This window comes from Balaenoptera physalus (genome assembly GCF_965194825.1).
Source record: "Balaenoptera physalus genome assembly, chromosome: 7".
In the NCBI taxonomy this organism is placed as follows: domain Eukaryota; kingdom Metazoa; phylum Chordata; class Mammalia; order Artiodactyla; family Balaenopteridae; genus Balaenoptera; species Balaenoptera physalus.
In genome coordinates, this window is record NC_138886.1 from 103627762 (window position 1) to 103699850 (window position 72089).

The 72089-nt window shown below is 42.3% G+C and overlaps 1 long non-coding RNA gene across 1 annotated transcript; it reads right to left on the bottom strand.

Annotated features, from left to right (window-relative positions):
• Positions 1-12866: 12866 nt before the first annotated feature.
• On the bottom strand, positions 12867-37041 carry LOC309664607. Its single transcript, XR_014265956.1, has 2 exons — positions 15005-37041; positions 12867-13943 (listed from the first exon to the last, which is right to left on the bottom strand). It is a non-coding gene; the product is annotated as an uncharacterized lncRNA (long non-coding RNA).
• Positions 37042-72089: the final 35048 nt, after the last annotated feature.

Sequence of the window (72089 nt, forward strand, 5' to 3'; positions counted from 1 at the left end):
AGGTATATCAGCTCACACAGCTATAATCTTTATCCATAGTAGTAAACAAAACCACCAATGTCCAGTTTGCCATCAGTTAGAACAGGACCAGCTCTCCAGCCCCAGCATTGCAGCTCAGAGCTGATTGACTTACACAGTGTGTCCTAGTTTCCCTCTAGAAAAGCAGGAATAATAATGTCTGTTTTCTCCTGGGTAAAGCAACATGAGATGTGATCAACAGAAGTGTTTGTAGCTCTTCAAAAGAAAAATTATACAGTGCTGTACCAGTCCTCAACCCGGTACTTAGAGACTAACTTATCTGCGTCTGAAAACTCCACACAATTTAGGAGACCAAAACACCAGTCTTACTTGAGCATTTTAGATAAACTTCTACTTAAGAGCTTAAAAACAAGGTGCAAAAATTCTTGTATTGGTTCCAAGACTTGATTAAGATAAGCTAATCGGGTGTGTATATGCATCTCTGTGTGTTGCATGTGAGTCTGTCTGTGCATACATGTGTATGTGTGTATGCACACATGTGTATGTTTGTGCATATATGTATGTGTTCCTGTGTGGGAATTTGCATATCTCTGTGCACGAGCGTATGTGTGTGTGAATGTGTGTCTGAGTGCCTGTGTGTGTATTTTCTCTAGTAGCAATCATTTCTGGTCGACTTTCCTTACCTGTCCAAGTCAAGCACTGACTTCCAAGTCATCCTCTGAGACCTAATAATCTGTTGACTCTAATAGGTCTCTCTCTCTTCATTTTTTTTTTTTTTTGGAGGATATATCTTCAGCTTTCTTCCTGCTCTTTTTTAAAAATGTTTTATTGAATTATAGGTAATACAATGTTGTGTTAGTTTCAGGTGTACAGCAAAGTGATTCAGTCTATATATATATATATATATATATATATATATATATATATATATATATATATATATATTGTTTTTCAGATTCTTTTCCATTATAGGTTATTACAAGATGTTGAATATACTTTCCTGTGCTATACAGTAGGTCCTTGTTGTTTAGCTATCTTATATATAGTAGTGTATATATATGTTAATCCCAAACTCCTAATTTATCCCTCCCCCACCCCTTTTCCCTTTGGTAACCATAAGTTTGTTTTCTATGTCTGTGACTCTATTTCTGTTTTGTAAATAAGTTCATTTGTATCATATTTTAGATTCCACATAAAAGTGATATCATATGATATTAGTCTTTGTCTGACTTACTTCTCTTAATATGACAATTTCTAGATCCATTCATCTTGCTGCAAATGGCATTATTTCATTCTTTTTTACAACTGAGTAATATTCCATTTTATATATATATATATATCACATATCACATCTTTATCCATTCATCTGTTCATAGACATTTAGGTTGCTTCCATGTCTTGGCTATTGTAAATAGTGCTGCTGTGAACATTGGGGTGCATGTATCTTTTTGATTTAGAGTTTTCTTCAGATACTTTTTTTTTTTGGTATTTTTATTTCTCTCTTATACCTAAAATGTACATGAACACTTCATTTTTTCAGCTTTATTGAGGTATAATTGACAAATAAGGTTGTAAGATACTTAAAGTGTACATCCTGATGATTTGATATCTATCTACATTACTAAAGGATTCATCCTATCTGGTTAATTAACACACCCATCACCTTACATATTTATATAATATTTTTTTTCTTTTGGTGAGAACATTTAAGCTCTACTCTCAGCAAATTTCAATTTTACAGCCAAGTGTTCTCAACTAGAGTCACCATGTTATACATTGGATCCTCAGACCTTATTCATTTTATAACTGAAAGTATACCTTTTTCACTTTTAACAAATGTATGCTTTTACTAACCTCTCCCTATTCCCTCCAACACCCAGCCCCTGGCAAACACTTTTTGCTCTGTTTCTATAAACTTGACATTTTTTTAGATTCCACATATAAATATCATACAATATTTATTTTTCTTTGTCTGGCTTATTTCACTTAGTATAATTCCATCAAGTTCCATCCATGTTGTTGCAAATAACAAGATTTCTTTCTTTCTGGTAGCTGAATAATATTACATTATATATGTTTGTGTGTGTGTGTGTGTGTGTGTGTGTGTGTGTGTGTGCGCCTGTGCATGTGTGTATATGTGTAACATTTTCTTCATTCTTTTGTTAAGGGACACTTAGGTTGTTTACATGTCTTGACTACTGTGAATAATGTTACAGTGAACATGGTGGTGCATATATCATTTTTTGTGTTTTTTTTTTTTTTAAACAATAAATGCTGGAAAGGGTGTGGTGAAAAGGGAACCCTCCTGCACTGTTGATGAGAATGTAAACTGATACAACCACTATGGAGAACAGTATGGAGGTTCCTTAAAAAACTAAAAACAGAACTGCCATATGACCCAGCAATCCCACTAGTGGGCATATACCCTGAGAAAAGCATATATCATTTTGAGTTAGTGTTTTTGTTTCCTTTGGGTAAAAACCTAGAAGTGGGTATTGCTGGATTATGTGATAATTCTAATTTAATCTTTTGATAAATCTCCATACTGTTTTCCATAGTGGCTGCAACAGTTTACATTCCCACCAGTAGTGCACCAGGGTTCCCTTTACATCTCAAGGAACTAGAAAAAGAACACAGAAATTAAGCCCAAAGTTCGTAGAAGGAAGGAAATAACAAAGATGAGAGTGGAAATAAATGAAATAGAAACTAAAAAGACAATAGAAAGGATCAATGAAAATAAGAGCTGCTTTTTTGAAAAAATAAACAAAATAGACAAACTTTAACCATTATTACCAAGAAAAGAAGATAGGACTCAAACAAATAAAATTATAAAAATCTAGATCTCTTTTAATGCAGGTTTTGTGCCCTATGCAAAAATACCCTTCATTATTGATGATGCTGACCTAGTTCTGCAAAATGCTAGGACTATAGATCTTCAGTGCAAAGCTCCCCACTCCCTCGACTGTCTCTCCCGCAGGTAGCACAGGTAAGTATCCTGGGGCAGAATTATCAGAAGCTTCACAAGTGATTGGCTGCCCACAAATGTTGCCAGTCCACTGAGTCTGCTATAACCCCATGCCTTGCCTGTTCTGCTTCATTTTTGAGTTCCAGCTATTGAAAAAAACGGCCTTGGCTGATAAGGGCTTCTCATCCTGACCTTCAAATCTTCACTAAAGCCCAACTGGGAACACTGACCTGGACGACATGGGTGAGAGTTCTCCAGTGATAATCAGATTCCAAGGCATGGGGACAACACTCTCCTTATAGGCTTATAGCACTATAATGAGAGAAATGCAATTGTACTTGGAAACTGAGGGTTGCTCTATATCAACCAGATATATGGGATTAAATTACTAACCTTACTAACAGGTGCCATTTTGTATTGCAGAAGCAAAGTTAAGCTTTTTAATTAAAGTCAACCTCCATTAAAATCAGTCGGGGCGGGGGGGGCGGTTAGTTGAATTTTAAAACAACTGATAAGGATTTTTCTGAAAAGACATGAAACTTACTCTTTGTTATGTACAGTTCTTGAAGATGAGTCCAAGAAACCTTATTCCTTATGATTAATTAAGGGCATGTCAAATACTTGTTATAGAAGGAATTTGTTTAAAACACAAAATTTGCTCAAATGAATAACTGGCTATAGCTGACCTTCAGTAATACACGGAACTGAAGACGAGGGCTAATACAGATTACAGAACAACAGTAACCATCTTTATTCACATGATAGTTTTAAATAAAAATGTTTTAATAGTTAATATTATACAAATTTTAGTTTCAAATATTTAGACAACTGCTTTCTTTATTTCAACCTACTTGTTTGATTTGCCCCTTAAAACTATTACAGATGTGCATTTCAAAGGCACACAACATGCCAGAGTGAGCAGGGACTTAAAAGTCTGAACACCTGAGTTGTGAGCCTGAAAGCCGAGTGACCTTGGTCACCTGTGACCTTGAGAAAATCACTTCACTTCTCTGAGAATCAGGATCTCTTCAATAAACAAAAACATTGCCCCCCCATTGAGTTTTCAGGGTGATCCAGTGAGATAAGGCATGGGAAAATATTATGTGTTGTGAATATTATTAGTTGTGATGTTATTAGTCATGGTAATATTAATAATTACATTTTAAACATGATATATTTAACTCCCACTAAAAACATCCAGTCTTGGTGGCAAATACAGACATGTTAATGTCCCACCTTGCTAGTCCTGAAATGAAAACAAAACAAAGCCTGCATTTAGCTCTGAGTAACCACCTTCACTTGGAGCACTTGACATGTTGACAACAATCAGTTTAGTGAGTTTACGGGAGGAAAAAAAAATCAGTCATGCTGTTTGGATTTACCAAGATAAAGCAGCAGGTCGCCTGTCTGAACTATACACTTTCTAGTGGGGTATTTTGATGTCACAAAGGCACAGGTCTGAAAAATGTCTTCCTTTTAAAAATTCTTAAAGATCTGCAAAATGTGTTTGTTCAATGCATAGACCTAAATCAGGAGAAATTAACTGTGGACATTACTACAACTGAATGCAATAAAAACTGATTTGTATGATGTACAGTTGCCTGGAGGTTTTGATTCTTTTGATTACCTCCTGATATTTTCTGTTCCTTTTTGAACTTTTGTGAATTTTTGCAGGTTTCAACAGCTTAGGTGAGCATCAGAGGTACCACCCAGCAGTGGGATTTTAAGATGACCATCAGGAAGGACAACAAAGCAGACATAAGTGTGCTTTTCCAAGGATATAATATTTCCTTTTATGAAGATCCAGCAAAAGATATAAGATAGTAGCTGCTGACTAAGGAAATGTGAAGAAGGGAGGGTTTTCTCTTTCACCTTCATCTACTCTTTTAACCCAGGAGTGTGAATGGTATTTCTATGTGTTGAAAATTGATTCATCTCAGCAGTTTTATTAGTTCATGAGCTTTATACACTGTCCAAGAGGCTGGGCCTTACAAATTATGTGGGGTCATGTGCTCATTTTACAGATGATTAAACTGAGGCTGCGGTATCATGTAACTTAGAAACCTGAGGGCCAAAAAGGATCCAGGATCCATTCACCACTCTTAGCCCAGCACTGCTATGCTCTGAGTCTCTGACTGTGCATGGTCAAGTTCAGTCAATACAAAGTCAGTATTTGAATTTTAATGAGACAGAAGTAAACAAAGACAACAAAACCCTGGAAGACCTGAGTCATATAGACTCAAAAAGGAAGTGGCAGGTGTGGTAGAAGGCCCAGGGCTTACCGTGTAACCTTTGCTCTAACGCCACGCCCTCCTGGAGCAGGCCATAGAACTAAGGACTGTTGTGCACATTCATACATTCAGACGCTGTATCCTCCCAGCATCAGTGGCTCACCTGAAGAAGTCCAGGTGGAGATCTGGGCCGCTGACTGCTGGGTCAGCTGGAGTTCTCATGCCGTTTGCCAGGGGAGCTGCAGGGAGAATATTGGCAGCTCTACTTAGTGCCATGGAGGTCTGGATGGACGGGCAACTTATAACCCGCTGCCAGATGGCCCATTGCCTAGACTGACAACAACCTGTATCCCTCAGAGGAAAATAATGCATATCTTGATTAGTTTCAAATCCCGTCTAACTGAGAGAAAAGCAACCTTCCATTGGTCCTGGGGGAGAGCCTACATGATGGAGAATTGCATAATGATTTTGGGCACCCCAGCAGGCCAGCGTCATGGGAAAGCAGCTGGGCTGGCCAAAGCCAGAATACAACCCACAGTGCAAGGCCCAATTGCTCACTCACGACAATTTCCCTTGGCCTGATGCATTCTCTTTCTTACTCTGCAGGTTTCAATGGCTCTCCCTTGTAGTTTTGTGGGTAAATGAGATAGTGGATTTCTTTGTATGAGTTAGGTTTGAATTTTTATGTTTTGGACAGGCAAGACTTTCTTTGCTCTTCTGACCAAAGAAAGGCTAGGTCTTCAACTATGAAAAGGTTGTATTCCTGAAAAGCTTACAGTCAATCACATTAAAAGGAAAGATTATTTTTAATAATACTGGCTGACTCCTTATAGGGACTTGGAGTAAGTCTCCAGGAAGCTCCATTCTCAGGGAGAGAATCAGTCCTAATCATTTAGGTTACTCAGTTAGCTTTCTGTCTATTGAGTTTTCTTGAAGCAGGACACCCCTGAAATATAACACTCTGAATCAGCAGTGACCTGCTCTAGGAGCCCTGCTCAGTTGTCCAGCAGAGGGAGGGCAAATGGACCAAAGCCGCTTCCAGGAACCAGACACATCCTCACATGGGGGAAGCTGGGGAGGGGGAGGCCTGGGGAGGGCAAGGCCAGTTGTATGAAGCAACATGGCCTCAGCAACCCCAAACAGACTCGCAACTAAACAACACAAACACTGATCCGCATGGCAGAAAGGAGATTTCTATCTCCTGTGAAAACAGGCAAACAGCCAGTCACGCTCTGAGCTTTCTATTTGCAAGATCGCCATCCCAGCAAGTGGCTAATTGGCACTTGGTGGCAATTCTCAGCGTTCAACCCACCATAACACCAAGAATCCCACCCCTGGCTGAGACAGGTGGTGACCCAAGGGGAAGCCAGATGCCCTGAAGGGGAGAGAATGCACTTGGACTCCTTCTCACCTCAGAGGAGTGCCACTGGGTTTACTCCCTACAGAGGTTTTCATTGTTATTAAAAGAAAATAATGATTAAACATAAAAATAAAAACAAAGCCTGCAGCACCTCAGCTGTTATCGCAACATCGTCGTACAGACATGCAGTGGTAGCAACCTAGCACTATTTACCCTGTGGTTCTTTCATTCTGTGGGCATTTAACAAATATTTACTACATGCCGTGGAGACACAGATAAAAAGATGTGGTGTCCTTCCTCTGAGGAGTGTGCAGTCTAATGAGAAGAAAGGCATTGAAAAATTTCAACACAGTGTCAATGTGCTGTAATAAACACAAGGACAACAGGAATGCAGGGAGGGCAGGGGTGTCAGGAAAACTGCACAGGGGATGTGAGAGGGGACATGGTCTTGGGAAGACAAAAGGGGTCCCAGGAGCAGTAATGCTGGGATCACACAGGGTTGCTCGGGAAACCATGGGCCTAGCGTGTTTCAGAACTAGGGCATAAAGGTGGCTGGGAGGTGGGAAGTTGCAAAAGGCAAACAGATGTGGGTCCTGACAATGGAGTTTATGCAAGGGCTTTGAGCAGGCAATGCCAACACCATGCCAGCCAGAGCCCTCTGGTCCAGAGCTGGAAGGGGTGCAGGCAGCTACAGGGGAGGCAGAGTGCCCAGAAAGGAGGTTATTCTGAACAGGAAAGAAAGGTTTGGACCAGGGCCCTCATTCTGTCTAGAACTGCCCTGATCACCAGACAGGGTACAAGAGACACATCTGTAATTGTACATTTTCTAGAAGCCACATTTAAAATATAAAAAGAAACGTGGAATTAATTTTTATGATAAAAGTCATTTTAGCCAATATAACCAGAATAGTATCATTTCAACATGTAATCAGTACCAAAAATAACCCATTAATGAATTACTTTTCATTGTTTTTTCTACACTAAGTCTTCAAAACTTGGTATGTATTTTACTCATACAACACATCTCTATTGGCAGCAACCATATTTCAAGTGCTCAGTAACCACATGTGACTGGTGACAGCTTTGTGGGCCAGTTCTGGACTCTCCAATGTGCATCAGAGATTCCCTATTTGGGCCATAATTGCTCTGAGTGCCATACTTGCTAATACTTCTTTCTCAAAAGATAGATCAAAATGAAACAGTTTCCACTGCCAAAAGGCATATAGTACTCCAAGACTTCCACTGCAAGCCACAGGACTAGGTTGATGGGAAAAGTTGTCTTAAAATAAGTACGCACTGCATAATTCTCTTTGATTTCCAAAGCTTGAGGGGGAGAGGGTGCCTAGGACAATTTGCATTTTAATAAACACTGTCCCTTGCAAAATGATTCTCAACATCCTTAACGAATGCCTCCCAATAACAATAATTAACATCAGAAGGTGCTGTGCCAGCATTCACTAATGAATGCCCTCCCAGGCAGACCCTGTTTAGATTGACTTAAAGCAAAGCTTTTAAGTAACTCAACTGGCATGGGGCCATACAAGGAGTTGGGTTTATGTAACTTGTTTCCCAGAAAGAAAGAAGCTTAAGGAACTCATATCTGGCCACAAGTGGGATTGTCATTAGAAGCAGGACTAGAGCACAGGGTATCTTTGGCCAAGTTTTCAGTACTTAAGATCTCAGGAGGGGCACTTAGGTGTCCTTGTTAAAAGTGCTAAGCAGGCAGTGGGGACACTAGCAGCCTCACATGGGTGTGTTGGCTCTGCCACATCAGTTTCCTTGTCCCATGACTAATGCTCCACCCAGCCCAGGACACGTAAGTTTAGTTGAGGATTTGGCCATATCCAAGGAGTTCCTCCTCCCCTCAAGTCTTGGACCTGGCTTGCAGAATTTCCATCCATAGCTCCCTAAGGTCCTTGGCTCTTTTCCAATACTCAGTTTTGACAACAGTGTAGTGGGATTTGCATGCATATGATAACCTTCTTACACATGCTGCCATGGCCCTGTAGTAACTTTGGAAATAACAGTTGTGAGAGAAGCTTAGTCATGTTGACTTAACATGTATGTGCCAAGCACTGAACCAAATGCTTTGTGTGAATGAGCGCAGTAAGTCTTCTCTACAACTCCATGAAGTCCACGTCCTCAATATCTGCGTCATACAGAAAGGGAAACCAAGGAAGATGAGTAACTTGCTTTGGTAGTTCAGTGAAACTTGCTAAAGCTGGCTGTTTCCAGGGGAGGATCTTTAGATTACTAGACTATTCAGCCTCCTTCATTTAGCTGTGGTAAATCTCTTGTCTTGTATTGTTATGGAAAACATACACTGTGGCAGGCAGAATTCTAAAATGACCCTCAAGATTCCCACTCACTCGTATGCACTTCCTGAATAATTCCCTCCTTGTAAGTGAGGGCAGAGCCTCTTAATATCATGGGGCAACATTCTCATGATTAGATTTCTGGTCAGTTGACTTTCAGTTAGTCAAAAGGGAAATTATTCAGGTGGACCTGACTTAAACAAGTGAGCCTGAAAAGGATTGGGCCCATCCTGAAAGAAGAGAGATTCTGAGTATAAGAGAACCTATAGAAGGGACCACATGGAAAGGGCCTGAGGACATCCTGTAGGAGCTGAAAAGACCCCCAGCTGACAGCCAACAAGAGAACAGAGACCTCAGTCCTACAACCACAGGATCTGGATTCATCCAACAGCCACATGAGCATGAAAGAGGACCTTGAGCTCCAGAAGGAACACAGGCCAGGTGACAGCTTGAGAGCAGCCTTGGGAGACCCTGAACAGATGATCCAACCTGCATTCCTGACCTATGGAAACTGAGATAAATATATATTTTTTAATTATTTTATATTGGAGTATAGTTGATTAACAATGTTGTGTTAGTTTCAGGTGTATAGCAAAGTGATTCGGTTATACATATACATGTATCTATTCTTTTTTCAAGTTCTTTTCCAATTTAGGTTATTACAGAATATTGAGCAGTTGTTTTAAGCCTCTAGGTTTTCCTTTCCTTGTCTTGTATTAGCTAGGACTTCCAGTACAATATTGAAAATGAGTGGTGAGAGGGTTCATCCTTACCTTGTTCCTGATCTTAGCAGGAAGGACTGAAGGTTCTCACCATTAAGCATGATGTTAGGTGCAGGTTTTCTGTAGATGACAAGGAAGTTTCCCCTGTATTGCTATTTTGCTGAGAATTTTTAGCATGGATGGGTGTTGGATTTTGTCATCTGCTTTTTCTTCATCTACTGATGTGATTATGTGATTTTTCTTCTTTAGCCTGTTGATGTGATGGATTACATTAATTGATTTACAGCTGTTGAAACAGATTTGCACATAGGGGATAAATTTCAGTTGGTCATGGTGTATATACCTTATACATCTCCTTATACATTGTTGGATACAATTTGCTAACATTTGTAGAAAATTTTTGCATCTATGTTCATGAGAGATAATGGTCTGTGGTTTTGTTGTAATGTCTGGTTTTGGTATTGGAGTAATGCTAGTCCCAAAGAATGAATTAGGACATATTACTTCTCCTTCTGTCTTCTGGAAGAGATGATAGAGAATTGGTATAATTTCTTCCTTAAATATTTAGTAGAACTCACATGTAAACTCATCTGGACCTGGTTCTTTCTGTTTAGGAAGGTTATTAATTGTAGATTCAATTTCTTTAATAGATATAGGACTCTTTAAATTGTCTATTTCTTCATATGTAAGTTTTGTGAAATTGTATCCTTCAAGGAATTTGTCCATTTTATCAAGGCTATCTAATTTGTGGGCATAGAGTTGCTCATAGTATTCTTTTATTATCCTTTTAAAGCCCATGGCATCTTAATGATTTTTGATAATAGTAATTTATATCCTCTGTCTTTTTTCTTAGTTAGCCTGATAAATTTTACAGATATTTTCAAAGAACCATCCTTTGATTTTGTTGATTTTCTCTACTGATTTCCTATTTTCAATTTCATTGATTTCTCCTCCCATTTTTGTTATTTCTTTTATTCTGCTTACTTTGAATTTAATTTGCTCTTCTTTTTCTAGTTTCCTAAAGTGGAAGCTTAGGTTGTTAATTTTAGAACTTCTTTTCTAATATATGCCTTCAATGCTATAAATTTCTCTATAGGCACTGCTTTTGCTACATCCCACACGTTTTGATAAGTTGTATTTTTATTTTCATTTCGTCAAAATATTTTTAAATTCCTCTTGAGTTTGTTTGATCCATGTGTTATTTAGAAGTATGCTGTTTAGTCTCAACATATTATTGGATTTTCCAGCTATTTTTCTGTTATTAATTTCTAGTTTAATGCCATTGTGGTCTGAGAACATAAATTGTATGATTTCTATTATGGCCCAGACTGTGGTCTTTTTTGGTGAATGTTCCATGTAAGCTTGAGAAGAATGTGTATTCTGCTGCTATGGGATGATGTAACTGATGTCTTCTTGCTGTATTAATCCCATTATGTAATGCCCCTCTTTATCTCTGACAACTTTCCTTGCTCTGAAGTCCGCTCTGTCTGAAATTAATACAGTCACTCACACTTTCTTTTGATTAGTGTTAGCATGATATCTCTTCCTCCATTCCTTTACTTTTAATCCGTATGTGTCTTTATCTTTAAAGTGAACTTCTTATAGACAAGGTATAGTTAGACCATGTATTTTTATCCACCTTGACAATCTCTCTTTTAATGGTTCATTTTGATTATTGAATTTCAGTGTTATTATTGATATAGTTGGATTAATATTTACCATATTTATTACTATTATCTATTTGTTGCCCCTGTTCTTTGTTCCTATTTTTGTCTTCCACTCTTTTTCTTCCTTTTATGGTTTTAATTGAGTAATTTATATGATTCCATTTTCTCTCCTTTCTTAGCATATCAGTTATACTTTTTTTTAACTTCTTTTAGTGGTTGCTCTAGAGTTTGCAGTATATTTTTACAACTAATCCAAGTCCAGTTTCACTTCACTTCATGGGTAATGTGAGTATCTTATAACAACAAAATAATCTTAATTTCTTCTTCTTGTACTTGGTATCATTGCTGTCAGCCATTTCACTTATATATAAGCATACATAAGCATATATATATATTTATAATATACATAATCAATTACATTATTGCTATTATTATCTTGAACAAACTGTCATCTGTTTGTTAACAAACTTTTATCAATGAAGAATAAGAAAAATAAAAGTTTTTATTTAACCTTTACATATTCCTTCTTTGATGTTCTTCCCTTCTTTATGTAAGTCTGAGTTTCTGATCTAAATATTTTCCTTTTCTCTAAAGGACTTCTTTAAACATTTCTTGCAAGGCAGGTCTACTGGTAACAAATTCCCTCAATTTTTGTTTGTCTGAGAAAGTCTTTATTTCTCCTTAACTTTTGAAGAATAATTTCACCAGGTACAGAATTCTAGATGATTTTTTTCTCCCAAACCTTTAGATATTTTATGCCACTCTTTTCTTGCATGCATGGTTTCTGAGAAGTAAGATGTTATTCTTATATTTGCTCCTCAATAAGTGTAGCGATTTTCCCCCTCTGGCTTCTTTCAGGATATTTTTCCTGTAGTCTGAAAATAATACACCAAGGTATACTTTTTTTGGCATTTATCCTGATTGGTGTTTTCTGAGCTTCCTGTATCTGTGGTTTAGTGACTGACATTAATATTGGGAAATTCTCAGTCATTGCTTCAAATAATTCTTCTATTCTTTTCCCTCTTTCTTCTACTTCGAGTGTTCCCATTACATGTATGTTCCAACTTTTGTAGTTATCCCAAAGTTCTTGTTCAGTAATTTTCAGTCATTTTTTTCTCTTTACTTTTTTGGTTTTGGAAGTTTCTATTGACATATCTTCAAGTTCAGAGATTTCTTTTCCTCAGCTGTGTCCAGTCTCCTAATAGATCCATCAAAGGTATTCTTCATTTCTGTTAAAGTGTTTTTGATCTCCACATTTATTATTGATTCCTTCTAAAAATTTCCATGTCTCTGCTTTCAAAGTCATTTTTTGGATGAATAATTTTAGATTCACAGAAAAGTTTCAAAGAGAAACACCCTATTTTGTTTGTCAAAACTAAGAGACCAGCATTTATGCATTACCATTAACTACTTCCCAGACTGTGTTCAGTCTCTGTTCAGTATTCCTATTAATGTCCTTTTCTGTTCCAAGTTCCAAGACAGAGCACCACATCACATTTAGTCATCATGTCTCCTTACATCTGTGATTGTTTCTTACCCGTTCTTTATCTCTCACAACCTTGACAACTTTGAGAAGGTACTGGTCATATATTTTGTAGAATGGCCTTCAGTTGGGGTTTGTCTGATGTTTTTCTCATGACTAGACTACGTTTATGGGTTTGAGGAAAGAATATCACAGGGGTGAGGTGTCCTTCTCACCTCACTATATCAGGGGGTACATGACACCCATGTAATATCCCTGTTTATCTTAATCTCCATCATTTTCTTAGGGTATTTATAGAAAAGTTTTGTGCTAGATCAATTTTTATGAATTCTGTGATCACGTTCTCCTTTCTATGATTTTGGTGTCACTACAATTATTATGACTATTAAACTCATGAATCTAATTTCACCACTTGTCATTTCTATAAGGAACACATTTAAAATAGGACCATGAAATGTACATAATCAACTGATCCACCAGTTGACTTTGGAGCTCAGCCCCACAGTATGTACATAGATTTGGGATAAATTGATACTACTAATGGGCATGGCTAGCCAGACCTTGAATGAGATGTAGTTGCAATAAGGGTACTCAGTGTTTGAGTTTCCACAGTGCCCCCACTGTGGCTACAGGGCTAGTGGACAGCCTGGTCCGTGCATGAGCTGTCAGCGGTCAGCAGACCCTCAGCACATCTGACTATAGGTTTTACCCTTGATATAAGTTAGAAAAACACAGTGTTGGTCTCCAGTGAAACCCATATCTGCCATTTCTTGGCTCTTTTTTCTCATGTAAGAAGTTCCTTACATTTTAACCTCCTGTCACCCAGAACAGCTGGGCTTTCGCCCCCTTTTGCCGAAAAAAAACTGCCTAATATTAATCATTTACTCAGTCTCAACTGAAATCAGGTTTATCTCTCACAAAGCCACATCTTAAACTGGAAAGTGAGACAATTTCAAGTATCACAAAGCAGATGGGCATTTTAGGGGAACGAGGAGTCTTCTGGCTGACCTGTAGTCATCACTACATTGGATAATACTGGAAGCTAATGTGTAAGAAGTTGACAAGGCTGGTGGAGAGCTCTGACCTCTCTTGGACCTTTGCATCTCCTGCAGGTGTCTCCTAGCAGGATACTGGGGGCTCAGGGACCCCATGACCCTGCCCAGCACACTGCATGGAATGGCACAAAACCCGAGATAACATTGGTCTCCTGCACTCATAGACCTCACCTGCTATGCAGTTACGCCTTTTGCCACTGTGACTTGCTGGCCATAACCTCTCAATGACCCCAATCCTGGTCTTCAGGAGCCCACTGATCTGCCTAGTCACAGGCTTCCTGAGCAACTTGGTGACTGGACCATGCCAAGATCCATCTTAGTTATCCCTTCTGAGTCAGTGTGAAGCCTGGATGAGAAGCAATGTGCTTGGTTTGTTAGCCTAGTAGTACCTGCTCTTCCTTATTTTCTCTCTACTGTGCTGGCCAACAATGGCTGATGAGTCTTCCCCAGGTCAATGTGGCCAGGGGACCGCGCCCTTGTGTGGGTATCTTGCCCTACCATTGGTTACACACAGGCTAACATATGTGTCACCCCTTGCAGGGCTCAGAAGGTTGGAACCGTGCACTTGAACTGTGTGGTCCAGTTACAATTTATGGGGCTTATGTTTAAAAAGTCCTTTGAATTGGTTAGATTTGAGAATTTAGTAGGTTAAATGAATTTTTCGATGGTTTCAACCATCCTTGGTACTTCACCAAAATATGCCTTTGGCATTTTAATCCTCCCAACTAATTTGTCTTATTATTCAGTTATTGAAAAAAGAAAAATATATACTTGGTTCTCAGAAGTATTAATAAAAAGCTATTACCCAGGGTCAGAAGAAGTCACTTTATTTTATGGAGAGGGAAAAAGGGCGTAGCTAAATTCAAAGTTTTCTTGTTTCAACAAAGAGCACAGGTAATGTAGAATTAAGCAGGAAGACAGAGATACTTTTACACCTGTGTTCACAGCAGCCTTATTCACAATAACCAAAGGTAGAAGTACCTCAAGTGTCTGTCAATAGCTGGATAGATAAACACAATGTGGTCTATCCACCTAATAGAACATTATTCAGTATGAGAAAAAGAGGAAATTCTGGCACATGCTACAACATGGAAAAACCTTGAGGACATTATGCTAAGTGAAATAACTCAGTCACAAGAGGACAAATGTCTTATAAGTCCATTTATATGAGGTCCCTAATGTAGTCAGATTCACAGAGACAGAAAGCAGAAGGGTGGTTGCCAGGACCTGGGGGAGGGGGAATGAGGAGTTAGTGTTTACTGGGTCCAGAGTTTCAGCTTTGCAAGATGAAAAAATTCTGTAGATGGATGGTGATGATGGTTGCACAACAATGTGAATGTACTTAAGGCCATTGAACTGTACACTTAAAAAACGGTTAAAATGGTAAATTTTATGTATAATTTACTACCACAATTTTTAAGTAAATAATTTTAAAAATTAAACACAGAAAAAATAATGGAGAATTAAAACAATTACCAGAAAGTGTAGCAATTCATCTAATAAACTGAGAAGACCCCCAGCTTACAGGACAATCAGACCAGGCACCCACTCCCTCAGGCTGTGGCTGCAGCCCAGAGCCAGTCTGGGTGGCAGAGTTTAAAGCCTGGGTTGTCCATCAGAGAGACGTGTCCAGACACAGAAAGGGCTCAGCTAACCCACCAAGAGTTCCCATGATCTCTGCACCCAGTTCAGGACCTCTGTGTGTACAAAACCATGGGGGGCCTTTAGTGGTGAGATCGTTGTGTGCTCACAAGGCTCAGTTCCATGTAATTGGCCTCAAAGGCACAGAAGCCCCCAGCAAAAGAGCTGAGGATGAATTTCTTGGGTGTTTATCATTTGAAAATTCACACACCATTTTCTCCCTGCCCCTCATGCACGGCTCTCCAGCAGTTACCATTCTGTGAGCTCATGACCCCCAGGGGAGAGGCTACCACTGGGGCCAGCCCAGCCCTGGTGGTTGAGCAAAGGTCTTCAGGGGCACTTGTGGGCCCAGGGTGGGCACCAGCAGCATCAGGTACTCTGTGAGACGCATGTGCTGGGTTTCCTCACAGGCTGCTTCCCAGAACTCTTTTTTTAAAGATATTATAGAAAGATAGATAGGTATATCTATATATATATATAAAGATTTTATATATATATTTTATATTTTATAAATATATATATATCTTTGTTCCACTGCATTTGTTTAGTTCTAATAAGAAAACTTTAAAAACTCACTAGCGCTCAAGTCTTTCTTCCACTTGCACTAGAGTCACATTTCTGAGCTCACAGTACTTGATAAAGACCTCGAGCATTCAGGTCCCCTAGTATTCACTATAGGAGCCTTTAGCATACAGGCAGAAGTAAAACACAGTTGTGATTTGCAGGATATGGAAGATGTTGGATCTCAAAGTCACTTGTTTCATTTACAAACTGCTCTTACATTTTGGGTCCCCAAATGCCTTCTTCTGACTTCTGTTCATAAATATGGAACCAGGGGAACCCCAAGTCAGGATGCATGCCTGAAAGTAGTCCTGTCGCAGGGTCGGATGCTTCCTTTTCAAGCCTGCCAGATTCACATAGAACTGATTTGTCCTCTTAGCAGACACTGAATCATGGGGTATCATTTAGTGAGGAGAAAATTATGACCAGGTGCTATCACAAAGTTAAGCGATTATGAAATTCATGGGATGTGTTTCATGGACCCAGTGAGGGAGAATTTGCAAAAACAAGATGGCCAAGGAAAACAGTGGAATCTACCTCTGGACATTTATAACTAGAAGAGTGAAATTGACTCTCACCTGCCCCACCCCTCCCCTACCCTCACTTTCCTAGACGACTGGAAGCTTACAGGGAAGAAAAACAGAATATTCTAGGTTGATCTAGATAGTTCCTTGAGGGAAAGATGCAGGTTCCCAGTAAAAGAAACGTTAACAGACTGTAGACCATATTTTTCCCACCCACATTTCCCTTTAAAAAGCATACATTTCTGAATCAGCCCTGGGTTCAAACCCTGCTGAGCAGCTGGGCAATTTGGACAAGTAATTTACACTTTCTGGGCCTCTGTTTCCTCATCCATTATCTCAAGATAATATAGGATGAACTTGAGATTTGGAAATAAGTAAAGTGCCTGACAAATGAGATACACTCAAATCATTTTTCTGATTCAGCTAATTTTTACTGAATTATTTAATTCAGTATCTACTTTGCACCTGACTTTATGCTTGGCACTTCCACACCATCATCTTCTGAGGTTAAAGAGCCCCCAAAAACATAAAGAAAAAAAGGGAGCTATGTCTGTACCAAGAAAGCTAGGAGACGATTAAAAATGCCCTTAGTAAACAAATTACAGTCCTTGTAGTTTTTTGCTCATTTGTTTTGTTCTGGTTTGTTTTCGTCAAGATAACACTGCACGATGACTATGAATGAATGTGCTGCCCAACTGCCTCTCAGTCCGCAGACCCGTTGTTACTGTGGCAAGATTCATGTCAGGCTTCTATTCTGCTTCCCACTCACTCACAGCTTGAAGTGTGGATGCTGCCGTAACAGTCCTGGGCAGCCCAGGCAGACCCTTCCATCCCAGGCAACTCTGCTCATCTTTCAGTTAATCAAAAGGACAAGGCCAGCATTTTGGACAGTATATCAGGTGTCAACCACTGCCGCCTAGATTCTGTTTTTCTGACTGATGTTAGCACCCACCTTCCTCTTTTCAGACTTTGGACTGTCTTCTGGGCTTGGGTTCACCCACAGGTCTAGATCAGATGGTGTCTCTAGGTCTCTCCCATCTGTGCTTTCCACCTGGGCACAGATACCCACCCTGTGGCATGCTGGGGTGTGAGACCCAGACCACATGCACGGTGGCCCCCCGTAGTCGGTGCCCACCCAAGGATAGCTGCCCCATCACCCCCTCCCAGAGGGTTCAGATGCCCTCATCAGTGTGAGCCGACAAGCTTTGATCGCCCTAAGAGATGTTTTTAAGCACACACAGATATAAGATACTAACGTTGGAACTCCAGGCACCTCGGGAGTCTAATGAAAAGGATATCTGATGGAAAGAGGGCTGTGTCAAGGCCTTTAAAACCATTCTATATGAGCTCTCAACTCCTTAGAAAGAAATCTCAATAGACACCCAAAGGATTACAGACTCCTTCCTACTCTTGGCCTTTTTGGTCAGAAAGGACAGCAGAGTCTATGTTTGAAATGCCCCCCACCAGAGCTATCTGGGTACTGACACCCTCATCTGCTGCCACAGCAGCTACTAGCCTCACCACAGGTTCCCTGCACACTTTCAGTTTCTTTGAACATGTCTCTAAACACAGCACTGGCCATGCCCTTCTCCTCTTAAAGTCCTTCCGTGGCTCCACTGTCTCAGAGTCCAGACTTCTCAGTGGAAGAAACCAGGCCGTCAAGGCTTGACTTCTGCTTGTGTCTGCAGCTCTCCTTTCCTCTGCAGCCAACTGGACCCCCAGCTCCATTGTGAGAAACCACAGTGCTTCCCAAACACACCATGCTGTGGTCCATGTGTTTGTGCAAGCCCTTCCATGGGCTTGGGACACTCTGACCCCTCCTGGCCCTTCACCCATCAGACTCCTCTTGGCTTGGAGACTTAACCCAGCTGCTCCTCCAGAGAAAGCCTAGGGGACACTCACAAGTCCTTCTCCCAGTGCTCCCAGTGCAAATTTCCATCTCAGCCTTTATCACCATTCACATATTAAATGGAGGTTCCCTGATAAGTCCTCGAGCTCCATGGGGACAGAAATTTGAGATTTCATCTTTGTTTGAGACCTAGCATAATACTAGTACATAAGACATATTGATTGAATAAAAGAAGGAGGGAAGGACGGGAGAAGGGGGGAGGGAGGAAGAGAGGAAAAGAGGAATAGGGAGGGGGTATAGGGATAAAAGGAGAAATGGCAGATAGCATACGGATGGATAAAAGATGAATTTGGTACCTGAAGCTATAGTTGACAAATTTCCATTGTTAATAAAACGTTTTGGAGCCATTCTTTTTGCACATGTTCTAGACACAATGTTTGAAGCCTGTCTAATTCTCCAATTCTCATCTAGGTACAAATCAAGACAGGAAAATCTACCAGTTCAGTTGCTGGTCCAATTTAACAAATTAGTCCCAAATTCTAGAATGGAACACAGGTCTCTTTAGTATTATCTTAGAACCACTTATGGTTGGTAGGTTTTACTATTGAACTTGGTTTCTTAAATGAAGTGATGCTGACATGCACAGGTGTCTTCCAGATAATCACACCCTCACTGAGACTATGTTCAGAAAAGAAAGGGAAAATTAGTGGCTTGTGCTCAGAGATTAAGCAAATTAACTCTACTTTGAAGATCAGGCCACATCTGTGAAAAATTTTGGCAGTGCTGGTGTCTGTCCAGGAGAACAACAGTCTAATGTGCTGTGGGTTTACCTTTTGTGTAGCAATGCTGCCCCGGAATGAGTAGTCCTAATGGGTCAGCTGCATGACATTGCAAAATGTGTTACATGTGACCATGAAGTGGGAAATATGGTTCCCACAGCAGTGGACTCTGCTCTCTTGTTTCTGCTAAAACTCAGACCTCGAGTTTAAGGTGTCAGAGTGAGAATGTGTGAGCCACTTTTTATTATTTGACACTTCATCTTGGCAGTCAAGAAGGTTGGCTTGGCAACTTTGATCAATAAAATCCTTTTGGGGCCTAAATAGAGGCTTCATCTTCCTCCTCTTATTTAGCCAGAGGGTGTAATTGCTGAAATGAACTGCAACAGGAGGGCCATGAGAAGGGGGGAAATGTGGATTTGAAGCAGGGAGGAGGAATGGAGGGCTGTATGAGGGCCATTTGAAAAGTGCAATGAAGGGTATTTTCCAAATCTTAATCTTGCTTTAAGAGCCGATGGGGCAGGGTCCTGATGCCCCACCTCTCCTTTCCTCACTCTGAGTCCAGCTCCTGCCACCCTGTTTCTGTCTGGGCCCTGGTCCTGTGGCCCATATGGCAGCTACCATTCACTCAACTCTGCATCAGGATAAAAGAAGGTAGTGAATGAGGCAAGGCATCACCCACTCAAGGCAGAATCTTCTAGAATCTTCTAGGCTCAAATGAGTAAAGTGGTTAAGGAAAAAAGTGGTATCATTGGGAGAGAGATCTCCAGATGGGAATTTATTTCCTTCTGTTCCCTTAACTCCCATGGATTAAGTAAGTGGCCACGTTACACAACTTACCACTGGAACAGCCTTGTTCCAAACATGGAGTGGTCAGATATGTGAACCCAGGAGATTCATGTGGTCAGCTTTTACCCAAAGGATTTTCGCAAGCCCCCAATACTAGAATGAAATAGAAATATAATCTGTCAAAGTTATATGAATCCAAAGGGAAAGGCAGCAGCCTAGGTCTCTGTCATGGGCCTCAACAGGCGACACCATATCAGCTTGTCTGAACACAGCGTACTGTCCTCATGATGACACGTAAGATTCCCTACCGATTTTGACCCAGGCCTCACCAAGAACATGAAAGTACTGGTACCCACAACAAGAGGAAAAATGAATAAAAATGAATCAATGGTGATCAACAATGCCAGGCACACAGCAAGTGATCACTAAATGGGGAACTTATTATTAGAGTTATTGTAATTACCATTAGTAATCCAGGCACCACATGGAGAGGTATGCTTGCTCATGTATTGGGCTCCCATAACAAAATACCATAGACTGAGTGGCTTAAACAATAGAAATTTATTTCTGTTTTTTCTGGAGGCTGGAAGGTAGGTTCCATTCTGAGGCCTCTTCCTTTGGCTTGTAGGCAACAGTCACTTCGCTGTCAGTTCCCATGACCACTTTTTTGTGTGAATGGAGAGAGCTCTCCAGGAGCTCTTCTTATATGTACATTTATCCTGTTGGATCAGGACCCCCCCCCCCATGACCTCATTTAATCTTAATTACTTCTATAAAGATTCCATCTCCAGATTCAGTTGCAATGGGAGTTGGCTTCATCGTATCAGTGGGGGCACACAAACATTCATTCCATACATGTAGGCACAGTCTAGGAGCACTAATCCAAGATTTTCTGATGATGGGTATCTTTGTCTATATGGTGATGTCTCATTCATGGCTTATCCCTGGGACTGAAGACCAACAAAGCATGCGTTGTTAAAGAAAATCTGTCTTGTTCAGTAAAATCTTGGATACAATGGGATTCTGTGAAGGCTATCAACTGGATTTTGATTACAGAGCCATCTTTAAACTTGTAAAAAATATTAGGGAAAAATATGTGGGGAAAAATCTTTAGATGAACTCATGGGGTCCCTTTGGAGATCCAGATCACAGAGCATGTTTGTGGACATGACACTCAAGTCTCGTTCTACCTGTAGGTGCCCTTGGGAGAGGGGGCGTCTGGAGGACTGTCTTCCCACACATCCCAGCACTGAGCCCTTGTGACACTCAGTACCTTGTCATCCAAGCCTCATGTCCCCCACTCATTCAGTGTAACTAGAAATCTCCCAGACAAGACAGAGCTGAATGAGATCTGCACTGGCTCTTTCTATAAATATATCTTCAGGTTCTCATGTCTGTCTTCTTGAAAACATTTCACCCTTGCTTCTTGGTTATATCCATCAAGATTGTGTTTTTCTGGGAGTGAATGCCCAGAAACATTCTGTACTTTGTGTTTTGCTGTGATTGTTTGTTTTGTAAGTATAGCTCTCCTCAGCCTTAGCACACAGAGACCTCAAATGTGGAACTCCCTGCATGTCAGCCACTGTGAGTTCCCTAAGCATGAGGAAGGGAGCAACTCACTCAATTTCCCTCCTGACGTGTGCCCTATAGGCAGGTTTAGATCAGCTCTAGTGCCAGCAGGAAGCACAGCTGGGAGCACATGATACCAAGTGCTTCACCTCCAAGTCAGAATCCTTGACAGAAGAGTAACAGGACCACTTAGACCTTTCTGGAAATAATGTCCTTGGAGGAGATCCAGGAAGGACTCACAGTATATTCTACCACACGGTGTGTCCTCAGGTCATGAGATGTTTAGTCCGATCAGGTAGCCTTGTATGTTCTTAGAGGCTATTTCCACAACCTGATTAGGCCCTCAATGAGCAACTTCAGTTGGAAACTGGATTTTTTCTTCCTCCAAAGTATTTTTGTCTCCAGATTACTCTGGACCTTGTTTTGATCTCACATGCCCATCATGACAGCCTGCTTTGTTGTCCTTCCCGATGGTCATCTTAAAATCCCACTGCTGGGCGTCGCATCTGATGCCCACCTAAACTGCTGAAACCTGCAAAAATTCACAAAAATGCAAAATGAAACAGAAAACATCAGGAGGTAATGAAAAGAATCAACACCTCCAGACAACTGTACCTCATACAACTCAGTTTTTATTGCATTTAGTTGTACTAATGTCCACAGTTAATTTCTCCTGATTTAGGTCTATGCCTTGAATAGACACATTATCGCAGTTCTTTGAGAATTTTTAAGAGATGCTTGTTGTTGATTTTCTTAAGCACTCACCAGATAACTGTGAATAACCTGACTGAATATGTTGCCAAGGAACGAACAAGAAACATGCCTAAAATAGAGGCTCTGGCAAAGGTCTGGGGCGACGTGTACTGGTGAGAGGGGAGAGCTCACTTCTCAGAGGTGACTAACACCAAAGAGACAGCCAGTCCTGCCGCCTGGTGTGACCCAGTCACATTTCTCCTTTCCTGTGCAGAGAGCTCCAGTAGGCATATAATTTAACAAAAAATCCTTTAATTCTGATTTTGGCAAGGAAAGAGAAACAAATTGCTAGAGCTGCAAACTTGTGAGGCAGGACACACTCGGGCATGTTTATGTAACATTGGGATTCTCTGAGTCACATGGGACGTGAAAAACAGCCATGCTGTGCACTGCAGTGAGAATAACCTGAACAGCCCACACCAGGCGGGGTGCAAAGTTGCTGATGCAGCAGCACTTTCAAAATAAGAAGGAACACAGCTGTCACTGTGAGAGGTGCCCTGAGGTCACCAGCAGTGTCTCCCAGGACTGCTTGTGAGACTTGGGGAAAGCGCTGTAAGAAACCCCTTGGAAATGAAACCAAATTATCCTCATTACCCAGCATTATCGAATGTATTTGGCCACAGATTCTCTCCTTTTATTTTTCTAAAACTCCTATGACGTCTTCTGAACTACAGTCCCAGGGTACATACGTGGGAATTCTAGTTTTGTACACTTGGAATCCTAATACAATAGTCAAGTTCTTACTGAGAAGGAACCCTGAGGTCTGAGTTCATCTGTGATTCTTTAAAAATGTAATTTAATTCCTTTAAAAAGGAAAGAACTTAACACTTGAGGTTTATTTTGTTAGAAGGTGACAGTAGCACTTAGAAATGTGCATATTCCCCCACATATATTTTGATGTGGATGAAACAGGGCCTGGCCAGTGCAAGCCTTGTATTAGACACTAACCATTCCAGCAGCTGGTCTGACCCTCTGGCAGGCAAATGCCAGGATGGCATGCAGCACATTCCCCTGCACAGAGCCACAAACAATCCAGAAGGGCAGCCATCCACCCCAGCTCTCTGATGACACAGCTCTGGAGGCATTTCTGGGGAGGTTCCAGTACTAGTCACTGACTCCCCAATATCCCATGGAGAGTGATCATTTTGTTGACCCTCTACATCCATTCCAGCCCCAAATGACTGGTTTAATCATGGAAACCCAGTCTTCTTGTTGGTTACTGGTTGAGGAATGGACGTATGACCCAATTCTATCCAGTCGGATTGGGGAGATGTTCCCTTAAGGATATTTGTGGGTAGGATTTATGGCTTCTGTGGAATTCCCTGGAAAGAACTCAGAGATGGAGTTTTGCATGCATGTGATTTATTGAGGAATATTCTTGGGAACAACAGCTATAAGAAAGTGAAGGATCCAGAACTGGGCTGAAAGAGAAGTTCACTCGGGGAATGGTCTGCATGAAGACCTCTGCCAACGCAGTGGTCACTGTGGGACTGAGATGATCCCTCAGAGATCATCCCAAAAGGAAGTCAGGGACTGAGGCATTCTTCTCCTGCATCTGGTCCTACACGGGCACCACCTGCTATGAGACCCCTTTCCTAGAAGAATGCAGCTTTGAGCCATCAGCAGCAGGACCGCCAGCAGCCAGCGGAAGGAGCACCTGAGTCCTGAAGGGGTTGTCTGGGCACCACACTGCCATCTACTACAGTGTATCCCTGCTCAGCTCAGAGTCACCAGCTACGTGTCGTGAGTTCATTCCATGAGGAGCAGCTCCTCCAGTATTTTGCTTTGTCTTATTCCCAGGGAAACAACCAAAGAAAATTGGTGGAAGGGACCATAGCCCCAGCCACTGCAGCTTGTCTCCAGGCCATAACCCATATGTATCATCTCCATCCCCCACTATCCATCCTAGCTTCTGCCTAATTTGGGCCATCACCTCTGCTGGTCCAGGGGTCACACCTCATGTGCTGACCCAGACCCTCCTTCTTGAGGGTCCAAGCTTCTGTTAACCAAGCCCTTCTCAGACAATGGTTGCAACAGTGTCTGTCTATTTACCATCAAAGTCAGGCAATTACCAACTGGACCACCTGGGTGTACACATCCTGCTCTCACCGTGTGAAACATCCCTACCTCTCAGACAATCAGGGTCAATGACCCTGCCAGGATGCCAACTCTTCATCTTGCTTCCTAGTTTCTTGGCATGAAGAAGTCAAAGTGACCGGGCAATAAGCAAAGCTTAAGTTTAATAGGATCCTTGCTATGATCTCTGGTGAAAGCATCCCCTCTGGGAATAAGGTCCCTAGATTCACAGAACCTAAAGGTGTTGAGCAGAGAAACACAAACTATTCCCCAAGTGGGAGTGATAGTAAGCAGGTATATACCTACTTCCACCCACTGGTTCCCAGACTTGCATTCCCAAGCAGCATATTGGGGACCCAATACCATAAAATGATCATGCATCCTAGAAGATGGTACCTATCCCTGCAGAGTATGTTTCCAAGTTGGCACTACTGCTGGGCCTTCTCAAATTTTTTTTAATGATCCCATCAGGCCCTAGGCTTCTGGTTGATATGGTAAGGATTAAGATCAGAGGATCCCATGTCCATATGCCCACTGCCACCATACCTCTTTTACTGTAAAGTGGATCCCTTTGTCTTAAAAGATGTAGGGCAATATTATCTGTAGGTCATCAGAGGCTGAGGCTTTACAAACAGAAAAGTCAAACCCTTAACTAGAATTTAAATCAATTTTAGTCAAGATAAATTCCTTCCCTTTTTGGGTGGAAGGGATCCAATGTAATCAACTCACCACTAAATGACTGGTTGGCCTATTGAGGGCTGCAGTGTTTTCAAGTATCAGGTTGGTGTTTTGGCAGCGACAGAAGCTAGGTCAGCCTTGGTTAGTGGAAGCCAATTCCATGAGGCTCATGCAGGAGCTCATTCCCACCACCACCGCTACTCTCCCTATGCACCCAGGGTGCCAACACCAGGGTGGCCCATATCAGAGACTGGCTGATGCCAACTGGCAAATCCTCTGTCTAATTGGTCATTTATGCCCTTTATGTGACAAGTGCTCTTTGCTGGGTGTCAGCACACAACTGAGTTTTTCCACACTTTATGACCACACCCACAGATCTGTACACTTGTCTATTCTCCAGACCTCCTCGTGACCAGTGTTTGAAGCATTCTCTCAATGCTCCTCATCAAAAGCCAAGCCATACAAAATGGCTCATGATTCCATATATATTCTTTTTTTTTTTTTTTTTTTATTTATTTTTGGCTGTGTTGGGTCTTCGTGTCTGTGCGAGGGCTTTCTCTAGTTGTGGCAAGTGAGGGCCACTCTTAATCGCAGTGTGTGGGCCTCTCACTATCGCGGCCTCTCTTGTTGCGGAGCACAGGCTCCAGACGCGCAGGCTCAGTAGTTGTGGCTCACGGGCCTGGTTGCTCCGCGGCATGTGGGATCTTCCCAGACCAGGGCTCGAACCCGTGTCCCCTGCATTGGCAGGCAGATTCTCAACCACTGCGCCACAAGGGAAGCCCCCATATATATTCTTATAAGCTACTTCTTTCTCTTCACAAGGTAAACTTCCAAGGAAACTACTCAAAATTCTGACCCCTGGGAGAATTGCCGATCACCACTATATCCCCGGGCTACCCCTGATGAGGTTGTAGTGTAGTAGCAGTCCATTCTGGGCTTGAATCCACAAACCAATCTATTGGTTTCTATTCATGAATCAAATCTTCTTCCTCTACCAGCTGAATCTCCCATTTGTGGTGGGTGGGAGCTGAGGGAGAGGTGTGGGTTCAGCAGTTGGGATTATCATGTGGACCTACAATGCATCTTCATGCTGCTTACTTAGCTCTCCATTCAAGCCTGTGTCCATTTCCAGAAACTCCACCGTCATCTCATGGTGGAATGCTGTTTGGCCCACCCAACCACTGATGTGGTGAATTGGACAGAACCAAGTACTTGGTAGGCAGTGCTGACCATATGATAAGGCACTCGACATCTACCAGGGCCATTCAGCATCTTAGGAGCTGGTTTTTGAAAGGCATATCATTCTCTGCAGTAAATGGCATGATCTTGCTCCAGGACCCTAAGGGGTTTATTCCTTTCTCGCCACAAGATGTCTTTTCCCACCACAAATACACCTACATGGAGAGTTGTGTGGCACAAGTTTCAGGCCATTTGTACCTCATCTTGGACCTGATGCAGAGCTCTTTCCTGCTTTGGAACTCACTCAAAACTGGCAGCCTTTTGTGTCACTCAGTATGTGGGTTAGAAAATCATTCCCATATATGGCATATGCTTCCACCAGAATCCCTTGAGGACTACCAGACATTGTGCTTCCTTCTTAGTGCTGTAAAGTTCAAGAATCAATGATTTGCCTACTTTAAAGAGATCTCTTGGCATATCCCAGTCTTTCAGAACCCTAAATATCTCACTCTGTGGTGAGCCTTTGAATCCTCACCAGGTTTATTTTCTCTTCTGTGACACACGTGTCTCACCAAGGTTTCCAGCATATTTGTCACTTCTTGCTCATTCAAGCTGGTTAACAGGATGGTACTAATATAGTAGATCAGTGGAAGGTCACAGAATGTTTTGTTGGTCTTAGTCCCTCTAGACCAGGGGTCCCCAACCCCCCCAACCCCGGGCCGCACAGCAGGAGGTGAGCGGCGGGTGAGCAAGCAAAGTTTCATCTGCTGTTCCCCATCACTCACATTACCACCTGAACCATACCCCCACCTCATCTGTGGAAAAATTGTCTTCCACAAAACCGGTCCCTGGTGCCAAAAAGGCTGGGGACCGCTGCTCTAGACTATATTATGACTGAAGGAGGGAAAGCTAACGCAGCCACAGGACAACATTGTTTATGTGTCCTATTGTTCATCCCACTTGAATGGAAATCGCTTCTGATCTTCCTTTGTAATAAGAATGGAAAAGAATGCATTCATCCTGACAGGCCTGAGTGAGCACCACATGACCAACTTGGGTTGTCTCACATTGGTGCATGTGATGCATGTGGCAACATGAACAAGTGGTCAGACTTGAAGGAGTGTGTTCTGAATGCTTACATTGATCAAAGCAGCACAAAAACATACATCTCTAGTCATTCACTTATCAGCATAACCTGGAAATGGTTCGCTTTCATACCTCATGAAAGACTAGGGCAGGCTTAGAAAAAAAAATTTTCTCATCAAGTTCACAAAAATGAAAAGAGAAAGAAAGGATGTTGGTTGGATTTTATGAATGAACAGCTTTATTCTGCTTTAAAACTTTCATATTTTAAATATTTCAGTGCAACACAGTACTTTCTATGTTGTCAACTTCTTCTTTTGTGAATTAAAATGTATCCATATCTGACTATTTTGCATTACTTGTGAATACTGAACTACAATAAAAATATTCTTTATTGTGAAAAAAGGAAAAAAAAAGAATGCATTCATCCAAACCGTGGCTGCATACCCTGTACCTGAGTCCATTTTAATCTGCTCCAGAAAAGATACTAAATTTGGCACAGGAGTTTCAACTAAGGCTATTATTTGGTAGAGCTGGGGATATTCCCTTGGCATCCCCCCCAGGAGTCATCTGATGTTTGCAGGGCACAGATTGGTGAATTAATGAGGATGTGATGGTGATCACCACTTTTGCATCCTCTAGATCCTTCAGGGTGGCATCTGTCATTCTCCCCAGCATGCAATATTGTTTAAATTTACTATCTTCATCAAAATAGGGGGTGATTCTACTTGGCCTTCCCCAATATGATAGGTCTTATACCACAGGCCAAGGACCTAATATGATAATTCTGCCAACCATCCATTTCAAAATTATACCTTCAGGGGTTTGTGAAATGCCTACCAAATGGATTTGCCAACCCAGTGGACCCACCGTGAGACTGACTTGGGGCAGGAGTTCATTTATTTACCAGATATTCCTATTCTGATAGGAAGGTCATGAAGATGCTTCAGATTTTGGTTATTCAACTCAGGTACTGGGTCCAAAATTCTTTAAAATGGCAAGGTCTTCTCTTTTCCCCAGAAGAGAGTTAACTGAATAAATTATCACAAATCACTTTGGGGAAGGATTAGCACAGGGGTCAGCAAACTTTTTCTGTAAAGGTCTAGAGTGTACATATTTTTGGCTTTTCAGGACATGTGATCTCTGTTGCAACTATTCACCTCTGCTGTCATAGCACAAAACAGACATAAGCAATATGTAAATGATCGGGAGTGGCTGCGTTCTACTGTCATTTACGAAAACAGTCAGTGGGCTGGATTTGGCCCACAGGCTATATTTTCCCAACCCCATAGCTCTCTGCTGGCCCAGCCCCCTGGCTGCCATTCCAACCTCATTGTTCATTATGATAATTGCACCCACCTTGACTTTGGCAATTCAGCACCTCCACCTGGTTTCTGTTATTTCTGAATCCTGTCATTTCCATTACTATCAGAGAGCTTGGTTCTGTAACAGCATCTCCTCTCCTGAGCCCCAGATGACAAAAAAAAAACAAAACAAAAAAAACAGTCTTTAAAATGTCATCTCGGAGCTCTTCAATGATGCCCTTTTCACAGGGCATTTCTTACTGCTTTTGAAAAGGAAGTTCTTTCCGGACTCTTCCGTGGATCACATTCGGCAGGTGGCATTCCCAGCCTTACTTATTTATATCCACTCCAGTATATGACTTCTCCCAGCCTCTTGGTCTCTTCTTCCACTTCCTGCCAAGGCAGGGCTGGCATTTCCACATCTCTTAGTGTGGGCACTTTTTCAATCTTCCAATAGAACTCCAACAGAAGGTTAGCATCATATCCCAGAGTCCTCTGACAGGATGTTAGATCCTGGATCAGGGAGATTATTTCTATAACAATAAACTCTTCTTACTCAACATTGTGTTCCCCCTTCCTGAGCCAACACCCTCAGGATCTACCCACTATATACTCTTTGTGTCCTGACGTTACATGTTGGTGAGATCCCCCAGGTCCTGCAGCTCACGATCTCTCTCGTCCTTTGCATCCCAGTACTTCCCAAGCCACATGACATTGTGACTTGACCCTTCATTATTTGTCTGGTGGCCAGGAGGATAGGAGCAGTAGATCCTGCGAGGGCCATTTGTTGTCTTGCGTTCTCTTCCCTGGTATCTCCATTCTACTTTGCCACTGATAAAATTTTTAACAATTGCACAGCTACAGATTGCCAAGGGCTACTACCAGTGATGGGGTCCTTCTCACCAGCTGGCTGGCAGTTAGTCTATATCCAAAATATCATTTTAAATCAGCTTCTTAGGACCACTTCTCATGTGAACTCTTTTGGAGTGAGTTCTATGGAAGAAAGATTCAGAAGCAGAGTTTTAAATACAAGAGATTTATCAGGGAGTGCTTTACAATCTGTAAAGGAGCGAGGAAAACAGCATTGGGAAGAGTGGAAAGTTGAACTCCACTTGGTTACAACAGGGTGTCAGCCTGTCTCATGGGGAACTGGGACTAGGCACTGGTTATGAGATGTTTTAGGGTTCATATCCCAGGAAAGGGATATGCGCTTGTGCAAGGAAGCCTCCTTCAGACAAGTGTAATTCCTGAGGAGGGACGCAGCAGTGAGACACCATCAGCCAGTACTCCTGGAGACTGGAGAGTAAAGTCTTCATCCCAAAAGGAAGTGTTTGGATGGCATACCCCAGTGTCCGCTCCATATTCCTCACTCTTTGGAGGAAGGGACAGCAAGAAAGGGTCCCTATCTTCCTCTGGAAATTGCTGTGTCTGGGTATGGTGCCTAGAATGACATGACCTGCATTGCCCCCATGAAGAAAGCTGCTGAGGGCAAAGCTGAGGATGTCAGAGGCAGAAAAAACCTGAGCCCTGCAATTCTGTTGAGCTGCCCCAGCAACGTTGCTGGAGCTGGAAGGCCCTCTTGTTTAAATCAGTTTGAATTGGTTTTCTCTTTCTTAAAGAGGCTAGCATTGTGACTGCTATACCCGGTTTCAAAATTGAATTTACAGAAAGTTCAAGTGATTGATGGAGGAAATGGAAGAGAGAATAGGCAGGATTGATTGAATTTCTTTTTGACTGTGGTCTTGCACTTCGAAAAAAAAAAAAGACTATAATGAAATAGGGAACAATATTGTTGAAATATATTAATGTTCTTTTCTTTTTTCCATCTGTTTGTACTGATCTCACTTTACTCTGCCATAGGCATTCATTTGCTTCAGGGAATGAATATGAAAAGGGAGAATGAGTCAATATTGGACTCTAACATCCAGAAAAGAATTTTCAAATCCACAGCAAGACATTCATTCTGAAAGCCAAGGATTTGCTTTTTTTTTTTTTTTTTTTTTTAAGTTTCCATTAAAAGCCAGACCTGGGCAATGTGACATTCAAGTTTAGCATTAGCCAGGGCTGGAGAAAGAAGGAATTGATATAAAGTAAAGTCTATTTTTTCACATCTTCATGGAGAGAAATGAGACAGAAAGAGAGAGGGAGAGAGAAGAGAAGTGGGCAGAGAGACAGATGTGTCCCATCATTTCTCCCGAGGTACTCAGGGATCTGAGGGGGGCATGGTAGGTGGATGAAAGAGAAAGTCAAATCAAAGACACATTCCCCATTTGGAATGCTGGGCCCTGCTCACTCATCTGTGCGCTAGTGCAGAAATGAAATAGCCTAAATGTAGTGAGATGAATGAGCCCAAACTAGTGTCCCTGCCTCCATATATGTGTCCCCTAAGGGACCCAGATATTCCCATGTGCTCTGGAGAAGAGATACAGCTGGCCTCAGGAGGTTATGAGCCATAGACCCTAGAGATCAGCCAGACATGTTCAATGATGCCAAGGCCTGGGGACCAACAAAAAAGGCTGGAGCCAAAGACTCCAATGGGAGGTGTGGACACAACACCCCAGGAAGCCGGATGAAACCAGAGTTCACTGACAAGCCACATAAAAGAGAAATCAGATGGATTTCAAGGACATCAGGTCTAATGCTCTGTCTCTCCTATCACTAGGAGGCCTCAAAAACGTATTGCCCACTGTCAGATTGGAGAGAGGAACAAAAAAGAAGAAATCTGGAAGGTGAAACAGTTTTTAAAAGAGACTCTACTATCATCAAAATGATGCAATTTAAATCTCAAGAGGCAGTGATGTTTTAAACTTGCATTGTACTGTCTGAGTGCAGAAGACTTGGGCAGCACCCTGCCCATATCCCCTCAGGCTGTATCCACACCCTACGGACATCCCCTCCAGCAGGAGCCCACCATCAGCACATAGGAGCAGATGGGAAGTGTCAGAAAACCAATAGGAGCAGCCCTCATCAGAGACTGTCAGGAATCAGCATGTTAATACTCCAGCTCCTCCTTCAGGTTGGGGTAGTTCTTAGCACACATCTTATACAGGCTCCCTGATCTCCCCAGGGGGGCTAAGCTTCAGTCCCCATGATGGTCAAAGTGCTTATAACACATATCTCACTAGCTGCCTGCCCTTCTCAGCTTCTTAGGATTCCCCCTCTCATATAAACTACTTGCACTCATATTCTTTTTCTGAGTTTTCCTTTTGGGAACCTAGGCTAAGATGATTGAAACCTATCTCCCCTTTACCTATTGAGATGTGAGCCTATGAGGACCATTAGATCTGCTATTAAAAAAAGAAGCTATATTGCCTTTACACACCCAAGGCAACGAGAATAAATTTTCACAGTATTTTCATAATGGCCATACTTAAAGCATTTTTTTTGTATTGTGGAAGCATCATTCATTTAGGAAACAAAGGTTGATTTAGTTAAAATTAGGTGCAAGGAATTATGTAGGCCAATTTGGAATGTTCTGTAGTAACATGAAATTAGAAGACACAAAAATCTCATGACTATATTCAATCTTTGCCCCATCGCTGTCTTCTGACCTAATCATTCAAGCTCACTTCCTCTTGCTTTTCCTGTTCACCTCTGGTAAAGATTCCAACAAGATATTCAATCTTAAAACCCCAAAACAAAGTAAAAAGAAAAGTAAAAGTATGGAAGGTCATTAATTAATAATGCAATCATGCCGTACACAGTCATTTATCAAAGATCTATCCTGTGACAAATTTTCTGTGGTGAGTGGATGAATGAATGAATAAATAAATGGTAGGGTCTCTCCTCTCTGGACTCACATCTTTAGATAGATGTAAGCATTAACTGTAAATCAATTCAACGTGACAGGTGCTTTAATAGGTGGCCCACAGCAGAGAGAGAGACCTTCCCCTCAGAATTTAAAGGTTTGTTAAGGAAGAGGAGACTTCATTCAGGTATTTCCAAAATTTCATTGCAAATAATCATCCCAAACTCAGTGGCCTATGACAATAGGCATTTATTTTTCTCACTCACAGGTAAGTAGACAATGGTTTGCTGGCTTTGGTTCAGGCTATGGCTTCAGTCCAGGTCTGTCCTGTTTCTCATGATCAATGAAGCATCTTCTCACTGTGAAAAAAGAGTACAGTACCCAAAAGAGAACACAGAAACCTGCAGTGCCTCTTCAGGCATCAGAGCTGGCAGAGTGTCACTTCTGCCCACATTTCACCGGTCCCAGCACATGCATGGCAAATCCTAAAGTCCCTGAGACAGGAATGTGAACTCCACACCAAGGGTGGAAGGAGGTCTGGATATCTGTGTGCAATAATCCAATCTATCCCAAGGAGTGAAGAAGGGAAAGAACATTCCAGGCAGAGACAACAATGAAATACAATTACCCTAAAATGTCCAGGTCAGTTGCTTAGTAAGCTCATGGGTATCTATAAATCAGCAAGGCTCAGTTATCCTTTAGCCTACTGCAAACCAATGGCTACCACATCAGTAGACCCTGAAAGACTTTGATGTAGCTTCAGAGGTCACCTGGAAAGTCAGAGTAGCAGAATAGGGGCTCATCCCTACTGTCCTGCCAACTTAACAGTGGGAATTTGTATATTAGACCTTAAGAAACTCAGTATTTTCATAGAAGGTCACTGTGATACAATAAAAAATATACATGTGGTTGTTATCCTGGTTCCTGGAACACAGCTCCTAAAACACTTGGAATCTCCCGGGTGATAAGAGTGATGAGATAACTGGGGCCCCTGGATAGCTTCAGGATGGGGGCTATTTTCCAGAAAGACCAAGACATAATCAGAGGGTTAGAACTTTTCACTCCAACCCCTGACCCCACTCCAGGGAGGAGAGATTGAGTTCAATCACCAACGGTTGAAGATTTAATCAGTGCTGCCTAAATAATGAAATTTCCATAAAAACCCCTAAACAATTGGATTCAGGGAGCTTCCAAGTTAGTGAACACATTGAGGTGCTGAGAAGGCATGGGTGCCCTGTGCTCCTTCCCCATGCCCTGCCCTACACATCTCTTCCATCTGGCCGTTCCTGAATTGTATTCTTTATAATAAATTAATAATAGTAAGTAAAACATTTTCCTGAGTTCTGGGGGCTGTTCTAGCAAATTATTAAACTGGAGAAGGGGGTCATAGGAACCCTCAATTTATAGCTGTTGGTCAGTACAGGTGATAACCTGGGACTTGCAACTGGCATCTGATGGGGAGCAGCCTTATTGGGCTGAGCGGTTAACCTGTGGGAGCTGCACTAACTCCAGGTAGTTAGTGTCATAATTGAATTGAATTGTTGGACACCTAATTGTGTCCATAGAGAATTGGATTTTCTTGGTATGAGGAAAAAAACCTATACATTTTGGTGTCAGAAGTGTGAGTAAAAGCAACTCAGAGCCACTTTATGAAGGTGAAGACTTATGAATGGGGCCTAGGAGAGAAATGGGTGCAGCCAAACAGAGGGGGCCCATGATGGAGACAGCTCATGGCAGATGATCTTCTTGTTTTCCTGCACCAGACAATGAAATGCCACCAGCCAAGCAGCCAAATCCTGGATATGGACCACAATCAGAGGCACATTAGCCAGGACAGCAGACTTGAAAACTTTCAGTGAATGGGGCGTTTTCTCTAGAATTGTCTTAGGATCTGACAGCTCAGCTTCCTGGCCCCTACCTCTGTGCCCCTGCAACCACCAGCCACCTCACAGAAGGGAAAAGGCTGCAGATTGAAAGTCGCCACATGCTGAGCCCTTATATCTCACTAGGAGCTGGTCTGTGACAGTGCTGGGAGCCCAGATGGCCTGATGGCTACTCCAGAGGATCTGGGATTTGTCCAATCCTTCCTTTAGCTTTGGGCCCTCTTGCTGTGTTTTATCAGGCTTTCTCCCTCATGTTTCCTCATTCCAGGCTTGCATTTTGCCCACCGCCTCTAGAGTGAAGCCTCAGTGGGACCACCTGCTTGGTTTCCAATATGCATTTTTGTCCTTGGTGCCACTTCCTGGGTTGCCCTTCATCCACATGACTTTTATCCCCCTATCCCACCCTGCCGACTCCACCCCAGACTCCCAGGCTGCAGCTCACAATTCTCCATCCTCCTGGGACCCTGTGGACGTAGGTTATTAATAGTGGTCACCAAAGGTGTTTCTTTAATCATCTTGTCTTCTGGAAGGACTGCCCACCTCAGCCTTCAGAGCAGAAAGCATGTTTTTCAGTTTGTATTCTTCAGTTTAATTTGTCCCCCCTTTAATAATTATAAAATTTCACATCTTACTTTTTAAATTTTTATTGGAGTATAGTTGATTTACAATGTTGTGTTAGTTTCAGCTGTACAACAAAGTGAATCAGTTATACATATACAGATATTCACTCTTTTTTAGATTTTTCTCCCATATAGGCCATTACAGAGTGTTGAGTAGAATTCCCTGTGCTATACAGTAGGTCCTTATTAGTTATCTATTTTATATATAGTAGTGTGCATAAGTCAATCCCAATCTCCCAATTTATCCCTCCCCTCCTTTCCCCTCTGGTCTTTCAAAAATTATTTTTGAAACTTTTAAAGTTAATCAAATACCATGATTGAAATCAAACTAACTTATGCCTGCAACTTACTCTGAAATTTAACAACAAATAAGACAGATTGATGAATGGATAGTGGAACAGTTAGAGGATAAAGCAGACACTGTAGAGCAAAATGCTGTTTTAAGGTACGGGAAAATGGGTCCTTGCTGTAAGTATCCAAGGGATGCTTCTGGATCTGAAAGGAAAGGATCTATATGGAGGGAAGATTGGCTCCTAGGGGTTCTCCATGGCCAGAAAGCGTTGTGGTCCCGGGAGCTCTCCATCCTGGCCAAGGTGGTGATTGTCGACCACAGGAATCATGTTACCTGGCCTGGGAGTGCTTGTCCAGGGACAAATGGTAGGACCAGAAACCCAGAAACCAGTGTGGGAGAGTCAGCAGGGCCTGGTCTCCGAAGGGTCAGAGCATAAATCCCCATGGAATGGGAGAGACAAAAGGGAGGTTGCTCTGTTAGCTCCAGGATGATGTCATTAGCAGCAGGAGGTAGAGAAACAACTACTGGATCCAACAAAGCCCCACTTCAAACATCAAAGCCTCACACTAGTCAGAACAACTGCAAACCCCTGGCCGCCAGTGGGTGCTCAGGACATGTGAGCAGCACATATGATGCTCTACATGGGCGCTCCCTGCCCCCAATGAGGGACTGCAGATGGCTTACAAACACAGCATTTCCAGTGTGAATAAGATACAAATAAACAACATAAACACAGCTGAAGCAAAACAAGGGCAGGATGTGGGGGTAGAGGAGGAATGAAGGCAGTATTTAAAACTTCAGAAGCACTAGGACACTTGTTACAAACTCAGGTTCCCTGGGAAATGGAATTCCAGTGCCCAGACCCATCATTCTAAAACCCGAGAACCACTCCACTGGGAAAAGAACCAGGAATTTACTCAGCTATATGATCTTAGTGTAGACTTTGAATTTTCTGAAATGATTTGGAAGTCTGTGTTTACATTCACTTTTATTTTCTAGTTAGAGAATTTAAATGATCATCTGATTATCAAAACACCCCAGGACACAAAACCTGCTAACCTTTAGCACCATTGTTCAGCTTTCTGCAAAGCCATAGGAAAATGGAACCATGATCAGATGAGATCAGATTTGAAATTAACAATAGCTACTAAATACTTACAAAGGGCCAGTGTCTAGGCTAAGCCTGCCCCGTGGACGATCTCATTAGTCTTGGAGGCAGGCATTATAACCACTGACATTTTATAGATGAGAAAGCAAATCCTTGGAGATGAATTTCCCCAAGGTAATGCAACTGGTCAACTACAAAATTAATTCCCAGGCAGTCTGGCTCTAAAGTATTGATAGTAGGTGTAACGATCAAACATCCGTCTCAGCCTTATTGCAGGAGAGAGTTTCCAGATGCAGAAACACTCCAGGATCTCAAAGGAAGCTCCACTGCTCTGCACTCTGAAACCAAAAAGGCAAGGTGAACCACTGCCAAAGAAAATTTTTCTCCTCTATTCTGATTTGTGTTGTATCTGCACAGTTCTTTGAATAAAATGGCTTTATTGATTTTATAGCAGCTGGCATATTTTTAACACTTCTTAAAAATATTCTACAAGGAAAGGCTTATCTCCAGAACAACTCATTCAAAGAAATATCAAAGTTGCAGCTCTGCCAATCGCTGGCAGCATGACTCTGGGTAAGATGCTCAGGTTTGCTGTTCCTTTTTGTATTCTTTATATTATTATTATTATACCAATGCTATAAGGGAAATCATATCACTTCATTTTATGAAGCATATAAAACCCAAAAACCAAACTATTTTTTTTAAATGGGAGGATAAATATAGATAGACCCCCTTTAAATAAAAAGCATACATATAAGATTCATACCAAAATAAAAAGGAGATCAAATTATGTAGCTCATTATGAGAGTAATCCCTGGAGATTAAGTCAGATATATAATAGAAACACAAGATTAAGAAATGTGTTAATATAATGCCCCACATCAATAAGTAAAATGATATATTGATATGATAAATTCTGAAAAAAAATTTAATATTCAATCCTACATTTTTAAAAAAATGAGTAAATTATGACTCTAGGAATCCTCCCTTAAAATAACAACAACAACAAAAAAATTAGCTCAAACCCACAGCTTACCCATTTGTTCCATAAACATATTAAGCTCCAGGTATTGTTGTGGGTGCTTATGATACATCAGTGAGCAAAACAAAGATCTCAGCCCTGTGGAGATTGCATTCCAACTATGAGGAGAGTCAAGGGGAACAGATGATAAATAATAAGCATAATATGTACATAAATTTAATAGTATCCATATTAGTTATCTACTGTTATGCAAAAAACAGCCTCAAACTGGGTGGCTTAAAAAAGCAACCACTCATGCTTCAATGGGTCAGCTAGGCTCAGCTGGGCACTTCTTCTTCTTCACACACCAACATTGGTACCATGAGTGTCTGGGAGCTCCTGGAACCTGATGTCCAAGGTGGGCCACTCTCGTGGCTGCAGGTGGATGTAAGCTGGAAGTCAGGAGCTCAGCTGGGGCTGTCGAGTAGAGGCATATATGGGGCTTTTGCGTGAGACTGGAGCTTCCCAGGGAAAGGAGGCTGAGTTCCAGTGGAGATCATCTCTCAGCAAGTTTTCCATGAGGAAGGAAGCCAAAGCTGCCAGTCCTCTTCAAGGCTTAGCCTGAAAGTTGCATAGCATCACTTCTGCCATACTTTACTGGTCAAAGAACTCACAGGCCTAAACCAGATTCAAGATGTAGAGAAATGGGCTGCCTCTGGATAGGACACATGACACCTATGGGATAAGTTGGTGGTGCTATGGAGAAAAGTGAAAAGAAAGCATAGTCAGAGGACTCAAGATGCAGAGGTGATTTTAAATAAGGTAGAGTAGGTCCCATTGAGAGGCAATGTTTGAGTAAAGACAGGAGGCAGGAATCTAGGAAGGGCAGGGCCCTTGTTATATTCTGGCGGTAGAGATGAAAGGATTTATCGATTATTGGCTGGGGACGGGGGTGGTGAGAGGGAAAACCTCCAGAAGGATGCAGCTGCCATCAACAAGAAGCAGATGGCAGAAGACAGAGGAGGTGGGTTGGTGTGGCAAGGAGACCCAGTGTTTAGCCTTGGTCATGTAGATAGGCACCAAAAGGAGATGACCAGAGTCATCTGCTGGCCTGAAGTGGAGCCAGGATGCAGCTGTAGAGCAGCAGTCTTTAAGCCATGAAGCTGGTGAACTCACCATGGGAGTTCGGGTCCCACCCCCACCCCCTGTAAGGAGGGCAAACCAGAAGTTCAGGGGAGCTTGCTCTCTGAAAACCGGGCTCCAAGGCCCCTCCCAGTCTATGACCCCCACCAGGCCACTGGTCATCAGTGGCCTTGCATCCACAGGTTGCTCCAGCCAAGCCTTCCAGCTGCCCGGGGGGTGGATAGAGATGTCACTGTTCATCTCACGGATCCTCCTGCCTTTCCCGTCTCCACCTCACAAAATATGGGAGGATGCTGAGGGCAACCACTTGTTTCTTGTGGAATCCTGGAAGCTTTTGAGCTCCAAGGGGAAGGGTGGCCTCCAGGGGGGAGGGACCCTTCTGTGACCCCAGTCCAGAGTCCCCGTGGGTTTTCTCCTCAGTTCCCTGAGAAACAGATACTCTTCCCAGGCAAGCGCTAAGGTTTGATTTTTTTCTAGTTTACTCTGATAAAAACAGATCCTTCAAGCACTTGGTTTCACCAAGAGACCTCACCAATGGCCTCAGCCCTGCTGCTTGTGAAACACCCAGCCAAGCCGTCTTCTCTTTTCTCATTTTTGTTTTTTGTTATGATATCCACTCTATTATACATTTAAAAAATTTTTATTTTATACTGGAATATAGTTGATTTACAATGTTGTGTTAGTTTCAGGTGTAGAGCAAAGTGATTCAGTTATGCACATACATGTATTTATCTATTCTTTTTCAGATTCTTTTCCCATATAGGTTATTACAGAGTACTGAATAGAGTTCCCTGTGCTGTACAGTAGGTTCTTGTTGATTATCTCTCTTTTTCTGACCCTGGCTGTCACCACAACTCATCCAGGAGGTTTGTCATGATCCCTAAGTCTCTCCCCTGAGAGGAGTTAATACACCAAAATATGTAGAATCATCATTTTAGGTTGGGATAATATATATATCAATTATGCATATTCTTAGTTACTTTCCTATGCTTTCCTGGTTTTCCATGAATTTGTGGCATTTTTACATTTGAAGAAAGAAAACATATATTTCTGCATCACCCAAGTGGCATAAATAGCCCCTTGTCAAAAGCCCCAAGAACAAGAAAACCTGGGTCACAAACAACATACGAGAATTTGTGGGAGAATCTGAGCTTTGAGTAGGTAGAAATATTATAAAATGCTGCTTTTTTGCTATTAAAACTTCCTTCTTGACTTAAATAGCAGGATGAGTAGCACCCAAATGAAGTTTTTCTTCACCAGAAGTTTCTCCCAGAATAGAAACTGCCCACAGTATTTTTCTTGGGAATAGATGTGTATGGCAATGTTCACCGTTGACATTTTTAAGCTAACACACTCTGTTATGCAAAGTTAAATAGAAAAAGCAAGGTTCTATTTGCCACTTTCGTTGTTACCCAAACTCTGCCAACTGGGGTAAACATACATTCACTAGTCAAATGCATTCAACACTTGTATTCTTAGTGTGTACATTCCTGAAATGCCAGCAGCTCACACGCTGGCCTGGTTGGCTTAGCATTTTGGTCTCAAAGCTGAGGCAAGTGGCCCAAATCCTTTTCTTATCCTTCTCTGTGGCACTTGAGGCCCACAGCAAAAGGAAAATTCTGGTAGTATTCTTTAGGTGAGGGTAAGGTTTCAAATGTACCAATCTCCCCAGAGGGCCACCGTTCCACAGATGAAAAACAGCCAAACAAAAATTAAGCAGCTGGCCCCCCTGTAAATCCAGGTTCTGGGGTTTGGGTCTTAAAACAGAGCACCTGTTGCAAGTAAGCAGGTGTTATGGGATGGCAGCTGTGAGATGCTGTTATGTAGCCGGCTTGTATCAACAAACACAGGGGGTCTTGTCAGTCTGACATGTGAAGATAGGGTGATAAATGAATTATGTTACAGCTCCTGCCACCCCAGCAGAGAGAAACAGGAAGAATTTAACAGGGTCACTGCAAGCAGTAAGGAAAAACATTCATTTGCCTGGGTCGGCCAGACTCTTGGTTGTCTTTCTGCTGGGTTTCTATGGTAACGATGTTCATCGTAAGTGCAGAATGGTAACTAGTTCAATCTCTGGACCGCATGCCCATCAGAGGTTGAGAGTCCACCCTTCCCACTTTCCTTTGGCGTCAGTAATCACAAGGAAAGGAATGTGCCCTGGAATGAAATAGCTAAGTATTTAGGCACTTGGCCTTTGTAGTCCCTCCCAAAGAGAAGCACGCAAAGTGAGGGGTTCTGGGGGGCGGGATAGGGGAGGCGAGGAGGTTGATATTGGACCCAAACCAATGGTAATAACCCAGATGTTCAGCTTGTCTCGGGATACAGAGTAATTATTTTTATCCTTTCCACCATTGTTGGAATTTTGGTTAGATTAATTTCCTAATAAAAAGTTTTACTAAAGAATTTCTTTTGTAACAGAATCTTGGAACCACCTCTGTGCATGTTCCAAACAAACACAGGGCAGTTTTGCAAAGACAGACCATGAATCTCTGTGAAGGATACGAGTGTGTATTATCAGTGTCTCATCTGTTGCTTGAATGCAGACACAGAAAACCCTGCATAGTTGCCCTGGGGTCAGAAGGAACCACTAGGCACCACCCTGCAGAAAATGATCCTGACTGCAGCCCCCCAGGTTCACAGCTAATGCAAACACCTGATGACACCCTGATATCCAGATGGCAGGGCTTCACTCTGCTGCCTGGGACTCTCCAGACAGGGCCCATTCCTTTGGCTTCTACATTGTCAGAAACGTGTCACCTGGAGCAAGTGACAGGGCAGCCTCGTCGTTCTTACACAGGCCTATCCTCATTATTGTTACTATTATTTCATTAATATTAACACTAAAAGGGTTCTGACTTTTTATAATAATTAAATTGTTCCTTCTTCCCTGTGTATCTTTAGCTCCATATAGGAAAATGAAATATTTTATCATGTTTTTAAGCCTCTATTTGAGTTTACATTGGTAAAGTCAAACTCAAGCAAAACTCAGAAGATCACACCGTCAGAATGTCCAGGGGGAAATGTGTTCTGCACTGCATTGCAGGGGTAGAATAACCTGGGCATTGCACCCAACCTTCTACATAACCCGTGGTTGGCCCAGGGCCTCTGGTGATAACAGGGACCTGTTGCAAGCAGGAGGATTATAAGATGAAGGGTGTATTTGCTGCAATGTTTGATCTTAGAAGGTCAGGCTGTGCGTATGAGGAGGCAGAGGTCAAGCTAATATTTCTGGTGCTTTTCTTGCCAGTTCTGAGCAAGCATGTTCTAAGAAGCCGGTTTGTTATTTTGGCCAGTGACTGTTTATCATGATGCATTTGGGGGTCAGGTTTTTGGTTGCAGGGAGTCCTGACAGTCCCTGATATTTACATAAATAAGCCTTCAAATATTGACTAAAGGTGTAATGTGGGCAAGTGAATTTCAACCCACTGGGGTTGAAAGACAAAAAATAGTAATTATGAGGACACAAAGTTGAGGAGAATGCAGTTCATACTCTGTGACAATTCTTTGAATCCACACGTAAGAATTTGCCGTCTGGATTTTTCTTCCACACCAAATACTTAAAGTTCCAAAAGCCAGATAAAATGCTTAGAGATGACCTATAAATTCTAAAAACAAAATATCTGGCCAAATCGATGGTGAAATAGAAAATTATTCACCTGCAGAATTGCAGATGAAATAAACTAGCCAAAAAAATAATTCAAAGAAAATTACTTGTAAATATTGTGGCCTATTAGAACACCAAAATGTTATTCACCTCACCTTCAAAAAATGTTGAAACAACACTATCTTACTCTTTACAGGAACCCTGAAAAGCTGGCAATACAGATACAATCCCTTTTACAGGAACAGTCAGGAAAAGGGAAACTGCCTTATTTAAGTTTACACGTGGCTTAAAATAGATCCATAATCCCTGGCGCTGTCCAGTCGGCCGGCACAGCTCTGCCACGGCCTTTCTGCTGAGAGACCAGTATTGGGATGCCATCGATGGGCCATGCACCAGGCAGGACCTCCTGAGGGCACCCTGCCCACCCAAGTTGGTGTTGCCAAAGTTTTTCCCTTGGGGATCTAACAGGATCCCTTGATCTGATTCTTATTTGATTTTCCAGTGGCTCATAGCCCCTTCTCAATCATTTTTGGTTTCTGGGCAGGACAGCAGGAATGTTTTCCCAGCCCCCAAACACAGCTGTCCCAGCCAGGCCTAGAAAGCGAAAGCTTGCTCCTGAGAACTACTGCTTGCCTTACAGGAAGGAGCCGGAGGTTTCCCTGAGCCCAGACCCCTTTACTGGAAAGCAGCTGCAGACGCCAGTGTGTCTCCGGTGCACTCCTCCTCGGGTCCTTCCCCTGGGTAGGACCAGAAACACAGGCAGCCCACGGGGAGCTGCTTCTCCCGCCCCCAGCCTGCTCCCGTGCACATTCTAGAAGAAGGCCCGCTTTCAGGCAGGGCAGTCTATTCTCAGATTTGCTAGGTCAGAAACCCAGCCAGACCCATGCTTGGTAATTCTGCAGGGAGGGAGGCGTAAGCTGATTCTGCTTCTGAGATGCCCGCTCTGGCTCTGCCCCAGCAGCGACAGGGTGCCTTTTGAAAGGGGAGAACTGGGACCAGTGCTATTAGGCAGCAACCCATCAGGCATCCCAGGGCCCCTCATTCAAAGAAGGCACCTAGGCACAGCCTGGCAAGGCTCCAAATCCCCTGGACAAACTGGTTACCCCAGCAGGTCCCTGCAGCAAAACCTTCTGCCAACTCAGATTAAATAGAGACAGTGTAGTTATATAATGTGTGTGCGTGTATGTCTGTGTATATACATACATACATACATACATATATGCATACATACCTATATACACGTATATAAGTATATATAATAGACACATATAAATATAACCATATATTTATACATATGAATGTATGTACAATTAACAATTTAACTATTGTTAACTATACCACAAGTACAGAAAGCTGCATAAAGCAAACATGAAGGCTAATGAAGTATTTTTATTTTTTTTAATCTCCTGGGGTTTTTTGTTTTGAATTTTAGAATTTTATTTTTTTTTTATACAGCAGGTTCTTATTAGTTATCTATTTTATACATATTAGTGTATATATGTCAATCCCAATCTCCCAATTCATCCCCCCAACCCCGCCACTTTCCCCCCCTTGGTGTCCATACATCTGTGTCTCAATTTCTGCCCTGTAAACTGATTCATCTGTACCATTTTTCTAGGTTCCACATATATGCGTTAATATACAATATTTGTTTTTCTCTTTCTGACTTACTTCACTCTGCATGACAGTCTCTAGATCCATCCACGTCTACAAATGACCCAATTTCATTCCTTTTTATGGCTGAGTAATAGTCCATTGTATATATATGTACCACATCTTCTTTATCCATTCAATTGTCGATGGGCATTTAGGTTGCTTCCATGACCTAGCTATTGTAAATAGTGCTGCAATGAACATTGGGGTGCATGTGTCTTTTTGAATTATGGTTTTCTCTGGGTATATGCCCAGTAGTGGGATTGCTGGGTCATATGGTAATTCTATATTTCGTTTTTTAAGAAACCTCTATACTGTTCTCCATAGTGGCTGTATCAATTTACATTCCCACCAAGAGTGCAAGAGGGTTCCCTTTTCTCCCCACCCTCTCCAGCATTTGTTGTTTGCAGATTTTCTGATGATGCCCATTCTAACTGGTGTGAGGTGATACCTAATTGTAGTTTTGAATTGCATTTCTCTAATAATTAGTGATGTTGAGCAGCTTTTCATGTGCTTCTTGCCCATCTGTATGTCTTCTTTGGAGAAATGTCTATTTAGGTCTTCTGCCCATTTTTGGATTGGATTCTTTGCTTTTTTAACATTGAGCTGCATGAGCTGTTTATATATTTTGGAGATTAATCCTTTGTCCACTGATTCGTTTGCAAATATTTTCTCCCATTATGAAGGTTGTCTTTTCGTCTGGTTTATGGTTTCCTTTGCTGTGCAAAAGCTTTTAAGTTTCATTAGGTCCCATTTGTTTACTTTTGTTTTTATTTCCATTATTCTAAGAGGTGGATCAAAAATGATCTTGCTGTGCTTTATGTCACAGAGTGTTCTTCCTATGTTTTCCTCTAAGAGTTTTATAGTGTCCAGTCTTACATTTAGGTCTCTAATGCATTTTGAGTTTATTTTTGTGTATGGTGTTAGGGAGTGTTCTAATTTCATTCTTTTACATGTTGCTGTCCAGTCTTCCCAACACCACTTACTGAAGAGGCTGTCTTTTCTCCATTGTATATCCTTGCCTCCTTTGTCATAGATTAGTTGACCATAGGTGCATGGGTTTATCTCTGTGTTTCCTATCCTGTTCCATTCATCTATATTTCTGTCTTTGTTCCAGTACCATATTGTGTTGATTACTGTAGCTTTGTAGTATAGTCTGAAGTCAGAGAGTCTGATTCCTCCAGCTCCGTTTTTTTCCCTCAAGACTGCTTTGGCTATTCGGGGTCTTTTGTGTCTCCATACAAATTAAAAAAAAAATTTGTTCTAGTTCTATAAAAAATGCCATTGGTAATTTGATAGGGACTGCACTGAATCTGTAGATTGCTTTGGGTAATATAGTCATTTTTGCAATATTGATTCTTCCAATCCAAGAACATAGTATATCTCTCCATCTGTTTGTATGATCTTTAATTTCTTTCAACAGTGTCTTATAGTTTTCTGCATACAGGTCTTTTGTCTCCCTAGGTAGGTTTATTCCTAGGTATTTTATTCTTTTTGTTGCAATGGTAAATGGGAGTGTTTCTTTAATTTCTCTTTCAGATTTTTCATCATTATTATATATACTAATCTCTTGCATATAGGAATGCAAGAGATTTCTGTGCATTAATTTTGTATCCTGAAACTTTACCAAATTCATTGATTAGCTCTAGTAGTTTGCTGGTGGCATCTTTAGGATTCTCTATGTATAGTATCATGTCATCTACAAACAGTGACAGTTTAACTTCTTCTTTTCCAATTTGTATTTCTTTTTTTTCTTTTTCTTCTCTGATTGCTGTGGCTAGGACTTCCAAAACTATGTTGAATAATAGTGGCGAGAGTGGACATCTTTGTCTTGTTTCTGATCTTAGAGGAAATGCTTTCAATTTTTAAGCATTGAGAATGATGTTTGCTGTGGGTTTGTCATATATGGCCTTTATTATGTTGAGGTAGGTTCCCTCTATGCCCACTTTCTGGAGAGTTTTTATCATAAATGGGTGTTGAATTTTGTCAAAAGCTTTTTCTGCATCTATTGAGATGATCATATGGTTTCTGTTCTTCAGATTGTTACTATGGTGTATCACGTTGATTGATTTGTGAGTATTGAAGAATCCTTGTATCCCTGGGATAAATCCCACTTGATCATGGTGTATGATCCTTTTAGTGTGTTGTTGGATTCTGTTTGCTAGTATTTTGTTGAGAATTTTTGCATCTATATTCAACAGTGATTTTGTTCTGTAATTTTCTTTTTTTGTAGTATCTTTGTCTGGTTTTGGTATCAGGGTGATGGTGGCCTCATAGAATGAGTTTGGGTGTATTTCTTCCTCTGCAATTTTTTGGAAGAGTTTCAGAAGGATGGGTGTTAGCTCTTCTCTAAATGTTTGATAGAATTCAACTGTGAAGCCATCTGGTCCTGGACTTTTGTTTGTTGGAAGATTTTTAATCACAGTTTCAATTGCATTACTTGTGATTGGACTGTTCATATGTTCTATTTCTTCCTGGTTCAGTCTTGGACGGTTATATCGTTCTAAGAATTTGTCCATTTCTTCCAGGTTCTCCATTTTATTGGCATAGAATTGCTGGTAGTAGTCTCTTAGGATGCTTTGTATTTCTGCGGTGTCTGTTGTAATTTCTCCGTTTTCATTTCTCATTTTATTGATTTGAGTCCTGTCCTTCTTTTTCCTGATGAGTCTGGCTAAAGGTTTATCAATTTTGTTTATCTTCTCAAAGAACCAGCTTTTAGTTTTATTGATCTTTGCTCTTGTTTTCTTTATTTCTATTTCATTTATTTCTGTTCTGATCTTTATGATTTCTTTCCTTCCCCTAATTTTGGGTTGTGTTTTTTCTTCTTTCTCTAGTTCCTTTAGGTGTAAGGTTAGATTCTTTGCTTGAGATTTTTCTTGTTTCTTGAAGCAGGCTTGTATAGCTATAAACTTCCCTCTTAGAACTGCTTTTGCTGCATCCCATAGGTTTTGGACCATTGTGTTTTTGTTGTAATTTGTCTCTAAGTATTTTTTGATTACCTCTTTGATTTCTTCAGTGATCTCTTGTTTATTTAGTAACGTGTTATTTAGCCTCCATGTGTTTGTGTTTTTTACGTTTTTTTTCCTGTAATTGATTTCTAATCTCATAGTGTTGTGGTCAGAAAAGATGCTTGATATGATTTCAATTTTCTTAAATTTACTGAGGCTTGATTTGTGACCCAAGATGTGATCTATCCTGGAGAAAGCTCCGTTTACACTTGAGAAGAAAGTGTAATCTGCTGTTTTTGGATGGAATGTCCTATATATATCAATGAAATCTATCTGGTCTATTGTGTCATTTAAAGCTTGTGTTTCCTTATTTATTTTCATTTTGGATGATCTGTCCATTGGTGTAAGTGAGGTGTTAATGTCCCCCACTATTATTGTGTTACTGTCAATTTCCTCTTTTATAGCTGTTAGCAGTTGCCTTATGTATTGTGGTGTGCCTATGTTGGGTGCATGTATATTTATTATTGTTATATATTCTTCTTGGATTGGTCCCTTGATCATTATGTAGTGTCCTTCCTTGTGTCTTGTAACATTCTTTATTTTAAAGTCTATTTTATCTGATATGAGTATTGCTACTCCAGCTTTCTTTTGACTTCCATTTGCATGCAATATCTTTTTCCATTCCCTCACTTTCAGGCTGTATGTGTCCCTAGGTCTGAAGTGGGTCTCTTGTAGACAGAGTATATATCGGTCTTGTTTTTGTATCCATTCAGCAAGCCTGTGTCTTTTGGTTGGAGCGTTTAATCCATTCACATTTAAGGAAATTATCGATATGTATGTTCTTATTACCAAGCGATTTTCTTAATTGTTATGGGTTTGTTTTTGTAGGTCCTTTTCTTCTCTTGTGTTTCCCACTTAGAGAAGTTCCTTTAGCATTTGTTGTAGAGCTGGTTTGGTGGTGCTGAATTCTCTTAGCTTTTGCTTGTCTGTAAAGTTTTGATTTCTCCATCAAATCAGAATGAGATCCTTGCCCAGTAGAGTAATCTTGGTTGTAGGTTCTTGTCTTTCATCAGTGTAAATATATCATGCCACTCCCTTTTGGGTTGTAGAGTTTCTGCTGAGAAATCAGCTGTTAACCTTATGCCAGTTCCCTTGTATGTTATTTATCGTTTTTCCCTTGTTGCTTTCAATAATTTTTCTTTTTCTTTAATTTTTGTCAGTTTCATTACTATGTGTCTCGGTTTGTTTCTCCTTGTGTTTATCCCTCCTGGGACTCTACGTGCTTCCTGGACTTGGGTGGCTATTTCCTTTCCCTTGTTAGGGAAGTTTTCGACCATAATTTCTTCAAATATTTTCTCAGGTCCTTTCTCGCTCTCTTCTCCCTCTGGGACCCCTATAATGAGAATGTTGTTGTGTTTAATGTTGTCCCAGAGGTCTCTTAGTCTGTCTTCATTTCTTTTCATTCTTTTTTCTTTATTCTGTTCCGTGGCAGTGAATTCCACCATTCTGTCTTCCAGGTCACTTTTCCATTCTTCTGCCTCAGTTATTCTGCTATTGATTCCTTCTAGTGTAGTTTTCATTTCAGTTATTGTATTGCTCACCTCTGTTTGTTTGTTCTTAAATTCTTCTAGGTGTTTTTTCTATAATTCTTTTAGGTGTTTGTTAAACATTTCTTGCATCTTCTCAATCTTTGCCTCCCTTCTTTTTCCGAGGTCCTGGATCATCTTCCCTATCATCATTCTGAATTCTTTTTCTGGAAGGTTTCCTATCTCCACTTCATTTAGTTGTTTTTCTGGGGTTTTATCTTGTTCCTTCATCTGGTACATAGCCGTCTGCCTTTTCATCTTGTCTATCTTTCTGGGAATGTGATTTTTGTTCCACAGGCTGCAGGATTGTAGTTCTTCTTGCTTCTGTTCTCTGCCCTCTGGTGGATGAGGCTATCTAAGAGGCTTGTGCAAGTTTCCTGATGGGAGGGACTGGTGGTGGGTAGAGCTGGGTGTTGTTCTGCTGGGCAGAGCTCAGTAAAACTCTAGTCTGCTTGTCTGCTGATGGGTGGGGCTGGGTTCCCTCCCTGTTGGTTGTTTGGCCTGAGATGACCCAACACTGGAGGCTACCCAGCTCTTTGGTGGGACTAATGGCAGACTCTGGGAGGGCTCACGCCAAGGAGTACTTCCCAGAACTTCTGCTGCCAGTGTCCTTGTCCTCATGTTGAGACACAGCCACACCCCGCCTCTGCAGGAGACCCTCCAACACTAGCATGTAGGTCTGGTGCAGTCTCCTATGGGGTCACTGCTCCTTCCCCTGGGTCCTGATGAGCACACTACTTTGTACGTGTCCTCCAAGATTGGAGTCTCTGTTTGTCGCAGTCCTGTCAGAGTCCTGCAATCAAATCCCGCTAGCCTCCAAAGTCTGATTCTCCAGGAATTCCTCCTCCCATTGCTGGACCCCCAGGTTGCGAAGCCTGACGTGGGCTCAAAACCTTCACTCCAGTGGGTGGACTTCTGTGGTATAAGTGTTCTCCAGTTTGTGAGTCTCCCACCCAGCAGTTATAGGATTTGCTTTTATTGTGATTGTGCCCCTCCTACCATCTCATTGTGGCTTCTCCTTTGTCTTTGGATGTGGGGTATCTTTTTTGATGAGTTCCAATGTCTTCCTGTTGATGATCGTTCAGCAGTTAGTTGTGATTCTGTTGCTCTCGCAAGAGGGGGTGAGAGCATGTCCTTCTACTCTGACATCTTGAACCAATCTCCCTAATGAAGTATTGTAAGACAAACACGCTATAACCACCACCCATGACCTGTGATAAACCCTTCCCAGATAATCCATGGGCCTACCCCCCAAATCACATCCCCTTCCCTTTTACAGAACCCATGAGGCTGAGTTTTATGGTCATCACTTCTCTATTTTTCTTTGTAGTATTTTCACCCAGGTACATTTCTACACCATGAAATTTAGTTGCCAGCTTCCACACCAGATATAGGTATACATATACATGTATGTGTCTGTGTGTGAGTACACATACAGATGTCTGCACATGTTTAGAAAATAATTAAGGTTTCCCCTCTCACCATCATGTCAGTGTACTGCACCTTTTAATGCCATTAATGGGATAAACAATAAACAAGTATTAGATGTTAATACCACAGTTTTAAAAAATGAAACTGCACATGAGACCTCAAGTATAAGCCCCAGAGACCAATTCCTCCAATAAGTACTAATCCACACCCAAAGCCACTAGGATCCTCATGTATGCCCCCCAACACTCTTGCAAATTTCACCTAGGGGGACCCCAGTGAAATAGTCTTCATCTCCACAAAGCCTCTCATTTTCCTTAGGACAGAGGCCAGTGTCAGGGTGGAGGGGAGCTCACCATACTACACAGCATGGCCAGCCAGGGAGACCCTGTGGCAGCTTGGGCTGGCTTGTGTCCATTTGTTGGCGCTGATTGCCAAATATTCATGAATTTGGGGACTAGTTGTTAGGCATGGCTATTATTAAATATTTAAATGTATATAATGATCATTAAATAAATGATATTAAAATCCAAGGTAATAAATACTGATAGCTCATCCCCTCTATTTCACCATGCTGTATCATCTGTGATCTTCAGGTTATTTGCATCTGTGGCATCTGTCTGGTGGAAAGACTTTATAATGGTGACCCTTGCATATCTTGTTCCAACTCTGTGTTTGGTGACATCATGCTGGTAGCTGGAACTCTGGCATGATGGAGGAAACTGGTAAATGCTACAAACTAGGAACCCATCTCACACACACACACACACACACACTCACAGAGTCCCAGTTTGTCCTCCCAAGTCCCAAAATATTAAGAACTGGAAACCAAGCATCTTCCAAGGTAGCCTTCCCAATGTGAGACCTTGAGTGGCTTCCCATGTTAGTGCCTCACCCACCACTCCAGAGAGAAAGTACAGGCAGGCCCAGAGCCTGAGGCAGGACTAGTGGAGGCCAAGATGTGACCAGACCTAAGCAAGGGCTGGTGGGGGGCTGAGGTCCCCTCTGAGAGGGCCAGCTGCTCACCCTCAGGGTCTCTCAGGCAGGCAGCAGGGGCTCAAAGTCCTCTCGGACACTCCCTGCCCTTTGCAACATCTGTCTCCCCTGGAAATAAGGGTGGGCCTGCCTAGCCACCAGCCATGCAGCCCCCTCGATCACACTGGTAACAAAGGGGCTTACCTAGTGCTGGGGTGAAAATCAGGAAACTGCCTCCTGCTTATTGGGCTTCTGATCTCTTCTGGATATAGTGCTGTGGTATAATAAGAAATAAAATTAAGAGAGGGGCTCGATATTGAGTTATGTAACAATGCCTAATGATTTAATCAATCTTGTCCGTGTGATAAAATCTCCATAAAAGCCCCTAAGCTAAAGGGTTCAGCAAGCTCAGGGTTAGAGAACGCATTGATGTGCTGGGACGGGGGTGTGCCTGGACAGGGCGTGGAGGCTCCACGCCACCACCCACCCACACCCTGACCTATGCGTCTCTTCCATAAGGCTGTTCCTAAGTTTTTCCTTTACAATGAATGAGTAATAGTAAGAAAAGCACTTTCCTGAATTTTGAGAGTAGTCCCTGTGAATTATTGAACCTGAGTAGAGTTTTGGGAGCCTCCAAATTTATAGCTGGCAGATTAGAAGTGTGAGTGATTCCTGGGACTTGTGTCCAACATCTGAAGTGAGCACAGTCTTGTGGCTCTGAGCCCTCAGACTGTAGAGTCTGTGTTAACTCTAATTAGTCTCAGAATTGAATTGAATCATTGGACACACAGTTGGTGTTGGAGAATTGAGAACTGTTGTTTGGAATGACACCAAACAAGCGCAAAGGCAGAGAAAGTGCTGTGTCCTCTCTGAGAATGCCAGTGTTCCTTGTCATTCTCTAAGCCTGTTTCCAAGGGAGCGCACAGTACCTTCTGCTTGACTTTGGAAGGCGGTCTTGCCCCCACCTCCCGCTCCATTGCCTGGCAGGCTCCCGAAACTTCCCTCCCATCCATCATTACAGGGCTCAGCCATGTCCAGAAAGCTATATCCCACCTCTCCCAGCTTCTCACATGTGCACCACCCACATCTCCAAGTCTCCAGGTCCAGAGCCTCTTCTGATGGTGCCCTGTGCCCCAGCCTTAGCACACCTCCTGCTGTGTCTCCCTGGCAGCCCTCCCTTCCATTTCTATTCTGGGGCAATTCACTGCAAATTCATCCTGACCACAGGCATGGGCAGCAAGGGGACAGGCCTGGAGCAGAAATGAAACCCCAAGCCTGAAGTTGATCTGCAAAGGAGGTTCCATCTACAGGGAAGTCAACAGGAGCAGATTCCAGCCAGTTCCAATGAAAGAGAATGGAGCGATGGCTTACCCCCTCCCCTCTCCCTGAGCAAAATCACTCAGTGTTCCTTTGAAGAGCCCAAGGTCACATCCAAAGTGCTTCTGGTTATCAGTGTGTAACTCCCATTCCCAGCCCTTGGCAGGGACCTCAGTTTGCGTGGGAAGGGGGAAGAGACAAAGTAAATCAAAGAGTTTGAGGGGAAGGAGAATTGTAACAACATAAAAGCAAGATTCGAGCCAACATCATCTACAGTAGAGGCTGAACTCGGCTACTAACTAACTGTGTAAACATAAGCAAGTCACTTACTTGATTTCACAGATTCTCCTTAAAATAGAGGCAACATAAAATCCTTATTTTGAAGATAAAGTGAGGAGACCCCAAGAGAGACCCTTGTAAGTGTGATAACACACAATGACAGGAAAGGCAAGATCAACAGGGGAAGGCTGAGGCCACCCAACACCTAGGGTCACCCCAGATACACAGGACTCCAGCTGGCCCTGCCCCCTCTTGGCAACCCCAGGGGTAGCCAAAGATGCCAGTCTGAAGCTGTGGCCAGAGGGAGCTGGGACCAGAAATTGGAAATGAAACAGAACAAAAAATGGAAAACAACGCAAATAAAGACGTGAGACTACAGAGGCATCTTGTGTTCACTGAAGTGATGAGGCTTCAGCCAAAGAGAAGGGGATGCAGCCCAGTGATACTGAGACCTGGTGTCAGACGCCTGACCATCTGTAGAGCGGGGATAAAATACACATTTAAAATGTGTTTTCTCCCCCATCAGCTATTCCCTTACACAGGGAAGGCAGGCTTGAAGACATGTTTTCAGTCTTTTCAATCTCTTTCGGTTCAAGAGAATGGGACTTTGACAAACAGAAAGAGAGCAAAATAGTCCCTGGAACTCACAATCATCTAGTATTTGAATGTGTCAGAAACAGCTTGTTTTTGTCTGAAATGACGTAGCTGCCCCTACAGGTCTGTCCACCTGTATGTTCTGTTCCTTTCACTCTGGGAACAAAACAAATGGTGTGATCAACAGTTGACAGTTTCCTGCGGAGCATTCTGTGTGCCGGGTCCAAACAGAGCGGCTCTCACAACTCACCCCAGGTTCTCTATAATTGATTCTGGACAACTGGAAACATGTTCAAGGGCATGCTGATTTCATCAAGGTTTTCTCACAACCAAGCAGCATGCGTGAGACAAACATTCAGAAAACAGACCCCAGGGAAGGCTGAAGAGGGCCAGCGAGCACCCCAAAGGTGCCACAGGTGGGGGGCTCGGGGATGCCGCTGCCGAGCCAGGCGGCACTGGGTAGGATCCCAAAGCGGGCATCCCTTAGAAATCAGATGCAGACAACATATGTAAAAATGAAGGCAGGTTTCACAATACAGTGATGTCGCTCTCTAAATAAAGCTGTGGTTCTCCAACTGAGGTACACAACCAACCCTCTGGGGCGGTGGTTAAAATGCAGTTTCCCATGCCCCTCCCCCAGAGGTGACTCTGGATTGGGACCACACTCAATTAATTCTTACCTCTTCCACTGACTAGCTTGTTACTTTGTCACCTTTGTGTGCCTGAGGTTACCTAAGTTAGGGGCCTCATCTAGATCCCTGGGATACTAATGGCTTTTTTATTAGTTTTTCAGGGGCTGTAATAGTTCAGTGATGTAGTGTCATGTGTCTGGCACACAGAAAGTGTTCAGAATACATTGCTTTTGATAATATGATAAGGCATCATGTGCTTCTCAGATTCCATGGAATTCTTTGCTCTAGGTATCCATCCTTCTTCATTGTCACCCTGGTTCTTGGATCAGTCCAATACACAGACTCGGGGAAGAAATCTTGTTGAGTCAATGTCCTTGCAGGTTCTGTCTCTTAGCAACAGCCCAGGCTCTTGCTCCTCCACCAGTTGCAGCTGAGTGACCGAGACCTAACCTGCCCTTTGCCTGCAGGCCACAGCCGGGGGGGTGTTCTATGATGGGACAACAGGGGCCCCTCTTCAATACAGTTATTTAATTGAGCCTGTATTTACAAACAACGCTTTTCACCCTCACTGAGTCAAGCAGGAAAGGCATTTGTAAAATGGCATTAGGAAGCATGCATCTCAGGAAGGGCCTGAGAACTAGATGGGATAGCTCTGAGCCGTGACAGTACAGGTGGCACAGGTGGCTCAGGTATGGGATGGAAGGCTCCCCTCTGGCCTCTGCCACTACTGCCTTTCAAAGCTGCATGCCTCCCTGCAGCCTACCAGAGGGCAGGTACAGAGGATCCTTGCTCATGCCACCTGTGTCTTCCAAAGCCAGGTCGATGGACCAGGCGTATAGGGGGGAGCCTGCCCCTCGTTGCAGGCAGCCATGAAACTAGCTTCCAGCTCCCTTGGGGTCAGGGGTCCTGAGGTCCCCGGGAATTCTGAGCACGGACAGAGTGTGGAATGCATCCGACGCCCCAAGGCAGAACGGCACAGGAGCACTGGGGAGGCGCTCAGGATCTGGTTTCTCCTCAGTCCAACCTCATCTCTGCTGTGTCCCCCTCCCGAGGAGGGAAGTTAGCACCCATCCAGGGGCACAATTCGCTGCCCCTGAGCCCTCTCAGATGCTGACCACAACCATCTCTCACAGGGCAAGTAGCTGTATGAGCCCAGGTTCCTGGGAAAGCCCTGAAGACCTTGGGAAACAGCTGACACATCCTAATGCCCCTCCCCCTTTCTGCAGAACTGCTGCTCTCCCGACTCTGCCTAGCACAGTGTCACTGTTCTCTTTACCAGATAAACCGCTGCTAAGCAGCTCCTAACTATAGCCCCAATCTTCTCTCTCCTGAGCAGAAAATTCCACAAGGATATTCTGTGTCTTACAGCCCTCCATCTGAGACTCCATATCAGTCAGGGTAGGAGCCCTGTTCATGCCTCCTGTTTCCCCAAGTCAGCCACTGTGGCCACGAACAGAGGCACTGGTCAGCCATCCCAGCCCCAGGGCCCAACCCCAGCTCCCTTCTCTGACCATATGGGGTCAGGCCACCTTGACTGGCAGCTCTGCAGGAACCGCGTAGGGTGTGAGGATGGCACCCCCAAGGAAAACAGCAACAGGATGATGTTGCTAGAGGTGTTGATACCACACACACACGTAAGCACTCACTCACACACATTCACACACACACACACCTGCACTCACACTCACTCTGATACACGCACACAATACACAGTTATACACGTGCACTCACACACATATACACCAATAGTCACACAAGCACACATGTTTACATACACACACCCTCATACATACACATGCACTCACACACATATGCACAGATGGTTGCACAAATACATGTATACACACAGACTCCTATACACTCACACACAACCTACCCTCACAGATACATACACACACATACACACTCACACATATACACTTGTGCACACACTCTTATGCTCACACATGCTCACACACTTACACACTCATACACACTCACCCTCTGATATCTCCCAGATGCAGGGCCTCGTGGTAGCACTTGTGACTAGAAACGGGGGGAGGAGGGCCACAGAGTGGTACCCAGCTCATCAGGATGATGGAAGCTCCCCATATTTCTAAGAAACAGAAACAGAACCAGAGAGAGGGATGGGTCCCACCTGCTTTGTCTCAGGAGATGAGAGGAGGCACACAAGGGACTATTGAAAGTCCCAGTTGGAAGACAGCAGGAGTCGGGGGTCGAGGCCCAACTCTGAGGTCAGCTTGGTCTAAGTGTGGATGAAGTAGCCACGAGGGCTCGTTTTCTGCAGGGGGATTTCTTCTTCCCCATGGGGCAGGGTGCGAATGTGAATCATTAATTGAGGAAGCGGCCCCTGGAGGGGCAGGGGAGTGAAGACAGACAGGGAATGGGAAGAAAACAGGGAACAGGCTTGTTAAATTTTCAGGGTTTTGCAAGCCAGTTGTTAAGGTCAGCTATTATTAAAAATTGTGATATCAACATGCAATTACATAAACTGTATCAAAACAAAGGCACTGCTAACACTCCTGGCTCCCTATTTTAGCACGTTTTCCTATCAGCCAGCTCCCGAGGCTGCCGACCCCCTAGGGTGGCGCTGACACAGCTGCCACCTCCAATTCAGCCAGGGTGGGAGCATTTGCATCGTGGGAACCAGCAAAGGCTACGAATGCAGATACTTGTGCTTTTCTGGAGAGCCAGTTGTTAAGGCTTTATCAGTACATGCCTGGTTGGACTGTGCATTATTGAGTAGGTTACCTGGGGAACCCTCTGGGGAACCCTCTAGAACACTTGCCTCTGAGTCATTCCAATCCAAGCAATTGTCCACCGGATCCTGTCACTCATTGGCTAAAGCCAGTTCCCAGGGTATTGGGAGGGGGGGCATGTGTGCCCTGTGGTCCCAGGAAAGGAAGATATCACATTGTGCAGGTGGGATGGGAAGAATAAAGCTCTGGATCCACCGAGTGGTTTACAGATCACAGTGGACCTCAGCACAGAAAAGCCAGTTCTTTCTACAACCTTCTATCCTTTCATGCTAAAATGCTCTACAGCTCAGCATGCTCCAGGGACTCTGCCTTTGAACACACTCCTGTAGTCAGGAGACAGCAGACACCACGAGGAAAGACTGTGTGAGAAGAGGAGGATGGGACATTCTTGGCAGCTCCTGGCCCTTCGCAGCCCATCCTGCCTCTTCTCACATCATCTCAGGACCTGGGGACCCAGCGGTTGGCCAAGTCTGACAACTCAGACTCAGTTAGTAGAGATCAAGTGTGCACTCTTTGAATGTATTTCTCCCTCATCCAAAAGCATGAGTTTAAGATAATTTCCTGACTCATCCATGACTTCCCTTGCAATCTTCCAGTGTACTGTGTTAGCGAGCCTATTCGGTTGACTAATTTCCTTTTTTGTAAAGAAATACAGTACCCTGAAAAGAAATAAAAGGATGAAGTGGTTGACTCAGAATGACCCCACTTGGGCTTTCTTTCAGTGTGACCCTAGGTAGCACTTAGAGAAAATAAAGCCGTTGGACATGTTTGCCGGGAACAAAAAAAAGGGACTCAAATTTCTTGTATTTCAGACTTGGTTCTCAGCTCTCCAGGCAGGGGAATGAGTCACAATGACAAATTAATCACATGTGAACTCCTAAAACCCAACTCCCAATTCAAAAACACAAGCTGCCGTGAAACTATCATTACCTGCTGCAAACCCAAACAAGCCTGAACTCCATAACCCATTCCCTGGGCAGGTGCAAGTGCCAGACAAAAAGTGTCAGGAAGCTAGCCTGTCAGAATGTGACCTCTGTGAGTTCACACATACCCGGGCCCCAGACAGTCCTCATTACTGTAACAGCGGCGACAACAGAGCCTGTCTCTGTGGCTCTCTTGCTCCACCACACCCAACGTGAATTAGATCACTGTTTGCTGATCAGGCCTCTATAGGTGTGGAGGTGAATGCCTCCATGGCCATTTTACAGATAGGAAAACAGAGGGAGAGTAATCTGAGCATCAATCGTTGATTGCATTAGAATGATTAGAAATTGGGACTGGTACACATCATGCCTAGACTTAGCAGTAGTTCAAAATATTTGGGGAGTAAAACTTGTTACTCAATTTCAAGTGAGAGGCCAGTGCTTGATTTGTATAAGGACTGTCATACATGGATTACTCCCATCAAACTCCTTTTCATCCCTGACTTCATATTGTAAGAGGTCAGATATCTGTTTACGAGCTATGTCTACCTTTTTTTATATAACTGTGATATAGTGAAATCTATAATAATTGTTACTTACTTAAAAGACAAACAATCAGTAGCATAAGTTGTCTTTTCATTGAGACCATTTTTCTCATAAGTCATGCTACTGCTGTCAAATATATCAAGGCATTGTCTATACATCCATCTGGTAGGTTCTGATTTCCTTCTTTCTCCCACATCGAGATCAAAACCCTTCCATTTTAAACCTTTTTGTTTTTCCACTTTACCTTCCATTCTCTGGGCATGGTAGCAACCATCCTGATGAGCCAAATGTCAGAAGCTTTCACCACATTTTCTGGGCATAACAGGAAGCCCAGAGAGATGCATGATATTTCCCTGCTGAATTTCTTACCAATCAGCTTAGTGGCACTTGAAATTCATTTCTCATTGATTTAGAAAAATAATGTGATATTTCCTGCACTTGAGTGCAGTGGAGCATATCAGCTAGTATTTAGATTGAACTCCATAAAACAGAAGTCATATGTCAGCAGCTTAAAGAAGATAGGGATTATTTTTATCCTGCATAAACAAGTTTAAAGAAGCAGTCCCAGGCTCCTTCTAAAGTTCCAATTCACCATCCTTGGTGAGTGGCTTCCAACTTCAAGGCTACCTCCTGGTCCAATATGACTGCTGGAGTGTAGCCATCATGTCTGCATTCCAAGCAGGAAGAAGGATAAAGGTGAAAGGGCCAGAAGTAGTATGCCAGTCACTCTTCCTTCCTTTAAGGTGCTTTCCTGGAAGCCCCACCCATCATCTCCTGCTTAAATCTCAGTGTCTAGAATTCAGGCACAGCCACAACAACTTACAGTGCAGGCTGAGAAATTTGGATTTTATAGCTGGACTTAATGTTATTCTCAGTAAAATAAGGGTTCTGTGGCTAAGGAAGAAAAGAGAGGTGAGTATTGACTGGGCAAATTGTAATCTGCCACATAAAGTAAAATTAATGATTAATATGTGTTCCTACCCACAAATTTTTGCTTACAATTTCTTAGATACCTGAAAGTCTATTTTCCTCAGATTCAAAACTCTTGACTTAGAGACTGATAGTTCTTCATTACCTTTCTTGTATTGTTATTTCAAAACCCCTTACATTACAGTGGTATTATAAAAAATAATCATAACATTTACTTAGCAGTTGACTGGTGGAACTGACAAACAGCTCTTCTAAAATATCCCCAGGACTCAATGTGCTTCTCAGTAAAATGAAGTTACATTTAACTAGCACAGAGCCAGCCACGGAGGACAAGATCAAGACATATTTTGTACCAAATATATAAAAGAAGATATTTTTCATTCCTAACATTCTTCAAAAGGGTGTGCTGCTCTTCTACTTAAACCATAATAGGAGTAAAATTTTGATCCACAAATAGAATAGAATAGAAAGAGAAAAAGAAGAAAGGTTTTGCTAAAGCATTTGAACGAGATTTCAAAGTGAAAACAAGAGAGAAGAAAAGGGTGACAGAAGATGCTTTTGCCCAAATGAATTTTTGGAAGTGAAGTTAATTTAGCTGTGACAGATGTACCACAAGGGGAAATAAGAACCAATTTATTATGCCCCTGAGGGTGAAGGGAGGACGTGGGAGGACAACCTTCAGGCAGGATGCCTATGGAAACCAGAAGGTGGTGTGAACCACCAGGAAGATTTGGCTGCCCTCCCAGGTGAGAGGGCAGCATTAGGTCAGGAGAAAGGAAAAGCCAAGATGTGTTTATATCTGACCAAATGACTTTTGTTAATATATACCTTTTTCATTAATTTTCAGGCATCTCATCTACTTTTGAAAATTTCCAAATAGATTGAGGGTAGTGATATTCCTGCCCATTGGGCAGTCCTCTCTCTACTCACAGAAGAGTGGCAATAGCTTCCTTGTCATTGGGGCCATGAGAGGCATTTCCTACCCACGCCCCATCACCATCAGATCTTTCAGTGAGAGCCATCTGTGAGAAGGCATGGGCATCTATTCCCACGCCAAACACAAGCAGGTGTGTGTGGGGAGACTGAAGCCTCGCCATGGAGAGACCCCATCAGCTCTCATCCCACTAAGCCCTACGCCTGAACCCACACTTCCTCTTCCCTTGTCAGGAGATATTTTGACTATGAAAGTGTGTTTTGGTATCCATGATCCTTGTCCCACTGGCTCATTCTAAGTCTTTTTGTTGGGATAACTCTCTACTCTGATGGAAACACTTTATTATCATCAGCACAAGATAGGAAAGCAGAAGCATGATTATATCAAGACTAAACAGGAACATCTAAAAAAAATGCTGAAGGGTCAGGAAGGACAAACTTCAGCTTGCCCTCATTATAAAAAGAACTGGTTGAAATTCACAATCAGACACAGGGTGGAAAGGGTTACCTGGAGCATGCCCATCCCTAACTTTTACTGGACCCCCTGAACAAAAGTACAAATGGAGGCCCATGTATAATAGGTTAAATATTTTAAAGTTATCAATTAAGCTTACAAACTGTTGAATAGAATATGCTCTATTCTTCCACCTTGACAAATATACCTCCATAATGACTTGGAAGGCCAGACTGGAATCTAGAATTCTCTTTTTCCTTGGAGGCATTGACATGAGAAGACTCAGCTTCCAGCCCTAGAGCGCAATCATGGCCCTCCTTTCCCCTTGGCTGGCTCTGTCCCCCACCCTTAGGGCCTCCCATGCACGTCTACACAGCCTAACACCCATGCTCTGTCCACCCCCTCCAGCATCCCTTGACCACTTTTAGGTCTGGGGTAGAGACCCTGGTGGTGAGGTTCACTCTCAGGAGGATGATGTAGGGTGGGACCTGGGAGCAGACTGAGGTCTGTTGGGGGCAGGAAGAATACTCTAGAAGGTGATGCAGTCTCTGGGCAGTCTTGTACCCTTGGCTCTGTGGACTTCTCATCCCATGGGGAGGACCCAGAGCAAAGGTTTTTCTTGCCCAGGTAAGGTGTGTTTGTTAGAGCCCTGCCAGATAGAAGAATTGCAAGAAAGTCTGCGGATAGTTCCCCAAACTGTAGTACATGCAAAAAGCAAGATCAGTAAGGTCACATATATTACCAAGGGTTGGGGGAATCCAGGAAAACCTCCATAAAAGCAATTTAGTTAGATCTTAAAGGATGGGTAGACATGAGAAAGAAGACAGTCTCCCAGGCAAGATAGTATTTGAGCAGTCTGTTCAGAATAGGCACGGTCAGAAAGGAACTCAAACTTTGGAGTACAAGATGGTAAAGAAAGGATGGAAAAGGTGCCTTGATTGCTCAACTAGGAGAGTGTTATGAGCTGAACCCCGTCCTCCCCAAAATATACGTTGAAGTCCTAACCCCCAATACGTCAGAACATGACCTTACTTGGAATTAGGGTCTTTGCCGATGTAGTCAATTTAAGATGAGGTCATTAGGGTGGGCCCTAATTCAACATTACTGGTGTCCTTATACAAAAGATAAATTTGGGCACAGAGACAGACACACAGAGAAAGAGAAGCCTATGTGATACTGAAGGCAGAGATCAGGGTGATGCTGCTAAAACCAAAGAACAACAAAGTTCACCAGCAAACCACCAGGAGCTGGGAGAGAGGCCTGGAAAGGATTTTCCCTCACAGCCTCAGAAGAAACCAAAACTGCTGACAACTTGATCTTGGACTTCCAGCCTCCATAACTGGGGGACAGTAAACCTCTGTTATTTAAGCCACACAGTCTGTGGTTACAGAGCCTGAGCAAACTCAGAGAGGGAGTTTGCCTATGTTCTGAAGAGAGTGGAGAGCCATGGAATATTTTGGAGCCAAGATGTAACATGATCAAAGCAATGTTATCGGAAGATTAATGTAGCAGGTGTGAAACGTGGCAGGTGATAGACGGTGCATGATTGGTGTTCGCAATGGCGTTCGGCTACTCTCTTAGCAGCCAGCTGTGGGCAGGTTCTTCAGTCCTTGCAGGCTGATGAATGTGCATGTCAGCCGTGGACGGCATGGTTCCCGTCTGCTTGTTGTTCTCTATCACGACTGTAAGCTCCCTAGGACTGGCAGAGCTGGCATTGATGGTTTGTACAGCAAGATGAGAAGGGCTCACCTCACCCAGGCAAGACAGCCATCCACCTGCTCTGCCTGTACATCATCCTCTCTACGGATTTGGTGATAAGGAGTGGTCCAAACCCACCCATTAAGCCAGTCACTGAAGAGGGGCCCATATCTTCAGCGGGGGGTCCCATGACTTTAATGGTACAGAATCTGGGGCTACTTTATTGCAAGGTTAGTGAAATGAAAACAGACATAGGGACGAGGAGGGACCCATCCACAGTCATATTTTACCTGAATTTGCATTGTCACAGGTTTACCACAAGGGCTTAATTTAACTTGTCTCCATGCAATAACCAAATTACTTGTGTTGCCTCTAGGTTCCTATTGGAAAGTCAATTTTGTTTTCTGTCCTCACATGAGCTTGGATCTACCAGAGCCTTCAAGAGAGGAGGGTACCTAAGGGCAGATGGTAGTGTAAGGAGAGAGTTTGCAGCATTCTCTAAAAGATAGGAGATCAATTTCACAGCAAAAGCAACAGTAGTATGTGTGGCCTCCTCTCCTAAAAGCCCCCTGACCTCTTTGACTGTCTTATGCATCTGACACAGCAGAGATTAGGCTATGCCATGACAATGCACAACTGAAAATCTCAGTGCTTGGAACATCCAAGGTTTAGTTTCAGCCCATTGACATAGATAGCTCAGAGCAGCAAGGCTCTCTGCTCATCTCTGATGCTCAGAGGCCAGGCCCCTGGGGCAGCTACCAACTTAAAAACCGCCCGGTACCACGTAGGAGGTCAAAGAGCTCTGCGAGGCCTTGAATTGAAAATCAAGTATTCAGCATGGAGGTGATGTGGTTCACTCAGCTTCTAACTCATGGCCCACCTAGACCTAATGAAGCCAGAAGAAAGGGCTGTTCTATTCTTGGACATGGATTTGAGGACAGCAAGACTTGGTGATCAGGATTGGTAACTATCACATCCCCATAATCCTACAACTCAGTGTTATCCTCCCATTTCACAGATAAGGCTCAGAGAAGCTGCATGACTTACCCAAGCTTACATAGTGAAGATTGGAACTCAGGCTAACGGATTCCAAAGTTTATGTCTTTTCACTCTCATTTGCCTGTTTAGCATTCTCCTTCTCCCTGTCTCAATCTCTCCCTCTCCCCCACCATCACACACACACACACACACACACACACAAACACACACACATACACTTCACACACATATCTCTTCACCTCTACCTCCTTTTATTTTTCAGCTTTTAAAAAAATGAGTGCTTGGTACAAACAGGATTCCTGAGCTATAGATAGCCCTCATTCAACTGGAGGTCGTTCTGCACTCAGATGTTCATCTTTACAATTTGAAACTGAATGCAAAATACTCAAAACTCAGTTCAAAGCTCTGTCAACATCATAAGAATAAATAAAAAGACTAATTTTTGCCCCGTATCTAGGACTGCCATTATTTTGCGTAACATCAAAAAATTTAAGAGGGAAAGTAGGAAAAAGCTTAACTCTTGTAAGAATTCACTCCACAAACAGTGAGAATTTGGAGGTTTGTTCTTTGCCTTTGGAATTTAAAGGGCAATGTTCTCATTCCCTACATCACTGTGGTATTCCAGCGATGTATCAAAGCTAAGGCTTCCGTAGACGTGAGCAGCTTTAATTGCAAGGATTTCAACTGTTTTAACAAATAGTTACAAATGATAAAATGCCAGCTGGGGTATGAGATACTAGTAGCATTTGTGCTTTAATGTGTAAAACTATTATAGCTCTATTGTCAAGGCACCAAAAGCAATGAGGGAGGATGACTCAGAAAATAAATATTCTGAATAATCCTGACATCAGAGACAGCTGACAGGAAAATGTCTTTGATTACAGGAGACACTTTGGGAAAGTATCAGTTGTTGTCAACTCTTGCCAGAATTGCAAGTGACCTTGAAAAGACCAATTTTGGTGGAGCTGTGTGAGGGGAAAGAAAATTGCAGTGAGTTGATGAGAGAAAGTCTCTTATGAAGTGGGGCTGTGAAATGACAAGGAGAATTGGAGAAATAATGAAAGGAATGTAGTACTGAGAAAGGAGTTTTATTGAATGGGTAACATTAGACCTTCTATTTTACCACTTCAAGTGAAATGTGGAAGCCTCACTCCCATTTAGATCCTTTTACGTTCTCTGTTTTTATCTTTGTCATGAGTATCAGATGGTGTTATAATGTTTGCTTCACTCATCAAACACAATTTTAAAAACTCATGAGCTCATGAACATGAGACCTGTCTCCATTTATTTAACATTGTTTAATAGAATTTTCTGGTTGTCTCCATAAAGTTCTTGCATATTTTTGCTAGATTTATTTTTCATTGCCACACTAAATGACATTTTTAAGTATATTTTATAATCATTTGTAGCTGAATATTAAAGGTAGATGATTTCTGGGTATTCTGTTGTATCTAGCATCCTTGCTGAACTCTCTTATAAAAGTTATAAAAATGTGTCTCCAGATAGATTCTCTTCAGTTCATTTGTAATCACATCATCCATGAAAAGTGAGAGTTTTATTTTTTTTTCTTTCCAATCCTGTACTCTGATCTATTCTTCCTGTCTTAATGAATTGAATAGAACCTCCAGGACCATAACAAATAAAAGCAATGATAATGGACATTCTTGTCTTATTTATGATTTCAAAGGAACTGTTGTTGGCATTTCATCCTTAAGTATATTTCCTAGAGATTTCTGATAGACACACTTTATCAAGTTAAGGAAGTTCCCTTTTATTCTTAGTTTGACAAGATTTATCGTAAATGAATGTTGAATTATATAGAAAAAAAGGGGAAAAACTCATGAGCAAAAGTACAGTCTAGTTTGTGTGCCCATATGTCTGCTCTTTCCACTTTTCCTTCCACCATCCTGATGCTCCAAGATTCTTTCTTTTAGAGTCTCCTTTCTGTTTGAAGAAACTTTCAGGGTGGGTCCTCTAGAGACAAATTCTTTCAGGTCTCTTTTATGATTAGGAAAAGGTCTTTATTTTTCTCTTCATTCCTAAAGGATAGTTTTGTTGGATTTAGACTTCACAGTTGACAGTTCTTTTCTCTCAACCCTTGAAAAATGTTGTGGCTCATCCTTCTGGCCTTCATGGTTTCTGATAAGAAACCCACTGTCATTTGAATCAGTGTTACCTTATAGGGAATGTTTTTCTGTGTGTGTGCGTTTAGATTTTAGAAGTTTAATTATGATGTGTCTTGGTATGGACTTCTTTGTGCTAATCCTATTTGGGATTTGTTCAGCTTCATGAATCTATAGGTGTGTGTCTTTTGCCAAATGTTGGGTGTTTTAAGCCACTATTTCTTAAAGTATCCTTTCACTTTCATGCTCTCCTCTCCTTCTTGGGCTCCAATAATATGAATGTTGGATCTTTGTTATGTAGTCCTACAGGTCATTGAGGCTCTGTTCTTTTTTTCTCAATCTATTTTTTTTTTTCTGTTGTTCAGATGGGGTAAATTCTATTGATCTGTTTTCAAGCCAGTTGCCTGCACACTGGTAAACTGCTGATGAAAGAAACTAAATAAGATTGATTCATAGGATTAATGTCCATTTGGGGTCTGTGGCCATGATTTAAAATGAAACCAGTCAGTCAAGTTGAATAATAGTTTTTACAATCAAGTTCTGCTTGGACACAGATGGGAAGAAGAATGATATTTAAGTTGAAGCAGATTAGGGTTTTGGCAGGTAACTGTAATGAGGGACAGAATATCAAGAGAGTTGATTGTAATGAGAACTCATGGAGGGAGGTGAAGAGATCATTGAATGGATGGTCTTGGTGGAGGTCAACTGTTTTGCAACTAAAAAAATAGGAGTCATTGTTCATGTTTTGGGATGCTCAGAGTTAAGATTTTATGTAATGGTTAGCATACCTTTCAGGATATGATGGAGGATTGACTGGCTGAAGTGAGGGAGAGGAGAAAGTAGATGAAGGTGAAAAAGTAACAGAAGGGTGATATATGGTGATATATGGGTCATCCAGAAGATGATCTATTTATTGTCCAAACAAAACACTTTTGAGAACACTCTTGAGAGGTGTCAATACTAATTATTCAAGAACAATAGATCTAAATTTAGGCTGTTCCAGAGAAACCAAGATATATGACCACCCTAGTCACCCACAAGGTTGGTGACCCCACTGTGAGTGGTCACTGGAATACAGTAGGGTACAAAGCTGTGGCTGGGTCTCATGTCTTCAATGACTAGGGAGATAGTGGCAATAAGCAATAGTAGAGGATGGCAGAGACAGATGGAGTACATCCTTAAGTATCAAGGAGTTTTGCTTAGGAAGGAGGGAGAGGAAAAGTTTGGGAGAAGCAATAAGAAGGAAGAGGAATCAACTACTTCCTGGTCTTAAGGGAGGCAGTACATGAGGAAAAAAACAACATCATCTTGATATGTCTGTAGTGAGGATGGTGTACCTGGAAGACTGGCAAATGTCCAAAGGTGAGAGCAAAGGTCAAAGGAGAGCTTGAGGGCACAGGATCCAGCACATGGTGTGGTGGGAGAGGAGGATGTACCATAGGGTCACATTGGCTCTTGCAAGGCTGTTAGGGATGGGGAGGTAAAGGATCCTTAGACATTGGATCTTTGGACAGCTATCAGTGATAAAAGCAAACAGAGATAAAGCATGATGGGCAAAAGACAGGATCAATCTATTTTAAAGCTGAGCTCGATCATAAGGCCCCTCATTACAACTCATCACACTGAGAAGGGAGGGGTAAGGGCAGGGCAGGGGTGGAGAGACGAAGTTCCCACCACAAGAGCCAGTGGTGGTGTGAAGACTTCAGATGGTGTGTGCGAAAATAATCCCTGCCTTGTTAGTGCTGTCTCTTGACTTGGCATTTCCCTTTATATTCTAAAGAAATGTTTCACTTCCCATTTTACCCTCTGGACTTATTTTGCTCTACATTTAAATGAGCTATTGTGTAAAACATATCCTCCTTTTCCTCAAGCTTCATTTTCCTAGAATTTGGAGATTTAAGAATCATGTTATAGCAATTGAACCAAAAAACAAAATTTAAATAAGCCTATTGGATGACAATTGTCTGGTTTACTCAATAATCAATAAGTGTTCTGAGAAACCTTTACATTACTCTCAGGCATAAGACCACTAGGAGAAATTGGGAAATGGGAAAGTGTTGATTAAAAAGAGTTTAGCATCTTGGGCTGCATAATAAAAGGAATATTGATGTTCTCCATCTTAGTGCATTTTCCCAAGAGAAATCAGAAATTCTCTTACTGGTTAAAGGTAAAAATTCCCAAGTCAATTTTAAAGGGCCAGTAAACAGGAAGCTAAGTTCTGCTGATCCATATAACGTGAACAGGACGTAGTGAGTGATTTGAAAGAAGGGGGTGCAGTTTCCAGGAAGTGAATGTAAAATCCTTATCACCGATGTTCAGCCTATGTGTATGGCAGCCTCTCGTGCAGTGGTCACACATGAACTTAGTTTATGACCCCATGTTGGTCTCAAAACGAATTATCTTCTAGCTGCTGATCCTTCTGGGTCACTGAGAACAGTTATTAATAGATAGTTTCCAATACTTCATCAGACTGTTTTTGCTCACAACACATCTGACACCAAATGTGTGAGGTTTTTATTCACACCAACAATCAGTTTTTTAGTCTCCAGTCACCCACTGGGTGTGGTAAAATTCAATTGAATTCTGACACTAACTACCCAGACTTAGCCTAGATCCCACAGGTGTAAGGTCCCACTCAGTCCTACAGGACTGTCCTCACTTCAGATGCCTGTCACAAGTATTGGATGCCCCATGTACGCACACTTCTGTCCAACTTGACTGCAATGTCAGGCGTTCCCACAACTGCTCTCCCTTCAGGTTTGGTGATTGGCTAGAGTGGCTCACAGAACTCAGGAAGATAGTTTATTATAAAGCATACAACTCAGGAGCAGCCGGGTGAAGAGATGTGTGTGACAAGGTATGGGGGAAGGGAGGCAGAGCTCCTATACCCTCTCTGCGTGTACCACCCTCCCAGCACTTCCACACTTTCACCAACCCAGGAGCTCCCAAAACCCCATCATATAGGGGTTTTAATGGAGGTTTCATTACATAGGCATGATTTGTTAAGTCATTGGCCATTGTTAATTAACTCAATCTCCAACTTCTCTACCATCTCTGGAGGGAGGCCAGGGATTGGGACTGAAAGTTCCAACTCACTAATCAATGCTTGGTCTTTCTGGAGACGAGCCCTCATTTTTAAAGCTATCTTGGGGCCCCCAGCCACCAGTCTTCTCATTAGCAAGTAAGACACTCATCACTCTGGAGATTCCAAGGGTTTTAGGAACCATGTGCCAGGAAGCAGAGGTAACAACCAAATATGTATTTCTTATTATGCCACAATTTCCTAAACCCTGAGTGTTCTTCTGCTAACTATGTTTAAAAAAATTCAGAGAAACTGGAAAATGTGCATAGTTAAATTTAAAAAGTTACTTTGGGAATTCCCTGGAAGTCTAGTGGATAAGATTCTGCACTTCCACTGCAGGGGCCACGGGTTCAATACCTGGTTGAGAAACTAAGATACCACAAGCCACACAGTGTGGCCAAAAAATAAATAAATAAAAATAGAAAAAAAATTTTAAGTTAATTTGGTTAACTTTTATTTTTCTTTATGTTTATTTGATTTAAAAGACCCTCCATTATTGTTTTCATTTCCAGTCAACTCCAGGATGCAAACTGTTGAGACTGGTTTAGCCCATTCAGTAAGAATCTCTATAGTATTTTTAAAATACAAAAGTTACAAAATTAGTTGCCAACTTTTAAGAGCCAGAAAAATCTCACATTTAAAATATCCCAGCATCTTTTTTTCTCTTGGAAAGCTGTATAATTTGACAACTCTGTGCTTCCCGTTCACAGAAGGCATGGACTCTCCTTGTCACCAGAGGCCTGCCAGTGCCTCATACCTCCTACCCCTGATCAGTCTTACTAATTTCTGTTGAAGATTGTCCCTGTAGACAGCTGAGTTAGTGACTACAGCTTGCAGATAACACTCATCCCTCCAAATGATTCGGTGAGTCTAACATATGTACCATTTTCATTCTAAAGTACACGAGTGAGGTTGCAATTCCTAAAGGTGACTAATATCTTGAGTATCCGCTCCAACATCCACCTGTACCAAGGAGGTCCCAGGCCCTGGGGATGTAGAGGTGAAATATACAGCCCCTACCCACACTGTTTGCTGGAGAAGAAACTAACCTTCTTTGTGGTCTCTGATTCTCAGTGTCTACCTGGGGCCCAATTTTAATGACCACATGAAATCCCATAGCCTGCATATCTAATTTCCAGCATTCCCCTCTTTATCATATAGTCTAGCTACACTTTGCTTTATTCTGATTTTTATCTACTTACAGCTCTACTTCTATTGTATTTTATCTATACAACCCCTTTGCATAAGAAGGCAGGATCTGAATAATTAAAATGTAAATAGACACTTCTATCATAGCCTGATAGCTGCCATGATAAATGTACAACCAGAGTGATTTCAGAATGCTGGGGACGTGAAGTGAACTTAGGCTGGGGGTGAGGGAATGATCTCCTAAAGGATTTGATTTAAATGAAAAATCACATGTAAAGGGCCAGATCTTGATGAGAACTGTTGTGTTTCAGTAGCTGCAAGCACTTCTGTGTGGGTGACTGATAGAGTCGAGGTGTGCAAATGGCAGAACTGGAGTCTGGAGAGGTGGGCAGAGATCTGACCACAATGTCATTGTGAGAATTTAGATGTTGTCTAAGACCAAGAGGAGCCATGGAAAAATGCTAAGTAGAAGAGGGGCATCACCAGATCTGCTTTTTGAAAATTCCTTGGTATGAAAGGCAAAAGGAAGGAAGTCATTTGGAAAAAGAGAGAAATTGATCAGCTATTGCAAAATCACTTCCAAATTCATGTCATACTTCCACTCCAGGTAATGATGAACTGCTTAATTGGGACCAGTACCCACCCCACCCCAAGGAAGATACCCTGGGACCCTTGGGCATGCACACCAAGGGAGGGGCACTGAGTGTGTCTGCAGGGAGGGCACTATGATCAGCTCAAAACTAGGACCCTCCAAGTGTCCACCAAGTGAACAACGGGGAAAAGCGCTCCCTATGTATGTCGTGGAGCACCACACAGCACTGAACATGACCAACAACATGGGTGAACCTCAAACTCATATTGGTAAATGAAAAAGTAAAATAAAATAAAAATCACAGAATAGAAGAGTACACACAGCTCACCCACAGGCAAGTCACACTCCACAGCTTAGAGATGTAGGTATTGGTGATAAAACTGAGGAGAAAAGCAAAGAGTGATCCCCCTAACATGAGCTTAGTGGTTACCCCACAAGGAAGTAGGAAGGAGGATGTGGATGTTATCCCAAAAGGACAATTCAGGGGCTTCTGGAATTCTAGAATGTTCTTTTCCTTGACCCAAATACTGGTTACGTGGCTTTTAAAAAATATACTGTATATTTGAGTTTTATGCTATTTTCTTGTGTGTTGTATTTCACAGTTATTGTAAATGGTTTCTAAACATGGGTGGAGGCATGAACTAAGGTAGTGATTTACAAGGTAGAACTTGAGGGTTGGATGATTGCTGGAAGGGGGAAACCAGGAGCAGGTAGCATCCAGGATGATCCTTAGATATCAGGTTAGATGTGACACCACTCGCCAACATGGGATCCAGAAGGAACAGATCTAGTGGGCTTGGAAGAGAGGAGGTAACTTAAATTTTAGACTCATTTAAATGAAGATGCTCAGATCCACCAATAAAGTGGATATTGGGCTAGGGCTCAAAATAAAAGTATAGTTTGGAGTTTCCGATTCCAGAATCATCAGCATCAGCAATTAATTTAGGATGTCAAGTAATGTAAATGTGTAAAATTGTGTGTGTGTGTAGATTAAGCAGAAAATAAAATAGGCCTTTGGAGAGCTTCTTAAATCTAAACTTCTAGTTTTAGTGAAATGGTGGGGATGGACGCCTTGTATAAGAGCTAGAAATAAATGATAAAAATGAAAGAGGAAAGTGAAGCAGGTTGGCTTCTTTCGAAGAAAGTTTATAAAGGGAAAAAGGGAGCTCAGTTGTTCTCCATGGAGAGGCTTGTACTCACAGGGGGGTTTCTTCCTTCGTGTCTGTTTGTCACTACGGTGGGCGCTCTTTCTGTGAAGCAGAGGAGGTACTGACACAGCAATGTCTGCAAAAAGAGATGGGATACAGCACTCAAATGCTGGAACCTGTCTGGAATAGGAAGAGAAATACCCTCCCGCAGCAAAGGGAGGGACAACCAGTCATGAAATGGTGGATGTAAGGCAGGAAATGGAATCCAGGAGATTTCTGGTTTATTTTAGACTGCTATAAAAGCCCAGAACTTAGACGTTCCAGGAGGTAAAGTCAGTGACTTAAATGACCTCTCTCGACTTTACTCCCAATCTCAGGTCTGTGAGCTTCCAGCATTACAATTTATTCAGAATTTATGTTTTGTAAGGGGACCGAGTATCTGGGGAAAGAAACAGTGCAGCATCAACTGACCTCTTAGCTAGTGTTTCTGTAATTCAGCTTAAGATTTGCAAAAGACCACAGTTTGGTCAAAGAGCAACTATCCCTTGTAAAAGGCAGCAAGGTTCATGTTAAAAGATGAAACACTAAAGGAAGGAATGCCCAGAACTATACCTTCTTCTCTTTTTTTTTTTAGAAAGTGGTCATGGTTCCAAATTTTCCCTTGGAGACTATCCTCTGGCTAGTAGTTGGAACATACAGAAAAGGAATAAATAACCTGATGAGACTACAGAAAAAGAAAATAGATGCTTACTACTGTCTTATAACCACTGCTGTGCCAAACCCATTAGACAAGGTGAGTTGTAGTCACACAGCGTATCTACCTTTCAACTCTGAATGGGACAAAAATAAAATTCCGTTGTATCAACGTTGCTACAGGTACTAGAATTCCTCTCAGAAAACATGAGCAAGCATACCATGGAACAAATTTCTTATAACCTACCATTTAATGTTACCAAAAGCACCTTGCAATATTTGATTGGCCTCAGATGAAATGTGTTGCAAATAGGATACATAAATTTAACTATTAAAATCTCTATGGGATTTGGGGCTAATATTTCATTGATCATCTGACATGATTTGGAAAAACAAAAATAAAATACTCTAGTTCCAAATACAATTTAAAAGCCAAAATGGATCACATTTTCAAAAAGCATATCCGCTGGTAGAATTAAAGGTAATTTTAACTTTCTTCTTTATGCCCTTCTTTATTATTTGATTTTATTTTACAAGTCATGTTTTACATGTATAATGCAAAGAAAGAAAATGAAACAGCTACAATAGACGTGCTCTCGATTCCCTTCCAGTCAACCAGTCTTGGAGATAAACTACACGGATGCTCCAAAATGACCACACACTTGTGTTCTAACCATCTGGGATGTTGACATGTATCCAAATTGTTGGGCTCACACACACACATGAATTT